This window comes from Cryptomeria japonica, chromosome 7 (genome assembly GCF_030272615.1).
Source record: "Cryptomeria japonica chromosome 7, Sugi_1.0, whole genome shotgun sequence".
NCBI lineage: Eukaryota > Viridiplantae > Streptophyta > Pinopsida > Cupressales > Cupressaceae > Cryptomeria > Cryptomeria japonica.
The window spans coordinates 420,188,068-420,260,156 of record NC_081411.1 but is presented as its reverse complement, the minus strand read 5'-3'; positions in this window follow the sequence as shown (position 1 = coordinate 420,260,156).

Genomic DNA, 72,089 nt, shown 5'->3' with positions numbered 1-72,089 from the left:
GAGGTCCTACTTAGATGTTGATATGAGAAAGAGTTCAAGGGTCATCACTTCCCAAGTAACTGCAATTCCCACGTAACCCTTCCTTCAAAGCTTTCGCCCATCAGGTATTTGTTTATAGTGAGTTAGAATGCCAAGGTATTCTAGCCGTACTCACTTTGGGTCATTCCCTTCTCACGATTGTCACTTGCTTGCAAAAGAAAATGGTCAGGAAGGTAGGCCCTCTAAAGGTGACACACAATCAAAAACATGAGCATGGTATCGAAGATCTGGATTTCTGATCACCCTAAGAAGGATGAGAGCATAGTCTCCTACTCCAATGTCAAACTCAACAATCAAAGAAAACATACATTCATTCCATCCTATTTAGAAATCATACTAAGTGCCTAAATATTAATTACAAACACAAAGTTTAGTTGTAATCCAAGGCAACCTGCAAAACCCAAGTCTGAAGTTTGATATGTTTAGTCTTTGACTATCGAACCTGCATAAAACATGTTAGTAGTTTCATTTGTTGTCTTTGCCATGTGTAATGCCAAGGTGCTGCACAAAGAATCAGTACCAAAAACCAAAAAGCAGAAACAAAATGCAAAACAAAACAATTTGGAAGTAAAAACACTGCTTTTTTTACCTCTGTTTCTGGACTTACACAGGTGCAGAATGCTTGACACAGGCGCAACATGCTTCACACAGGCATAGATTGTCCTTGAAATAGGCGCAAAATACTTGACACAGGCACAGAAGTTCCCAGAAAACCCTGCATTACCCTGTTTCTTGGGTTTTTAACTTGCAAATCAACTCAAAAGCACTCAAAAGCGTGATTAGGGGGTTAGTTCACGTTGAGTTCACCAATTAATGTAGATAGGAATTTGGAAATCATCAAAGCAAATAGTATTAGTAATCTAGCTCAATCACAAAAGCTCAAATGAAATGATCAATCCTAAACACACTCAATAAAGACATGAAAACAAGACATCAATTCAAGATTGAAAAATAAGCAAACCAAATGCAGACTTGAATGTCTCCTTCATGTGACTCCATTGTCCTTCTTTCTTCTTCAAATAGATTTTTTTGTGGATCTCACCTACTAGTGCATAAGCATGATATGAAAGCAAGTAGACAAGATTGTAGCGCAAGAATACTCGAAGCATGATTGATTCGACCAGGTAGGGATCTTGATTGAAGAAAATCATCCAATTTATAGACAAATTGGAGAAAAGATCAAATTAGCATGAAGAGATTCAAATGGAAATTGCAAATCAAGAATGTCAATTATGACAAATTATGACAAATTTGCACTTTCTATGCAAGATTAATTGATTGATAATTATGACAAAATTATGACAAATTTCTATGTCAAAATTGATTGATTGTCAATTATGACAAATTATGACAAATTGAAATGTCATTCCCATGAAATTAGGAGAAAAATAGGAGAGAATTGAAAAATAGATGAAATAGAAATTAGGAAATTAGGAATTAGAAATTGATGAAAAATTAGGAAATTAGGAATTAGGAGAAATTAGGTAAATCGATTAATAATTTTTCATTTATTAATTAATTCACAAAAAGAGGAATAATTAGTTAGCCAATTAAATAAACATTTAATTGTGACACGAAGACTTAGGATAAATAAATAATTTATTAATCCTAGAGGGGGAAATGACAAACAGGGTTAAATGAATAAAATCATGAAACCCTAAAAGATGAATTAGAAATGCAAGGATGACAATTAGGTCCTGACAAAAGATAATTGACGTCGATTCGATTTGATCATGATTCTGACTTGATAAATGACCAATGCTGATAAGTGATTTGATTGATAAATGCGCCAATTGACGAGGAACAATAACTAATTGATCCAAATTGACATAATTGAGAAAGACGACGATCGATGACAAATCGATCGCCGAATGACAAAATTGACAAGAAGACAAGGATCGATGACAAAATAGATTGCAAAATGACAAGATTGAAAATGAGCATGATCGATGACAAATCAATCACAAGATGACAAGATTGAAAATGACCACGATCGATGACAAATCGATCGCAAGATGATAAGATTGAAAACGACGACGATCGATGACAAATCGATCGCATGATGACAAGATTAAAAATGACAACGATCAATGACAAATCGATCGCATGATGACAAGATTAATAAGAGGACAAAACCCTAATTAGGATTGACGATGTCCAGATATGACAAATGAGCACGCACATTGATGCGACAGGATAAGATCGATCAAAATCATGACTGAAGTTTGTTATCAACAAGACCAAAATCGAAAGCGAGATAAATGAAGAAATCCAGAAGAAAGACTCGATGCTCACAAATGATAAAGACCAAGTGCGAATCATAGGAGAAATGTTAATGTGATGCAAAAACCCTAAAATAAGGCAATGCGCAAATGTTAAAGTACGACTCTGCAAGCGTTGACCATTTTTAGACGTCTACAATCATATTTTTCATCTTGATAGAATAGAGTTTATTTCTATCATCTATTTTGTTCTCTCTTATTTGTTCTTTCCATTGCCTCTTGATCTTGGTAAAATCTCACATGGTATTAGTGCCATTAGAGTGTCATTGGTTTGCTAATTGAGAGAAATTTGATGCTATTTGGGGTTTGCATTTTGGAATTTTCTATTGCAGGTTATTATTGAAGCTTGATGGATCAAATCTGAGGTTACCATTGGATTGAGGAGGTCCAAGAAAGTTAGTTTTGCCTTTTGTTTCATCCAAATCAGACTTCGGAGGCCAAATCTAGAGGCATTTGAAGTTTGAAGCTGCGACGGAAATTTTCCAGAAATTATAATTTTGCAGGCGATTTTCAAATAGCGATATCTCACTCATCTAAACTCCTTTTTTGGAGCAATTGTTTTTGTTTTGGGGTAGAATTTCATGATCTATACAATGGTGCAATATTTTTCTATTTCTTAGATACAGGTTTTTCGGAAATCGTGAAATCCTGATTTTTACAACTTTGGAGGCTTCATTTGGGCTCATATGGACTCCTTTTCAGGTGCCATTTTTTTTGAAAGTGCATATTTTTTCATCTACTTTCAGAATCTGCCATTTGTTTGCAGTAATTTTAAGTAGAAATTGTACTTTCATTATTTGGCCATTTTTGGCATATTTGGTACTTGCATTTTGCTTGGATCTCAGTTTAGATCACTAGCAGTATTTGTTGAAGTCTCTTAGATCTCATTTTGAGAAGTTGTAAATTAAAATCAGAAGTCCACTTAGCCTTTTTTTTCAAGTGGCCTATTGTACACGCACTACATATAAAGTGCCAAAATCATTATTTTTTGGGGGTACTTTGATTGAGTTAATTTGGGGGGGTGTCACTTGTGCTTTTGTGCTCTTGTGTTCCTTCCTTTTTGCTGCTATGGGTTCTTCTAATTTTCCTCTCTTAACTCCTCATAATTATGCTACTTGGAAAATTTATGCATGGAGTAAACTTATGGAAAAAGGACTAACTCATTACATTGATGGAACTATTGCTGCTCCTGCTAATCCTAAGGTTGATCCAGTTGGTCACTTGGATTGGCTCACTAAAAATATCATGGCAATTGGTACCTTAAGAAAGTATGTATCAAAGGATCTCATTTTTTCATATTGAGAAGTGTACTCTAATCAAGGATGCTTGGAAAAAGTTTCAAGACTTGTATTGTCAAGTTGATGAGATTAGGGGATATCAAATTGATAGTAATCTCACCATGTTGGATCCCAAGAACTTTGATACTATACAAGATTATGTCACCAAGGAAAATGAGTTGAGGGCACAACTCAAAGATTGTGGCATTGATAAGAAGGATACTCAATTGATATTCAACTTGATAGGCAAGCTTCCACAAGAATATGCAGCATTTGTTTCTAGTTTCCAAACCCATAGGATGACAATGGGTTCAAGCTACACAATGTCTATATTTGATGCTTTCAATGAAATGTTGATGATGGAACAAACTAAGTTGATAAGCATGGGCATTCTTAAGGCTTCTAAGTCTCAAGTATTAGTGGCAAATCAAGTAGCCTAAGGACAAAGCATCATCCTCTCCACAACAAGGAGATGCATCCTCTTCCAAGAGGGATAACTCACCAAAGAGGGAGAAACCTACTTGTGCCTATTGTAAAAAGTTTGGTCATGAGGAGTGTCGTTGCCATTCTAAGAAGATTGATGAGCTCACACATATCATCAAAAAGCATAACATTGATTTGCCTAATGTCTACAAGATAGATGATTCATTAACTTCCACTTCCTCACATTCAAAAGGAAAAGGGCAAGCATTCACGACTTCTACAAGTGGGAAAACTCACTCTTTTGGGACAAGAAAAGGAAAAGCTCTATGTGCTACTATTAGTCATGATTTAGAGAGATGGCTTCTAGATTTAGGGGCTTCTCATCATATGGCATCTTCACAGTCTATGTTCTCTACATTTGAGCCTTGTACCATGCCACAGATATTGATGGGCAATCATACATACATGGATGCGATTGGGAAAGGATCTATTGACATTGGGGATAACTCCTTCAATAATGTGTTGTGTGTACCCCACTTGACAAACAATCTCCTTTCTATCTATCAAATCACACTTGGCGCAACTAAGAGAGTTGTAGAGTTCACACCTGAGTCAGTTTTCATTAGAGACTTGGATACTAGAGCTATCATTGTGACTGGGGTGGTTGATCATGCATCTCGGTTATACTCCTTTTCAGATTTTGTTGATGATGATGATTTCACATTTGATGATTCTACACATGTTGATCACACTTCTTGTGATGGTTCAGATTTTGAGGAGAACTTTGGGCACTTGAACATGGGGATTCTCATATGTGACCCCGTTCTTGAGTCTTGTATTTCATCTCCTCATATTGATATCACATCACCTATTGCACCTGATGATGCAGATAGTGCAGTAGTTTTGCCTTCATGCGATTCAGTGCAATAGGATATTCATTGTCTTCCAGCTTTAGATTCATGGGATGATTACTTGACAGACATTGTAGGTTTGTTTATGGAATCCTACATTGCAGATTTGGGAGACATCATTGATGACATTCATCTTCTCTTTGATGAAGATGATCCTTCTTCGATTGTTGTGAGGGAACACTCTGACCCTCTTGTTCATTCTCTACATGATCATTCTTTCGAGGTTGACATGATTGTGGATACTTATGCACAACAGTTGGAGGAGGTCTCTTTATTTTTTGAGGAGACATGTGAGTCTTTGGGACATGTTCTACATCCATCTCCACTAGATCTTGGAGTTCCTTTTTCAGCAGTGTGGCACAGTTTACCACCTTTGGAGGGGGTTTCTTTCAGCATCGACATGGGGACACTTGAGCAGTTTTTAGAGATTCCTTTCATCATGAGTTTTCTTCATACATCTTCCCTTCATGATTGGGGAGACTTCATGGATACACCTTTGGCTTTGTTTCTTCCTAAAGGGAGGAATGTTGTTCGACGTTCATGGAGTAGTTTCTTCATACATCGAGCTTCTATCATTGGTGCAGATTCCATATTGAGTGGGGGCTTCCTAGCTTCTCTTCTTCTCTCATATGGGGGGGACTTTTTCCTCACATGGGGTTTTGTTCCTCACATTCTTCTATGAGAGTTCTCTTGTATAGCTTTCATCTCTCTTTTGGGGGAGGGTTTTTTCCCATTGGGTTTTTCTCTCTTTCCCCACTTTGTGAGAGATTTCATTGCATTGGTTTTCATGCATTTGCATTTGTACATGGGTACCTAACATGGCCTAGTAGATGGGACCCATCTTGCATTGCTTAGTTGCATTGTAGACTTAAGTGCATTCCCCTAAGTTGCACTTAAGGGGGGCTGTTGGTGTAAATAATTATTCATCATGGATATTATTACACTTTACTTGAGTTTACTTAGGAAATGCATTTCATAGCAGTTTGGGTATGAGACACTTGGGTGTTTGTGCCACATTGGGATAGTGTGTGTAGGATAATTTCCACCTTTTATGGTGTTGATCTTGTTGTTACACTCCACATTCCACCTCATGTGGACTATTATATTATTTCTCCTACCTACCCACACCTATTTCCTACCTACCCTTGTTTCTTATTGAGCCACATGTCATGTTTGTGTGCTCACATATCCATATAGCCTTGCCTATATAAGCAGGCTTATATTAATTGTATGTAATTCTTAATGATCCAGTTGATCATATTTTTCATCTTTATAGAATACAGTTTATTTCTATCATCTATTTTGTTCTCTCTTATTTGTGCTTTCCATTGCCTCTTGATCTTGGCAAAATCTCACAACACTGATGCAGATTGGGCTGGTGATGTAGATGACCGGAAGAGTACTACCAGTGGAGCATTCTTCTTGGGTAAGAAGTTGGTTTCTTGGGAAAGTAAGAAACAAGATTCAATATCTCTATCTACTGCTGAAGCTAAGTACATTGCTGCTGCTAGTAATTGCACTTAGATAGTTTGGATGAAGCAAATGTTGAAAGATATCAGAGTTATTCATGATGAGCCTACTATTATATACTTTGATAATTCTAGTGCTATATACATGTCAAAGAATCCAGTGCAACATTCAAAGACTAAGCATATATCAATTAAATATAATTACTTGAGAGAACAAGTTAGTGAAGGGAAGGTAAAGTTGGAATATGTATCTACAAAGGAAAAAATTGTTGATATTTTCACTCAGCCTTTGCCTACAGATACATTTGTCTACTTGAGAGACAAGTTAGGGGTATCCATCCCTCCTGATGAGAATTATATGTGTTGAGTTTCATCGATCTGGTGGATTTTAGAGCCTTATTTTTTTATTCAGATTGATGAGTTGGTGTTGCTCCTCTATTGGAGTAGTCTGTTGATTTGGTTGTATGTTCTAGGGAGAGAGATTCACATTTCTATTTTGAGAGAGAGTTTGATTTTCTATTTTGGAGATCTTTGGCATTACCATCAAAGGGGGAGAGAGATAATGTGAAAAACTACTTTATCTATCTTGATCTTAGGGGGAGTTTGTTGGTGATATCTTTTGTCTTTGCATTGACTGTTTTTCACATTCATATGTTGTCATCAATGCCAAAGGGGGAGATTGTTGGAAAGATTGTTGGATTTGGTTGCTCATTTCTTCTACTAGGATATGGTGTTGTCATTGATGTCAACATATTCCTAATGTTTATTCTGATGAGTTTAGGAAGATTTTCGTATCCGGTTTTGTAGTTTGGTTTTGCTGATCACTGTTTTGCAGAGACCGATATTTCCTCCAGTATGTTCCGGTGTGATCAGATCTTGTGCTGAGACTTTGGTATATTGTTTGGGATGATCTTGTGTATCTTCATTTCAGATGGTTCATTATTTGGTGCTCCATAAGTTATCTTTCTTTGTGACAGTTGCTGATTGGTTGAGTTCTTGAGCTTTCTAGATGTTGATTGATGAAGATTTGAAAAGTGGTGTTGATGCAACTATTCTAGATGGTTCTAATGTGCCTACTGGTGTTTCCTAGTCATGTCCTATTTGTTTTGATGATCCGCATTGATCGTTGTGTGATTTTTGGGAACTGGTGATGATTTTCATGTAATGCAGTATTTCTGGTGGTGTAGCATGTTGCGGTTGAACTTGGCGCGATTTCTAGTGGATGTGATCATTTGAGAATTTGAATTAGGTCCATGCTATGTAACATGAATAATTATAATGGTCTGGTGATTGATCTTTGTATCATGTAATGTAATTTTAGTAATTATGAGTTGAGGGTTTAGCCGAACTTGTTATCAAGGTTGATGATTTGTATATATAGGTGAGATACTTATGTAATTTAGGTGTCGGTATTGTGTTTGCATTATCAAAAAGATGTAAATATGCGAACAAGAGATTTATCATTTAGTGAAGAGTTGATGTGAGATTGGTGTTGCTAAGCAGATAGTTTTGCTTAACTGAAACTGTTATTAGGCATTTGTAGATGTTATCATTGCAGTTCATTTGTTCCGGATTATAGTCTGAATCATATTGTAAGTCAGTGAGACTTCCCTGAGGGTTGTAGCCTTCCGGGCAAATAGCTTTTGAGCAGTGAGCTCTAGGCAGTGTGCTTGAATGCAAGTGCATTCACCATTGTAAAATTTTCACATACTACTGTAGAGTATCATCTTACTGTGGATAGGTTCCCACCATTTTTTTTCCCTTAACCGGGTTTTCCATGTCAAAAATATTGGTGTCGTGTGTTCTGCTTATCTGTTATTGCTGCAGTTTATCAGTTTATGTTTTGAAGTTTAATTTGCTTTGATCTGGTGAAGACTAATTCACCCCCCCCTCTTAGTCTTCCTTCTTGTTTTCTTCTAATAGATACCTCCAGAGTTGTGCATACATCGAATACCCCTTGTACCTGGTGCCCAACCCATATGGAAGAGGCCATATAGAATGAAGAAAAACTATGCGACCAAAGTAAAGGAGGAGATTGAAAAGATGTTGGAAGTGGACATTATTTTTAAAGTGGAAATGAGTGAATGGGTATCACCCATCGTAATCTCTTTGAAAAAGAAGGTGAACCAAATCCAAATATATGTAGTCTTCTGGTGCGTAAATGCGGTGACTATCAAGTATCCCTTCCCAATTATATTCATGGATAGTATCCTAGAGGAGGTGGCGGGTCACGAAATATATTCATTCATGGATAGGTTCTCTAGTTATAATCAGATCAACATCACCAATGAGGATAAGTTAAAATCCACCTTCATAGTGGAGGATGAAGTGTACGCCTACAATCGGATGCCCTTTGGTCTATGCAATGTTTTGGCCACATTTCCAATGGATAATATTAAACACATTTTTGACAAGATGTTGATGGGAAATTTTAAGGTTTTTCTCGATGAATGGTCCATTTATAATGAGCATGAAACCCATCTAAAGGCATTACGAGAGTGCATGGAGAGGTTCTTGTAGGCTCTCAACCCAAAGAAGTGTCAATTCATGGTATCGTAGGGCAAGCTGTTGGGCCACATTGTATGCAAAGAGGGGCTAACGATAAACCCCGATAAGGTGGGGGTCATCATAACCATGGAGAGCCTGAAGGACGTGACGAGAGTCAAATATTTCCTTAGACACGTGGACAATTACCAAAGGTTCATTAAGAGCTTCACACAGATTTCTTACCCACTTGACAAGCTGACAAGGAAGGCTGAACTGTTCATATGTGGAACAAAGAAAGAAGAGGCATTCAAAGATCTTAGGTCCTAATTGGTGAGTGCATTGATCCTGGTGTACCTGGATAGGGACAAGGAGTTCCACGTACATGTGGATGCCTCCAACTATGCCATCGATGCTACTCTGGCACAAGTAGGCATACAAGGGTTGCACCATCCCATCTTCTTTGTCAACTGCCGGCTCTCCAAGGTGGAACTGAATTACAACATGATAGAAAGTGAGGCACTCAGAATGGTATACTCCATATATAAATTTTGTCATTACCTCCCGGTGACACCATTCACATTTTATGTGGACCATCAAGTTCTCATGTACCTGGTAAACAAGCCAATCATTCAAGGGTGTGTGAGCAAGTGGTTGTTGCTACTCCAAGAATTTACTTTCATCATCATAGTATGACCAAGAAAAAGCCATGTGATCATAGAATAACTATCCCGAATCAAGTCCAAAGAGCCTCCAAAGGGGGTAAATGAAGATTTTCCTAACACACATATGTTTTAGGTAGCAACACTGCCCCCTAGTATGAAAGTATTGGTGAATACTTGTCTACCTCAACATTACGAGGGATATGCTACTAGGAGAATGACAGAAGTTGGCACCAAAAAGAAAGACATTCTAGTTAATTAATGGTATGTTTTACAAGATGGGACCCAATCAAATTCTCTAGAGATACGTGATGCAAGAGGAGATTCTCAGTGTATTGAAGGAGACACATGAAGGACTTGCTGGAGGTGACATGGGACCCAACGCCATCACACGAAAAGTTCTATTGGCAAGGGTATGATGGTCGAACCTGCACACAGACTTTTGTGAGTGGGTCATGGGGTGTGACACATGCCAATGAGTAGACAAGCTGCTAAAAAGGGATTTTATGCCCTTGTTCCCCTCTCAGCCATAGGAGTTGTTTGAGAGGTGGGGTCTCAACTTTGTGGGACCACTAAAGGTAAGAAATATGCACAGATGTCAGTATATCATTGTAGCTACCAAGTACCTTACAAAGTGGGTAGAGGTAAGAGCACTCCTAGATAATACTATCGTCAATACGACAAGGTTTCTCTATGAGAAAATTGTAATAAGGTTCGATATTCCCATCCTAATCACTAGTGGTCGTGGGGTGCATTTTGTCAATAAGGTCATCAGGAAAATGATAGTCGAATTCAAGATTTTTCACAATCTGGCAAGCCTGTATTATCCCCGAGCAAATGGTCAGACAAAGTCAACTAATAAGGTGTTGGTATCAATCATTTATAAATCATGTGGAGTGGAGTAGGAAGACTAGGAGGAGCATACTGTATGACGTACAATGTGACGATGGGTTGCACTCCCTTCCAATGACCAGGAATTTGTAGTGCCAACCAAATACACTGTACCAAGTCTACGGATCATGGTGGAGAATTGACTTAGGGATGCTAAGAGTTTGAATGAATGCCTCCTAAATCTTACACGGCTTGATGAATGACACATAATAGTGCAGTGGGTGATGGAGGTTTCCCAACAAAGACAAATTTTGGCATGACAAACACCTCCAATGTGTGAACTTCTATTTGGGTCATTTAGTTCTAAAATATAAGAGTTGCAACGAACTCCAATTGGGGAAATTCAAAGTTCATTGTCTTGGACCATATAAAATCAGGGAGGTGGGCAAAAATGACACAGTGAAACTCTCCACGTTGGATGATAAACCCATATGAGACCTGGTGAACGGTTCTAAATTAAAAGTTTACAAAGAACGTGATAAGCCTGTGATTTTGATCAACATGTTGTGCTACGCTACAAAAGGGGACTGGACAATTGGCCTAAGCGATGAAGTTGAAGAAGATCCCATGATTGTGACTGAACCATACAGACCCAATGAGAATTGGGCCAACCCGGTCACATTTTTGGAGCAAAGAATGGTGCCCAAACATTTTGAAGGCATCGCAGTACCTTAAAGACATAAACATCTCACCAATATATTTTTTGGTACTCTAGCTTTGTGGGAATGGTACAAAGGATATTGGAGGAGAAGAGATTCATATGAGGGGATATATGAAAGATACATAGCCTATGACACCAATGAGGAGGCTAAGGCATGATAGAAGGAAGAACTAGCTGAAAAAGAAGAAGAGTCACTTGACCTGGAGGAGGAAGTTGACCTAGAAGAGTATGATGCAACCCTAGGGCCATGCCTAAAAATGGTGATTAAAGAGGAAGATTATTACATGGTAGAAATGCATTCAGGAGAGAGGAAGCCAAACTCCAATTCAGTTTGGTGGATAATTCCCAATCCTATGGTCCCACCGCAGATTGAAGGCAAAACAGTGACTTGGTACCAACAATATGGAAGACAATACATTGACGAACGGTACAAGGGAGTGGGACTAGCGCCCTTGCTAGATAAATTTTTTGACCTAGAGTATGTGAGCACATGCTACGAATAAGAATGTTTCAAGAACCCACCATTCACCCGCTCATGGCGGTGTGACTCAGAAATAAAGATGCGAGAGGGGGACCCTTGGGGAGTGAAAGAGAAGGCTGCAACCAGCGACATGAAAGAATCATGAAAAATATTGAGGACTAGTGGTACAAGAACTAGAAAGAATTCTAGAAGATGATTCAGGAAGAAAATTGTGATGAAATTAAAAAGACCAATTGGTCTAGCGAGGCCTGAAATGCAAATGCACAAAAGCAGGCCCGAGAAATCCAAAGTAAGGAAAGATGTACACAAACTTTTGAGGGTACAAAAGATAAAGTTTAAAAATTCCCATGTCCAAAAATATTGGTGAGTATTTTTTGAAGAGAATATTAAAATTGGAAGAAATAAGGGTTATGGAAAAAATCAAAAGAAAAAGGACCAATTTTATTAGAAAATTAAAAAAGGATGGGTACTCTATTAAAGTCAAAAAGAGAAATTGAAAATAATTAAAAAATATTGTTTTTTGTTAAAGTGATAAAATGTATTATTTGAACCCTAACCCTGAGGTAGAAAAAGAATAAAGTCCCCCAATTCGACCATTTTGTACACAAGCAACTAGAAAGTTTCGGTGAAGAAAAAAAGACAAAAGCAAAGAGCAAAGTTTTTATGTCATAAAAAAGGCAAGTAGGCAAACTATATTGCACTGCATAGGTAAGAGGCCAAGTTCATATTGCATAGCTAGGAAGCAAAATTTATATCGCACAGCCAGGAGTGGAAGTCTGTATCGCATGTGACACTGGTAGACAATATGTCGTATGATGTTGGTTGCACTTAGGGACAACACACGATGAGGAGGCTACACTGCATGTCAGGTTGAGTACAATAGACTATACACCGTATGACATCCATCATTGCACATACAAACAAGTGCTAAGGGAGCCTCACGACCAAAGGTAGATTAATCCATACAAACAGAGGAGGTCGAGTGGGAAAGTGACTAATGCATACGAAAAGACTTTTCACACAAAGGGAGTGGATGTCGTATGCCTTTTTGAAGTTGACGTCGAAGGTTGGAAGCCATACATCGTACGGTCCATAAGAGCAAAGAGGAGATTGACAAAGTTGATACTGTATATCATATGGTTCACATAAGACGAAAATAGGTTGATCACCATTCAATCCACATGAACCGAGAGCCCATGATACGCCAACATGGAGGGGTTACTAAATGAAGTTGAGAGCCCAAGATACATCGTATGAACCATAGAGGCTGAGTACAGGAGATCTGTACGGTCAAGTGAGTCAATTTCCAGAGCATTGATACTATAAGTTGTACGGTTGGGACACATAGTCCAAAGGAGGTGCTATGCATAAAAATTAATGTAGCCGTATAGGTAGGAGGATGTCATATGGGTGGAGTGTCTCACAAGCAGTGAAGAAGAAAAATGTAGACCACTTGGAGGGGGTATGTAGGAGAAAAATTTGAAATGGTGCATACAAGCATTGCGAACCCTAGTAAGGGAAATAAAGACTATTATAATAACAATTTTCCAAGAGTTAATAAAAGGCCAATCATTCATGTAATGACCACTTCAAGAATTGAAAACATGGCTAGTAGCAGTAAAAAGAAATCATGACCCTATGTGCAGAAAGATGAATCGGTGACTGCACATATTGTGACATTCGAAAGTGTGACTGGAATAGAATTTTATACTTGATGGCGAGAGGATCCTCATGACCATCCATTGAGATAATCTATGTGTAACATCCTAAAATTGCACCCCTTACATTTTTTGACTTCATTTGGGTCTTCACCGTAGTGTTTGCGCCCCTCGGCCTGATCGGAGACCTGAATATGCTCATACAAGTCAAAACTTGCATTTTGCTCAACCCTGCACCTCAAAGCCACCTTCCTTGATCCTACCCCAAACTAGGGTAGGACCAAGGCATGGTGCCCTAGGATCCATCAGGACCAGGGCGTGTCACCCTAGGATCCCCTATTTGGGACCTATCTTGGGGTCCCTCCCTTTGGCTCATCTCAAATTAGAGTGGAAAAATCCCCCCTATGTTGGGCCAAGTCAGAAAATAAGTCAATTAAACCTACTAGGAAGTATATAAGAGTGATTTCCCCTCTTATTTGATATCCATCCATAATAAGGCATATACACAAGAGGTCATCAAGCATTCAAGCATTCAAGATCAATTGAGCATTTTCAGTCTTCCTTCAAGTTTTGGAGTAGCAATAGAAACAAGATTTCAAGCATTGAAAAGGAGATCAACATTCTACTTCATGAAACCCTAATTCCATGTGGAGGCAAGTAAAACTTCACAAGGAGGTATAAGCATTTCATTTTCAATCAATTCAACATACCCTCAAAGAGAAGGATTTCTACTTTTAGTCATTTCATTTACATTACTTCAACCACTTGGTTAATTCCAAAATCGGTATTTGATCTGAAGACAAACCCCTATTCCCAACACATTTCCCTTTCTTTCTATGTGTAGGAAACAAGTGTGTAGTTGTACTTCTGGAATTAAGATTTATTCGTAGAGACGGAAAAACCTTTTTCAACGCGTGGAAAGTTCAGAGGACCGATAGGAGGGTGCCCCTGTCTAGACACACAATCCTTGCTGATAGTTCTGATACTTAATGTTAAGTACAGATGCCAAGCTAATAAGATGAGAGGAGGGGGGTGAATCATACAAACTTAATCTTCCATAAAAACAATAGATTCAACCTTGGTAACATATACTTCAACAATATAACCAAAACTGCTAAACATGCTAACTCATAAGCATATAAACATCATAACACTCATAACACCAGATTTAACGTGGAAACCCAAATAGGGAAAAACCAGTATGGGATTTCAGACCCACTAAGAAATATACTCTTCTAGAGTATGCTCGGTTAAAAGAAAATCTTGTTAAAGATTACAAACACATTGCTAGATGTGACCCGGTTAAGGGGTTTCCCTCAGATCTGTTAGGATCTTCACCTTGTTAGAAGTGACCTTGTTAAAGGATTTCAAACACTCAATCAGAATGACACCTTGCTAGAGGGTTTTACAAATAAGACTATTAAGTCCACTCAGTTAAGATATTTTCTATCACTTTGCAAAATAATAGTAATAAAATATGTCTGCAACTTCACATCTAAAAATGCTAAAGAAGATTCTTTTTGCTCAATACAATCTAGACATAGAACTAATCTTGTCCATCTGCTGGGCTCTATACTCTGTTATTCAAATAGGTCTTCAAGCTTCTGTGCTCGGTAATCACTATGTAGCATCCCTGTGCATACCCTTGCTCGCATACATTGTTTATCAACAGTTCCTTATTTATAAACAATTTGCCAACCGCTTAATCTCCTTGATCACATATCCCATGATCAATCATAGCCATCAGATCTTCAAACTTGACCAGGTTCAATGTATCCTTTGATCTGAAAATGTTTTACCCCGCCTTGGAACTTGCATACATTTCTTGGAACTTGTGCTAGGGTATTGCGGTTCAATCTGAGCTGTAGATCTTCCTGCCAATTTTCTTTTGCCATAGATTCTTTAACAAACTTCATGCATGACATACCAATCATTTAATCATATCTAGCTCATCAACTTCCTTCATTAAATAATGCTTTTATTCATTTAATGTATTCTGTTATTACTCTGTTGCAACTCGGTAAATACTGAACTTCACTCGGTAGACATACCACCTTCATTAACCGATAGCGATAACCTTAAGGTTTACCGACTAGGTTCCTTAGGGTTTACCGACTAGGTTCTTTGCTCAGTAACATAGTATAGTATTAACCTTACAATCAATAACATATGTAGGATATCAAAACAGTCTAAACATCACGATCTCATCATTGTCTAACTCGGTAATAGTTGCCCATTGAATAACTTATTCCTCCCTTTATTCATCACATTCTTTCTGTGTCTTTTACGGACATCTTTATACTCACCAATTCATACTTCTCAAGATATGGCAACATCATACTGAATTAGAAAATCAATTTCTTGACATCAAAGACAAAATAATAATATTAAGATAGTAAACAGCCTTTAGCAGTTATATCCATAATCATCAACAACCTTCTCAATATCCTTATTGAAATACCAACAATCTCCCTTGTCTGTTATAATGCCAACAATCTCCCCCTTTGGTATTGATGGCAAAACCAATTGATTTGACCTAATTGATTTAGATTGCTGTGAGATTCTGAAATGGTAAAATGCTCTCCTCCTATCATCAGTCTTCTCCCCCATACATTATTCTTCTCCCCTTTTCTTTAGTCTTCTCCCCCTTTGACAATAATCCCAAAAAGTAAAGAACTAAAACATAATTTCTTCCTGTATGAAATGATTTCCTGTTGTTATGTGTCAACTTAGTCACGGTCAGAGCATTTTGTCTTCAATTCATGTTCCCTGTATTTGTTTCCTGCACACCTTTAGAAAACATCCTAAAGTGTGTAAACCAACATCAACTCTTAAAAGATATTCTGTAGAGTCATCGAATTGATGTTTTCACTGAACTCGGTCAGTGAATGGAAGATAGGGGTAGGACCCCTAACTTACTTCTGAGATACTCAAAAGTGTCCCTTGGTAGTGGCTTGGTGAAGATATCTGCTATTTGTTCCTTTGTGCTAACATACTCCAACACCACTTTCTTCTCTTGAGCTTCTTCTCTAAGATAATGATATTTGATAGAGATGTGCTTTGTCTTAGAGTGCATAACAAGTTTCTTTGAAATGTTAATGGCACTAGTATTGTCATAGAATATAGTTATTGGCTCGGTAACTTGCTCATTTATACCTTCCAACAATTGTTTGATCCATGCTATGTTGGTACAATTCAATGCTGCAACAACGTATTCAACTTCTGCTGTTGACTGTGAAACACATCCTTGTTTCTTGCTAAGCCAACTCACTAGTCTTTCTTCTAAAAAGAAAGCTCCTCCACTTGTGCTTTTTCTGTCATCAATGTTGCCTGCCCAATCAGCATCAGTATAAACTTTTAAATCAAAAACATTTCCTTTCTGATATACTAAGCCATAATCTTCAGTGCCTTTCAAGTATCTGAAAATTCTCTTGATTGTTGTCATGTGTGTTTCCTTGGGATTTGTAGAAAATCTTGCAGCTATACCTACTGCATGTGCTATGTCTGGCCTGCTGTGAACAACATATTGTAGCTTTCCAATCATGGATCGGTAAAGTGTCTCATCAATAGGTGCAGATTCATCATTCTTTGATAATTTACAGTTGGTAGTCATATGAGTACTTACTGGTTTTGAATCCTCCATTCCAAATTTCTTCAAGATTTTCTTTATGTACTTGGATTGAGTAATGAAAATCTCATCTTTCATTTGCAGTATTTGTAAACCTATAAAATACTTTATCTCACCGATTAATGACATCTCAAATTCTTTGCTCATTTCATTTCCAAAGTTCTTGCATAGAGAGTCATTTCCACAAAAGATAATATCATCAACAAATATGATTGAGATCAATATTCCATTTTCATCATTCTTCATGTACATATTACTGTTTTCACTTGTTCTTATAAAACCAATCTTGATTAAATAAGAGTGTAATCTTTCATACCATGCTCTAGGTGCTTGTTTCAGACCATATAAAGCTTTGTTCAATTTACATACTTGATCTTTATTCTTGTCTTCAACAAATCCTTCAGGTTGTTCAATAAACACTTCTTCTTCTAATATACCATTCAGAAATGTAGATTTGACATCCATTTGATATACCTTGAAATTCTTGAAAGCAGCATATGCCAACAATGTTCTTACTCCTTCAAGTCTTGCCACAGGTGCAAAAGTCTCACCATAATCAATTCCTTCTTCTTGGGCATAACCTTTGCAAACTAGTCTTGCTTTATTTCAAATGACCTCACCTTGTTTCTGAAAATCCACTTTGTACCGATTACATTTTTGTCCTTCGGTCTTGGGACCAGTGTCCATGTGTCATTCTTCTTGATTTGATTAATCTCTTTTGTCATAGCAGTCATCCAATCTTTACTGTTAAATGCCTCTTTCACTATCCTCGGTTCAAATTCAGATATCAGACATGTGTTTTGTTTCAGTTTGTTCCTTGTCATCACTGGATCATCCTTACCTCCTATAATATGACTTGATGCATGATGTCTTCTGACATACTTGGCTAATACAGGCTCGGTAGGCTCTGTATGATCTTCTTCATCACTTGGTAACTGGATATTCTCTTCATTTTCTTCAACAGTTCTCTCGATAAGACTTGTCGATTGAACATAAACAAATTCATCATAATCTTCTGGTTTCTTGGAGTTTCCTTCATCATTTCTTTTTGCAAATTCATCAATTTTCACATTTGCACTTTCTACTATTTTGTTAGATGATTTGATCAGACATTTAAATACTTTACTTCTAGAAGAATAACCAAGAAATGTTCCTTCTTCACTTTTCTGATCAAACTTGCCATTTCTATCATCTTTGTGAACATAGCATCTACTTCCAAAGATTTTAAAATAACTTACATTAGGTTTCTTGTCATACCAGATCTCATATGGTGTCTTCAAAGTTCCTTTCTTCAATTGTACTCGGTTCAGGGTGTAAACTGCTGTGCTTATTGCTTCTCTCCAAAATGTTTGTGACACTTTCTTTTCAATCATCAGGGTTCTGGCACAATCCACAATAGATCTGTTTCTTCTCTCAGCTATCCCATTTTGTTGTGGAATTCTCGGTGTAGAGACTTGTCTTTTTATACCATGATCATTGCAGAATAAGTTGAACTCATCAGATGTGAACTCTCCTCCTCTGTTTGATCTAAGACATTTCAGTTGTCTTCCTATTTCATTTTCAACTCTTGCCTTGTACCATTTAAACATTTGAAAAGCTTCTGATTTTTCTTTTAAAAACACTACTGACATCATCCTTGAGTAATCATCCACAAATAATATGAAATATTTATCACCATAACAACTTTGAACTTTCATAGGACCAAAAAGATAAGTGTGCACAAGATCTAAAATTCCCTTAGAAGTGTAGGACTTACTTGTAAAGCTTGATCTTGTCATTTTACCCATCTGGCATCCTCGACACATGGCATTCTCAGGTTTTTCAAGACTTGGTAGACCTCTTACTCGATGCTTCTTGCTTATTTTGATCAGAATATCAAAATTTACATGACAAAACCTTTTATACCATAACCAGGTATCATCTATCTTTGCATACAAACACTTGTTCCAAGTTGAGTCAAGGTGAAATGTGTTACCTTTTGTTTGTGTCCCAGTAGCAGCTAACTTTCCATGCTTGTCATAAACTTTGACAATTCCTTTCTGAAATTCTATTCGGTAACTTGTATTGTTTAGCTGTGCTACACTCAATTAATTGTATTTAAAACCTTCAACCCAATAAACATCATTGCATCTTGCATTGTCAAGAAGTGTTATAGATCCTTTACCTTTTACCGGACATGGTGCATCATTACCAAATCTTACATAGCCTCCATCATAATCTTCTGATGTAGCAAATTTGTGTTTATCACCTGTCATGTGATGTGAGCATCCACTATCTATCCTCCAAGAATCATTAGTATTTATGTGAGATATTAGAGCTTTTTCATCATACCTTTCTTCATCTAATCCATCTTTGATAGCCACATAAACTACTTCCTCTATATCAATTTCATCTGATTTATCATCATTTGATTCCTCATCAGCTATTAGGCATGACTTTCTATCTCTTCTTCTAAAGTCTCGGTGACCTCTGTAATGATTATCTTTCTGTCTGTCATCTTGGTAATCTCTCTTTTTAGTAGAATCTTTGTCAGGACAGTTAGAAGCCATATGTCCTATCTTATCACAATTGAAACATTTCAAAGGTAGTTTTCCTTTATACTTACCTTTGCCTCTCGGTAACCTTCTAGCTAATAGTGCTTCAAACTCTTCTTGCTTTCTGATTTCTTCAAACTTTATTTACCGATGACCCACTGTTATCAAAGTTACTTAACTCAAATGCATGTAGCTTACCAATAGTAGCATCTAAAGAAATTGACATATTAGGTACAGACCTCAATTCATTGATTGCAGAGACTCGGATTGCATAAGCCGGTAGAAGGGTTCTTAACAACTTACTTGTTATATCCTTTTCTTCAATAGTTCCACCTGCTCCTTTGATTTGATTGACAATCTCCTTTAGTCTTGTATTGTACTGGGTTATGTTCTCACCTTCATTCATCCTCATAGATTCAAGTTGTCCTCTTAGACTATCCACTTTTGCTCTTCGAACATGTTCATCTCCTCCATATACAGATATGATCTTGTCCCACATTGCTTTTGCATCATTGCAACCTTCTAGATCATTAAACTCTAAATCGGTCAATGCAGATGTTATTTCAATCATTGCTTGGATATGTTCTTGATTTGCTTTTATCTCTTCCATTGTCAATGGATAGGTGCTCGGTGTGATGAAATCATTCTCTAGATAATATATAGCATATTCTCCAACTCCTAATAGGTGCAGCTTCATCCTTTTCTGTCATGTAGAGAAACTTGACTTGTTCAGCTTCGGTGCATCCCTCTTACACATCTTTGGATCTTTTCCTCAAGTACCTTTAAACTTTTCTTTCTGGAGTCCAAAGCTTTGATACCAATTGATAGTTCTGATACTTAAAGATAAGTATAGATGCCAAGCTAATAAGATGAGAGGGGGGGGGGTGAATCATACAAACTTAATCTTCCATAAAAACAATAGATTCAACCTCGGTAACATATACTTCAACAATATAACCAAAACTGCTAAACATGCTAACTCGTAAGCATATAAACATCATAACACTCATAACACTAGATTTAACGTGGAAACCCAAATAGGGAAAAACCACTATGGGATTTCAGACCCACTAAGAAATATAATCTTCTAGAGTATGCTCGGTTAAAAGAAAATCCTGTTAAAGATTACAAACACATTGCTAGATGTGACCCGGTTAAGGGGTTTCCCTCATATCTGTTAGGATATTCACCTTGTTAGAAGTGACCTTGTTAAAGGATTCCAAACACTCAATCAGAATGTCACCTTGCTAGAGGGTTTTACAAATAAGATTGTTAAGTCCACTTGGTTAAGATATTTTCTGTCACTTTACAAAATAACATTAATAAAAATCTATCTGCAATTTCACATCTAAAAATGCTAAAGCAGATTCTTTTTTCTCAATACAATCTAGACATAGAACTAATCTTGTCCATCTGCTGGGCTCTATACTCTGTTATTCAAACAGGTCTTCAAGCTTTTGTGCTCGGTAATCACTATGTAGCATCCCTATGCATACACTTGCCCGCATACATTGTTTATCAACAGTTCCTTATTTATAAACAATTTGCCAACCGCTTAATCTCCTTGATCACATATCCCATGATTAGTCATAGCCATCAGATCTTCAAACTTGACCAGGTTCAATGTATCCTTCGATCTGAAAACATTTTACTCCGCCTTGGAACTTGCATACATTTCTTGGAACTTGTGCTAGGGTATTGCGGTTCAATCTGAGCTGTAGATCTTCTTGCTGATTTTCTTTTGCCATAGATTCTTTAACAAACTTCATGCACGACATACCAATCACTTAATCATAGCCAGCTCATCAGCTTCCTTCATTAAATAATGCTTTTATTCATTCAATGCATTCTATTATTACTCAGTTGCAACTCGGTAAATACTAAACTTCACTCGATAGACATACCGCCTTCATTAACTGATAGCGATAACCTTAGGGTTTACCGACTAGGTTCCTTAGGGTTTACCGACTAGGTTCTTTGCTCGGTAACATAGTATAGTATTAACCTTACAATCAATAACATATGTAGGATATCAAAACAATCTAAACATCATGATCTCATCATTGTCTAACTCGGTAATAGTTGCACATTGAATAACTTATTCCTCCCTTTATTCATCACATTCTTTCTGTGTCTTTTACGGACATCTTTATACTCACCAATTCATACTTCTCAAGATATGGCAACATCATACTGAATTAGAAAATCAATTTCTTGACATCAAAGACAAAATAATAATATTAAGATAGTAAACAGCCTTTAGCAGTTATATCCATAATCATCAACAACCTTCTCAATATCCTTATTGAAATGCCAACAATCTCCCTTGTCTGTTATAATGCCAACACTTGCAACTTTCATTGGATTTTGTAGAGTATCTCCAAATCATCTAAAACTTCTCAAATCCAGGTGCACGACTGAATCCCAAAATTGCATCTTGCTATTTTCTCATACTTTGTCTTCATTTCCACCATTTAGTCTTAATTCAACTTGACAACTTACAAAAGAGGGTCAATTGCATTTCAATCACAATCAATCTATTGAGTATTCAATCCTTGCATCCTTTGGGATTAGATCTAGTAGATTCACCCTCCCTCTTTTGAATGTAAAGTCTCCCCAAGTGAAAATTGAACCTTAGTAAAGTTCCCCTCTTCTTTCAAGTGGCGAATTTGGCTAAGGTTCCCAATTTTCCACTTTACATTTTGGTGAACCCAGCGTGAACACCCTTAATTATGATTTTTCATTTTCAGATCTGAATGTATGTAATTTAAAATTCAAATTTTTATTTACAAGTTAAATTTTCTTGCAATTTTTTAAAATTTAGAGGTTGAATGCACAAAAACCCTAATATTTGATTCACAATTGAGCTTGTTATTTGTCTAAATTGGATTAATTGTTTCAGATCTGAGAACTCTTCAATTTTACAATTCAAGTTTTCATTTACACTTTCAAAATTCAAAAAATGTAAAATTAAGTGGTTGAATCACAAAACCCTAATTTTTAATTTTAAAATTTCCCTCGTGGATTGTGTAGATCTTGAATTAATTTTCAGATTTGGGTCTTTGCTTCAATTTCAAAATTCATTTTCCCTCCTTCCAACAAATTCAAATTTTAAAATTTAAGTTTTTAAAATTAAGTGGTTTATGCAACAAACCCTAATTTTTAAAATTAAATTAATCTTGTGCAATTTCAAATTTTCCTTTAAGCATTTAATTGATTCAATTAAATCTAAAGGCTCTTGTCTTTCTTCTAAACATCATAAAAGTCGGCTCTTAAGTGTGCCATTTTTTTTGTCTTTTCAATCCTTTTATTAAACATTCTAAGTGTGTCCTATTCGACCTTCAAGGCTTAATTTTGCATATCTTGACATCTCCAATTTCCATATCCTTCTGGAACTCACATAAAAATCACAATATCTTGCTTCCTCGACAATTTGGAAAAAAGTTGGTCGGACTGTGTGTTTAGACCAAGTCGCTACCTACTTGGTCCCAACCTTTTCTACTCAAATTTCAAGAGCTTGTTTTGACTATATTTTACTGCACAATTCCAGAGATTTGTGAAATTTTATTAATTTTAGGTCACCCTAAGGTCGAAAACAAATCTGAATTTCAACATTTCCATTTTCAATTTAAATTTTAAAATTAAGTGGTTAACTAAACATACCCTACTTTTTAAAATTAAATTGATTTCTTCAATATTTCAACATTCCAAAATCTCAAAATTGTAATTAAGAGGTTAAATTTGGATGAACCTAATTTTAATTTTGTTTTTCCCTCCTTTCAAACTTTTAAAATTAAGAGGCCATTTTCAACCCTAATTTTAAATTCAAATTTCTATCTTCTAGGGGACAATTTTAAATTTAATAATTCAAATTCCTTGAAGATTGCATTATTCTTTCCAATTTCTTTTCCCTAGTTCATGAGTTTTACTACTATTAGTCCTACCTATAATATCCCCATTAGAATAAGTTGTAGAATTAAGGTTGCCCAAGGTTTAATTACCGAGGAAATGGAGCCTAATTTGGGTAGCTTTTTCAATTAGGATATTGCTTCTTCTTTCCATCTTTCAGATATTCCTGTTTATCCTCTTGATAATTCTCACAATGAGGAGGAATCACTAACTAGGGTATTCGTTGATCAATTGGCAAAGATGGACAATCAATTTGACAATCTTCAACAATGGATGAGTCAAGAATACCCAAAAAGTGAAGCTCTCCCATTGATTGAAGGATTAAAAAGAATGGTTCAAAGTGGTAAACATGGTGTTGATATCTTGTGTGGTATTTCTCATATTGTTGATTCTAATATCATGCTTATGAAGAGTTGTCTTGAAAACCTAGGTTATACACAACCTCCTAGTCAAGTTAATCATTCTATTCCTTTGACAACTTCCATGACTAGTGTTCCTACCTTCACATCAAACATCAGGGCTACTTCTACACAAAATTTCATACCTACAAATGTTAGTCATGGGGGAAATGCCTCTTCTTTCATTCCTCCTACCATGAGTGTTCCTCTTGTTACTCAATCACATTCACCACCTATAAATGTTAGTCAAGGGGGCAACTCCTTCAATCACAATTCCTTCATTACTCCCATGAGTCTTCCACGTGGTACCCAATCTTCTACATTACCCACTTATCATAGTGTTCCACCTCCTTATTCTCAATCTCTTCCTTCATTCAACAATATTACTCCACCCTCTTAATCCAACATGTCTAATATCAATCCTTCTACTGAAGCTACAATCAATAGTCAAGCCCAAACACTGTCTTCCTTACAACAATAAATAGATTCTATGAATCAATCCAAGTATAATGTGCCCACATTTGATGTACCGAGCCCATTGTCCAATAAAATTGTTAGAGTCATCCCTCCTAAACATGTAGAAGTCCCTCAATTGGAACTTTATAATGGAAAAGGTGATCCTTTAACTCATGTTAAAACATTCCAACTTTGTGTAGTGACTTTGCTCATGATCAAAGGTTGTTAGCAATTTTTTTTTCTAGAACATTAAGGGATAGAGCTTTGCAATGGCATTGTTCTTTGCCTCCTTATTCTATTACTTCTTTTCAACAACTGGCTAATGCTTTTATTCAACAATTTCACAATAAAATTGGTCCTAAAGTTACTTTGACTCATTTAATGCATTGTAAACAAGGTGTTAAAGAAAAAGTGACTGATTTTATTAGTAGATATAAGCATTTGTATTCTCAGATTTCTTATCTTGTGCTTGATCAAGACATTCAAAATATTTTCACTGCTAATTTACAAGAATACATTAGGGATAAACTTCTCTTAATTGAGTTTACTTTCTTTCCATAGTTGTATGCAACACTTCACAATTATCAACTGATTGTGAGTCAATTGGAACAATCATATCCTTCCATGGCTCCGAGTGATAAGGGTGATAGTTCTCAACAACCGTTTGCAAAGTTCAAACCAAACAAAGGATTCATCAAATTTAATGATAATAACAACAACGGTCAATTCGTAGGTGGTACAAGTGTGCCTCCTTTGTCTAAATTCTTAAAAAAAAAAAAAAAGTTTAATCCTTTGAATGAATCTTTGCATAGAATTATGTCTCAGTTGATACAAAGGAATGTATTAAAACTTCCCCAAATCAAACCAATTGATCCATCTAAAACAAATTCACCTTACTTTGATGCTAAATCCTTTTGTCAATATAATCATCATCCTGGTCATGATACTAAAAAGTGTTTTTCATTGAGAAGCAAGATTCAAGAATTGATTGATAACAATACTATATATGTGGCAGGTGTGAATAATAAAGGAAACAAATCTGTAACTCCTCCTAATCAAAATCTTCAAATTTTCACTTATCCTTTACCATCCCATTCCACTAATGTGATTGAGATTGATCTTCTTACTTTCTCTCGCAATGATGTTGGCCTTGAAACTAATAATGTGGTGAACCTTGTAGATCAACACGAACCTCCTAAGGATTTGTTCATAAAATTTGATCCTAGTGAGATCATTATTAAGGCACCCGATGGCCCATTATACATAAGTGAAAAAATCAAAGGTATACCCGCTAGAGGAGTCCTTATTGATCCTGCTTGCATGGTTAATGTGATAATTGAAAAATTTCTTTATACTTTGCTGAAGCAAGGGAAAATATTCACAAGGGTACATTGTTAATTCAAAACCAAACAAACATAAAAAACATTCAAATAAAAGACAAGAAAACAACCTTTTATACCTTTGCAAAAGAGCTCTCTTGTTCCTCCAATTTGGACTCTTGTTGAAGCCAAGAATTCACCCCTTCTTAGCTTGTTTGGATTGGTCCAATGGTGATATGTGATTGGCTCTCCAAGATTTGTGCACAATGGATGGACAAGGAGAAATGACTAAGTATGGATGAGTGCAAATTTTGGTATAATGTGGGTATGAGGATGATTTCTTGAACTCAAACTAGCAGCATAAACTTACTTGACTTGGAGATGATAAACAAGGGGATGGAATCCTCAATTTATAGGAGAAGAGGAGAATAAATGGAGGGCTAGGATTGACCCAAGATAAAGGGCCAGGATTCCATGTGAGCCCATACATGGCCCAAAAGGAGGTGACAAGACAAGTGTGGAGACCAAGAGATATGCCTTAAAGGCATTTCTTGTCTCCACACTCCTCAAGGCTCATTGGGAAGACTTCCCAATGTGCCTAGGGAAGAGAAAGGAATAAAATATTCCTTGAGAGATGGGATGAGGAATTAGAAATTCTTCAAAAAGGATGATCATAGGTATTGGAGGAATAAGGAGGAATTAAAAATTCCTTGGAGGAGGGGATGTCTAGAGGAATGTGAGATTTAAGGAAGGTGGTTGGATGGAAGGGACAAGGAGTTGACTTTGTGGCTAATCATGAGGATTAACCACTAGCAACTCATTATGAGAGGGATTAGAAGAATGATTAGGTGGGATTAGGGCAAATGGGATTTGTAGGAGGATTTGACTAGGAGAGAGAATGAGTGGAGGGAATTAAAAATTAGAAGAATAATGATAAGTGAGATTAGGGGGCTTTTAGAACAATTCATTGGGTTAATGATGGATTAGGAAAAGGGTGATTTGTAGGAATCACCTAGATTAATTAATTGAAATTAATTAATCAAAAGGAGGAATTTGGAGAGAATTAATTTTAGGGATTTTAAAAGAATAAAGGTAGATTGATCTATTAAATAAATCAATCAATAGACTGTAGTGACAACATTAATTAAATTTATTAAATAAATCAATCAATAGACTATAGTGACAACATTAATTATGTTTATTTAATATTGAGAAGAAATAGGAATTGGCACAATTAATAAATTAATTATGAGAGGATTTTAAATAAATAAATTAAAATAATTAATTTAAGTGTCTACATTTGCAATTGCATCAAGTGATATATGATGATACTAATGTGATAGTTAAAGTTTTTGATGGCTTCTCTTGTCATGCTATTGGTTCTATAACACTTCTTGTTGATGTTGGCACTAAATGCTTAGATGTTCAATTTGTTATCATTCCTACATCCAATCAATTTCGTGTGAAGTTGGGACAAGCTTGGCTCTCTTCCATGAAAGCGAACACTTCTATTGTTCACAAGTGTTTGAAATGTACTCATAATGATAAAATAGTAACTGTTAATCATAGCATATTTTAACCTACTCTGAGGTGTGGAGATGTTTGTCTTGATTATTTTTAGTCCGAACAATTCAAGCCTTTTGAACCTAGAAGTGATGCTCTTTTTAGATCATATCAAAACTAGAAAAATGAAATGATTTTATCCTTGAGTAAACCTATAAATCCAACACTTATCATTCCTCGTGATGATCATATACCCCTTCTTGAGGATAAGATTGTTCTTCCTCCCAAGGAAAGAAATAATCTTCTTCCCAAGGAGGCATCTAATCCTTCTCCTAATGAGAAGAGTATCCTTTCACCCAAGAAAATAGATATTCATCTTCCTAAAGAAGAATCCATTCCTTCTCCTATGGATAAGTCTCCTCTTCCTTCCAAAAAACAAACTATCCCTCCTAAGGCTAGACCTATCCCTCCTCCCCATGATGGACCGAGTCTCCTTCTTACACCTCCTATTCCTCCTTTATATGTTATGGTTCCTCCTCCTTCACCTTATAAAGAGAAGCGACCAACTTCTCCTATTGTTCAACCTAAAAGACCTCAATCCATTCATCCTTCCTTAAAACAAGAGATGAATCTTATATCTGATGAACCTAAACCTCCTCAACCTTCAGCCAAGACTAGATGAAAACATTGTGCAAGAGACGCCAACAAAGACGTCGTGCTAGAGCTCGTGAGGTTTCTTCCCAAACCATTTCTTCTCCTAAAACACCAACTGTTGACATGATTACATTTTCTCCTAAACATGACAGTCAACCTAATTCTCCAAGACATGAAATGCTTAAGACAAATGATAATTCAATTTCTATTCCTATTAGAGCTCCTATTCTTATTAATCTTAATGAAGAAATAGGTGAAAATGTTTTTAATGATAAAAATGTTAATCCTAATATTTTTGATGATGAATATGAATATGTTGATGTTGATAATGACTTATCTACAAAATTTTTAAAAATATTAATCCTAGCTCCTAGTAAATAATAAATTGACTTATCATTAGAGCATGGTCCTTGTTTGGAACTTGTGATAACTCCATCTATTGTGCTCAATGTGGCTCCTCTTGTGTATTATCCACCTTCCTAAAATAATGATGAGCAAGATTGAGGGGAGGATGATGTGCTTGATTAGCTTCATTAGCACTATAGACTCTGTCTCTCTCTCTCTCCTCTCTTGCTTGTTTGTGACATTCTTCTATTTGTTTCCCTATTCTTCTATTTGTTGTCCCTAGTGTTGTCTACTTGATGATGATGCAAAGCATTGAGATCTCTTTTGGTCTCTCCCATGTTGACTCAAAAGACACTTGTTCCCTTCTTCCATGGTGGTTTCTCTCTTTGGGGGATGAGGACGATTCTATGCATATATATTTACATGATATACATGAGTTATCATAAAAAGTATATTGACTCCAAAGTTAGGTGAAACCACCTCATGCTTTATGTTTTGTATTCATTATCCTTTGATTTATCCTCTCTTGGGGGATAAATTATTATGATAACATTCTTGTCTTCTTTGGGTGTATCCTACCTTAAAGAAATTGCTCTTGATAAGGCGTACGTAACCGATTTAACGTGGGGGCATACACTCCGATAATGATTCTCTCTCTTGATACTTAAAGTTACTTAACAAACTTTGTCTTTGCTTTATAATTTTTGGGGCTTCTTTTCATGACTCATAGTAAGATAACCTTACTAGTTGTAGTCATGGTTCTCTTTCTCTCTCATAATCTTCCCTTTTCCCTTATCATTGAAGTCGTAAGATCCTAAATTCCACTGGGGGCTTGGTGAATCTTGCCTCCTTGATGTGGTGAAAGTCTTTCAATTTGAATTCCTTATACTTTATCGACAATATTTGCATAAGCTCATACTCCTGCTAAAGTGGGGGCTAAATGTAACGTCCTAAAATTGCACCCATTGCAATTTTCGACTACATTTAGGTCTTCACCTTAGTGTTTGCGCCCCTCGGCCTGATCGGAGAACTAAATATGTAAAAACCTGCATTTTTCTCAACCCTGTACCTCAAAGCCACCTTGATCCTACCCCAAAATAGGGTAGGACCAGGGCATGGCACCCTAGGATCCATTGGGACCAGGGCGTGGTGCCCTAGGATCCCCTATTTGGGATCTATCTTCCGGTTCCTCGCTTTGGCTCATCTCAAATTAGAGCGAGAAAATCTCCCTTTGTTGGCCCAAGTCAGAAAATCAGTCAATTAAACCCAATAGAAAGTATATAAGAGGGATTTTCCCTCTCATTTTAAATCCATCCATAATAAGGCATATACACAAGAGGTCATCAATCATTCAAGCATTCAAGAGAAATTGAGCATTTTTAGTCTTTCTTCAAGCTTTGGAGCAACAATAGAGACAAGATTTCAAGCATTGAAGAGGAGATCAACATTCTACTTCATGAAACCCTAATTCCATGTGGAGGCAAGCAAAACTTCACAAGGAGGTATAAGCATTTCATTTTCAGTCAATTCAACATCGTCTCAAAGAGGAGGATTTCTACTTTCAGTCATTTCATTTACATTACTTCAACTGCTTGGTTAATTCCAAAACTGAGGTTTGATCTGAAGACAAACCCTATTCCCAACACATTTCCCTTTCTTTCTGTGTACAGGAAATAGGTGTGCAACTGTAATTTTGGAATTAAGCTTTATTCGCAGAGATGAAAAAACCCTTTTCAACGTGCGAAAAGTTCGGAGGACCGATAGGAGGGTACCCCTATCGGGACACATGGTCCCTGCAAGTTTCGCTGGATTTCACAAAGCAGTTTTGAATTATCTCAAACTTCTCAAATCTAGGTGCATGACTGAACCCCGAATATGTAGCTTGTTGTTTTCTCATACTTTGTCTTCATTTCCAACATTTAGTCTTAATTCAACTTGACAACTTACAAAAGAGGGTCAATTGCATTTCAATCACAATCAATCTACTGAGTATTCAATCCTTTCATCCTTTGGGATTGGATCTAGTAGATTCATCGCCCTCTTTTGAATGTAACGTCTCCCCAAGTGAAAATTGAACCTTAGTAAAGTTCCCCTCTTCTTTCAAGTGTCAAATTTGTCTAATGTTCCCAATTTTCCACTTTACACCATGCGCAGAGTAGAGGTCGATAATGCTATTCAAATGCCAGTATTCAACTTTGCAAGAATTTGAGCCAATATTGCAAACTCTAGTTGCAAGATATGATGAGAATTCTAACTAATCCATTGTTGAATTCCAGTGACACCAAGTATCTATATATTTTGGGTCGAGTGAGTTCACAAGGGTGTTCAACATATTTTCTAAAGGAGTTAAGGTGTCCAAATTGATACAAAAATGAAGGAGGACAAGCATTTTTTTGTTGCAGTTAGTGTGCAAAAAGGACCTCACCAATGCTCAGTAGAAGGGGTTGTGGAATAGTTCCAAAAACTAAGGGGTGAAGAAGAGATATCGCAATAATTGAATGGCGTTGCATCATGAACCTCATCAAAAGTCATCTGATGGGAACCAACTGATTATCCTGACATAGCCGTGTGGATGATTCAGCTGATTAATGGGATTATGATGGGTGTTGTGTATGATTGGGTGATAGTGTTATCTATGACGACAAGGAGTTCCTCACTTTATAGCATAAGACTTTTTACATAGGGAACCATGCCATAGGTCTATGTCTGGAAGCATTACACACACAGGTACCACCAAATTGTTGGGGCTCATTCCAACCTCTCAACCATGTGGAACTGAATTAGACACCCATGTTCTATTGGATAAATCTAGATACACTCTTAGAAGACCATTCATAGCAAAAGAGGAGATGTTCAGATGCACAAGATATGGAGCCAAGTGTGGATGAAGAGAGTAGTGTAGATGAGGAGGAAGACATCATAGAGGTCAAGTCAACCGAGAGTGAGAGTGAAGATAATTCCTTCAATATGACCCTTCATGGAGAGAGAGGGGGATTGTAGTTGGAGGGTGGGGTAGTGGAGTGTGAGGAGGCAACGAAAGGGGAGTATTCTGGCAAGAGGGAAGAAGATGTTGAAGGGTGAGAGCTTTCACGGTCTACCATACCAGAAAAAGTCCCTATGACATTGAGGGGCTATGGGAGTTGGGTGATATGAATGTGGGGATGACACATAATGATGGTATACCTTTTTCCTCATAAGATACTTCATTGAACATTTTCAAGAGGAAACACCATAAAATAATCAATATGGACCACTACATGTTGTAGGTCAAATATAGGAGAATGTTATTGATGATATTATAATACACATCAATCCAATTTATGCACTAAAGAAATTTTAGATAATGAACACTGGAAGCAAGCCTATTTTTCTCATCTGGGATTATCATTGAATATGACTAATGAAATATCAATTCACACTTTGGGTTGTGTCATAAAGTGGGTCCTAAGGAAGTATAAATCTATCATATTATTCTAGATTCAAATAGTTTTTCCATATTATTCGTAGACCAAGGCTTGATTACATGTGAGTTTTCCCTTTTGATATACATCAAATATGTTAAATATGTTCATGGGTGTAGAATTGTAAATATTTCACAATATCCATAAGAGCCTCTTTCTAAGATGAGTCATTTGAATTTCCTTACTTGCATACACATCTCCAAGGAATGTCCTTATGAAAGTGGTGAATAAATTTATGTGGTGTATTAAAAAAGGTTAGAATAATAAAGAAGAGAAGATGATAAATGTTCATATCAAGCATACTTTACCCACTAAAAGAAAAATGCCATACTTTAACTATTAAACACAACCCAGGACTAAGAGGGGGGTGAATCAATCCTAATCAACTAATTAAAAAAATTTCACTATCAACTTAGTCTCAATATTATCAACAAAAATGAAACATATAACAATGAATGACCATGCACAAGAGAACATCAAATTTATGTGGAAAACCCAAAATAGGAAAAACAATTGTGAGAGTCAACTCACAATATATAAATAAGACTATGTAATATTATTTTAGGCTCACTGCTAAGGAAGCACATTGCTTCCTAAAGGACTTGTAGGCTAAGATGCACTATCGTGGGGCAATATACAAGGGACATCCAGGTTGAGATGCATTACCTTAGGGTAAGATACAAAACTTATAAAGAGACTTGCTATCTCTGAGCAAGGTACATGAACATATGAATCAAATAAATAGGCCTTCAACAACACAACCTCCAACAATCTCCTAGTATGAAGTTTTCTTTGAATCTCTTATCTTAAGCAATAAACTTCACAACAATCACCACTCACTTCTATTGCCTCAACTTCACATTGTTAACTCTATAAATGGTATAATCATGTTTGCACAACATAAACATTGATTCGCACACTCATCCACACCATCATAATTGATTCGATCTTTTATATATGTTATCCTCAGTTTTTGCGTTGCAAAAATCTGAGGATACCCTACAAATTTTTTGCCCATTTGTGGTTTTATATCTCTATGCATGCTTTACAAGACATCATTGTCATCGCAAGCTCTTTTTTCTCCTGGTTGTTCCCTCTTTCACTTATTGTGAAATTCAGGTACAAATCGGGTTTGTAAACCCAATTTACACCTCTTTTTGACCTTGTTTCTCTGAAGGTGCAAATCAGGTTTATAAACCCGAAATGCACCTAAGCAAGTGAAAATCGTGTTTGTAAACCCAATTTGCACCTATTAATGGCACTTGATTTATTAAATGCCCCTTTGTTTAATCCGATCTTTTACCTTAGTTTTAATCCCTTTTCCCTGCATTTTTCTCTGCATTTTTTATTCCAAATTGGTCAGAGATCATTGGAGAAGACATTCAGATTAGATTCAAAATCTTCCCCTGATTTTTGGGTATGTATTTTTCACCATTTTTTCTTCCTATTAGGGTTTCATAACCCTCTTTTATTTTGAATGAACAATGATTCATTTTATCTCCTTTCGATTTGCATGAGTTTTACCACATTTCATAGTGGTGTTGCATGGGTTCATTGGCCCGAATGAAACCATGTATGTGATGTCATTCGGTTCAATAGACTCAGGTGATACTCTTTCTTCCATGCCCTTGTGTTTATCGATTTTGTATCACCCCAAACATGGTGAGGTGCGGGTCCTTGGACTCGAGCTCCACTAAGTTTGGTGGAGTTTGGGTTCAATGGCCCACACTCCACCATCTTATACTACACTTTCTTTCCTTTGTGGTGTAGGGTGGGGCCATAGGCCAACCACACACCACATTTCACAGTGGTGTGTGGCAGGTTTGTGACCCCGCCCCACACCTTGACTGTTTTACCTTGCGCACAACACTTTGCTATTGGCGGTGTTTGGAGGGGCTGTATGCCCACCATTCACCAAAGATTGGTGTATGGTGGGTCTATGACCTTTCCAAACACTAAGACATCACTATGTCTTCCTGTAGGTGTAAGGCAGGTTTACAAAACCTGCCCTACACCAAAAGTTGTTTAAATGCAAAACAGGTGTATGGCGGGGATATAAAACCACCATACACCTTGATTTGGTTTTTCTTTTTAACAAGTATAATTCAGGTTTATAAACCTGAATTACACCTATTTTTGTCTTTCCCTAAGTGTAATTCAAGGTTATGAACCTAAATTAAGCACCTAGTAGATGCCTCCATGAGGCCATTTTTCTAAATAGATGCTTTATGTTGTGTTTGAGTCATTTCATAAGGTCTTAAAGAATATTTATAAGGTGTGTAAGGTGTATTGAGTCATTATTAAGTTTATAGGTGGTGGTTTGTCAAATTTTGTAAATTCTTGCAAAAGTTGTCATGTTGTCAAAGTGCAAAAATGCAAGAATGGAAGTTGAAGAGTCAAGGGGTATTAGAAGTTGGTTGGTGGTTTGTAACTGATCAAAAAACAAGATTCAAAAGGTTTAAAAATAATTTTTATGGTCGACCACAAGGTTGTTGGTCATTTGGATGCAAATTGGAATCAATAAACTCATTGTTTTCTTGCAAAATATGACTATAATTTGTGTTGCACGACCTTATATGGAATAGTAAGGACTTGAAACTCAAATGGTTGGAAAGATAATTTAATTTTATACAATTTTTTAAATTACCAATCCAAAAGATAAGTTCATTTTATTTTTCTAACAAGTTAATCTTCCCAACAACCCTATTCAGAAATTAAGGTTCCAGTTTTGAAGGAAAATTCACATCTTTAGTTTCCACGATTCAAAATCCTTAAAAAATTGTGATAAAGTATGTTTTTAGGTGTTTTATTATTTCCCAAGGTTTCAAAAATCATGAAGACTATTTTCATATGGGCCCTAGGCCAAAAAAGTGTGAAGAGGTGGTTAGAGGTTAGGGTTTGAAGAAATATCCTTGGGGGAGTGTAGCTAATGATTTAGTAAGAATGATTAGGTAAAATATGATATTATTGAAGAGTTTGTAAAATTATTTTGGTCTTGGAACATATAGAACCAATAAACCCTCTTGCTACCTAGCTTAAATAGCCCTTGGGCACAACATAACAATCAAGTTTTGAAGAGTTTAGTCTAAAGTAACCCATGCCAATTTTGAGGTATGTTGTGTAGGAGGATAATGGGTATCTAAAATTGATTTTATATTTTGTTTTGGAGGTCTGACTTGAAAGTTATGAGGGAAAAGTAGGGTTTGAAGTACTACTAGGAGAATGGTGAGATTGCAAGAGAAACCCATCAAATTAGGGTTCTAAGTTCGAAAGTTTGGTTGGTTTGAGTTGGTTTGAAGCCCTAAACCTTACTTATACATAACTAAGATACACACTTTTTCATTAGTGTATTTTGGGCTTATAAACCCGAATTACACTTATTGCACACATGCAAATGGGGTTTATAAGCCCAATTTACCTTTGAACTAGCAAGATACAATGAGGGGTTTTGGAAACCCTAATAGCTTCAAATGAATAATTTTTAGAAGATTGTTCAATTCACAATGAACATAATGGTTGATTAGTTTCACTCCTCCTATACTGATAATTCTTCATGTCACAATGTTTCCGTTGTACAAATGAAAGAGGCTTCTCCAAGCAAGAAGGCAATGAAGTTAAAAAAGAAAGACCCCCATCTGGTCTTCTCACCTTCTTCAGTCACTTCAAATATAGATCGCATAAGAGATATAGAAATAGGTCATGTTGACCTATCTGAGTTTTTAAAGAGAGTTGAGAAGATTTCTTCCTTTAGCAAAATGGTATCTATTATCAATAGTGGAGTCCCTCTAGTGGTGGCCTTCCCTATGTCTTCTCAAGACCTTAAGTTCATCATGGCAGTTGTGAATCACTTTGATTCGACAAGAAAAAGTGTAAAAGATGAAACTGAAAAGAAGTTGATTAGGATAGATGGGGAATTCTTTGACACTATCTTTAAGTGTCCCAACATTAAAAAATACTCAGACATTAGTATTCAATCATCTCTAGGCTACTTTGATAGAAATTCTGACAAGTGTAGGTGGAACATGAACAATAATTGGTTAAAGACCCTAAGACCTACCATTTCTAGATGGCCGAAAACTCTTCCTTGATGTGACTTCATTGAAGAACTTAATGATTTGATAACTCTTCTGAGTAGGGTGAAAGGTCTACCTACTTCTAATACCTACTATAAGTGGATGTACCAATATATCCATGTTATTAGACAAAATAAGGAGAAGATATTTTGGGGAAAACAAATCAATGATGCCATTTGTGAGTAGCTTATCAAGCTGCCTACTTCTCTTAAGTTCTACATGACCTCCTACTTGATGTATGCAATGTCTTCAATGAGACATTTTCCAAGACTATTCATAATAGGTGATAGAAAGCAAGTTGCTGTGCACATGTACTAGTCTCAGTTGATACTGAAAAATAGTCTGAATCATTTTCAAAGAGTAAATGATGCTTTCTCTGGATATCATATGTGCATGTTAAATAAGAATTTGTACAATAGAAGAGTATCATATCATTCTTGGGAGGTAGTAAATGAATATAGATGCATTTTCCTGCAATTCCCAACTTTCACATATCTCAGGGTTGGATGCTTCAATGGTGATCCTTTCATGCTCCCTAGATATCCCTCAGATAAAATTGTTTTGATGGAGCTAGCTCATCAAATGGTAGCGGTTCATGAGGCTCAATCTGGTTCTCATAAAATAGGTTTGAAGTTCACTCTTACCATTGGTAGATATTCTATCAATTCAATCTATAAAGCCAAAGTAATGGAAGAAGAGTTGAGAAGAGTAACTAAGAATTTTTTCAAGGCCAAGAGGAGCTTTGATTACAAAGGGATGAGAAACAAGTTGAAGAAGAAATATGTTCATGTGCACCGTATTGAAGATGTTTGGGCTAATTGCAGGACTAGGCATGACATCAAAAAGCTTGACTATTATCGGTTGATAGATGATCAAATATGGGAATTCGATCTTGCTGACATCCCAGATGGTCTAAAAGAGGATGGTAATGTCTTGGACCTTACCTATGCTAAAAAGAAGGTTTCCTATACTCCTTTGCCTATGATTAAATGGTCTCAAAAGGAATCAACTTCAATTAGAGATAGGTTTCAAAGTATTCTTGTGAATACATACATGTGGATTTGAACCAAGGGCATTTCATTGAAACCCTTTGCCTCTAGTTCAAATGATGATACTATTGGTCTAGTTGGAAAGAGGCCAGAAATCAAAACCAAGAACAAACAAGATCCTTCTACTCAAGTGAAGGCTGCTAAATTGAAATTCATAGTGGGAACCAAGACAGGGAAAGCTCAAGAGGAGCCATCGGCCTCTAATGTTCATGAGACGCAAGAGTCTGAAGCACTAGATGAACAATTAGAAGGTGAGCATCCTAATCTAGAACCAATGGATGTCAACCAACTGGTAAAGGATCAAGAAGGTGATCAAGAATAAGATGAATTTGATGAAGAAGGACCACCACAAATAGATAAGTCCTTACCCCAGATATCCCTTTCTTCACCTACAATGCAACTTCCTATTTCTACTTTTGAGTCAGAGCCTCCAGTGATCAAATTGTATTTCTCCTAGCAATGTTATTCATGTATCTTCTACCAATGCTAGTGAATCTGCCCTAGATACTCCTCATGACAATATTGAGAATTTATGAGGTGTCTACCACTGTGCTGGATGATTTTGACAAGTTTATGGTTGAGATCACTCATAGGTCTAATGAGTAATCCCTAAAAAATACAACCAATGGTGTCACTATGATATCTCCTATTGTAACCATGGTTATTTTCCAATGCACCTAAGAGAAAGAAGCAAGCAATCTAACCTGAAGATTTTGATTTCAGTCAACTTGTTCCCGTCAAACCTAAGAGTATCAAGAAAGCTAAAACACTATCAAGGGTAAAGGTTGACAAAGCAAGGAACAAGTATGCTAAGCTTTCTATTCCTCCTTCAAACACAGATATTGATAAGATCCAAGAGTTAGACTATGTAATCCACAAGATTGAACTAGGTAAAAAGACTCATGATTTTGTTGCACAAGATGCCCAGTCAGCTTTGGAGGCCCTTGTATTTAGATATGATGAAGATAAGGCTAAAAAGGATCAACTGAAGGGATTAATTGAGTAGCTCACCTCAATACTCATCAAAGTAACTAAGTCTTTGAAAGTTATTGGACCAACGGCTTCATCTCTGAATGAATAGGTTGTGAAAAGAGCTAAACAAACAACATCTAGAGTAGAGCCATGGGAGAGTGGATGGATAGGATTCTAAGTTAAGGTACATGGTCCTAAGTTCAATGTTCACTATTGTTAATAATCTTGATGTTGTTGTGGTGTCGAAAATTGCATACACCTTTGTAATTTGACCTACATATTTTGTAACCACTTTGGTGTCCATTACCCTAGCACCTAAGTAGGCTCACTTGAGCCCTTGCATTAGATCTTTCCCTCTAAGGATGCTTGAGACCCCCCTTTTCTGGTATCTCCCTCATGGTGTCAGTCTTGTTAACCGCATGTCTCTCTTGTCTCCTGTCGTTTTCAAGTGTGATTCATTTGGATGCTAGCATGCCACATGGACGTCTGCGCACCGAACATTTGTATTGTGAAATATCAACATTCAAATGTCAATTATGAGTGTGCCTTTCCACTTGTCACCTGCACATGTCAAGGAAATGAACCTGAATCTTTCAAATGGCTCGCCAACCCTATTTTTCCCTCCTCTTCTCTCTTTTTAAACCAATCTTTTTTCTCTAGCTCTCTCTCTTAAGACTCTCTTAGACTCTCTTGGTCTCTTTCTCACTCTCTAGCACTATCTCTCTAATTCACTTGGCTCTTACATCTTGCTCTTATTCTCATGCACTTGGCTCTTACATCTTTTATCTTATCTTGCATTTATTTTATTTATCTATCTATCTATCTATCTATCTAGTTGTTTGTGGAGGTGGAAACACCAGAATAGGGATTTGACTGAGGCAAGTCCCCAAGCAACCCCAAACATGTTTACTTTCTGGCTTGTGTGCAAGTTGCATTAGAGAAGATTTATCTGGCTGGAGGCTTCATAGCGTGGACCTATTGTTTGCCTATTTTCTTCCCTTTTCTCTTATTTCACTTTATTTCCTAGTTATCTGTATTTTTATATTATCGTACTTATTTCATTTGTCTATACGACCATCAGTCCCTTCTCTATAGGGTTCTTTGTTTCTGTCTGTATACGACAGTAGTATGCTGCGATGGAGTCTTAGTTCCACGCATTTTTCCTGGTCACATAGAGCTACTAGAACTGTCTAGAAGGTCTATCTATCTTGTATTAGCTTAGTTATATATATTGTATCCCTTGGCTCACCCTTAGAGCTAGTTTAAGTGAGGTAGCCGTGGATAGTTTGTTCTTTGAGATTCATCATCTTAGAGGTAAGAAATTCCCACCTCTACAGCTGCAAGAATAGAGGTGAACAAACCACAAAAGTATTCTCCTAGGAACTTGAAACACAAGAGAAAGACTTTGAAGTTTGGCTAAAGTTTGAGGATTTTGATTCAGATGATGTCATCCAGAATGATGTTCTTCCTTTACGGTGCATGTATGTTGAGAAATGGGAGGCACTGGAACATCAAATAAATATTATAGAGTTCCTAGTTAAGGACATGAGGAAAGCCCAAAAAGAATGTGTCGATAAGAGGAAAGAAATTGTTGATAAAATCTCTAAAATTCTGTGTGCTTTCCTTGATGAGAATGAAAAGGTCCTTGATGTTGATGAAATCATTAAAGACTTCAGTTTGCTTGTGACCACTAAAGTTGATAGAGAGGACTTCTCTTTGTCCTCAATTGATATATTGGTTGACCACCAATTCATCTTGGATTTTTTGGATTCACTTTTGAAGAAACACATGAAGTGTTGTACTAACTTAGTGTTGGATATTGTTGAGAAGTTTGCTGGAATGATGTGTTGTCATTGATATCAATATATTCTTTTGTGTATTCCAGTGTTGTAGTTAGATTAAATGAGTTGGTTTGGCCCGTGTGTTGCATTTGAGCTGCTGTGGTTTAATGGGTTTTGAGATACTTATCTCTAGTTGATTTAGTAGAAGTTTTTGAGGTCCGCATGATGTTTTGATCAAGCTATGAGGTCTAGTATTGTGGTTGGTTTTTAGTTGTTTGTGTTATTCAATATTCTGGTTTATGCTTTGCATTGCTCTGGAATTATATTATATTGGTTTGTGGACTTGGTAGAGTGTTTGGGACGTTCATATGTGTCCTCACTTAAGATGGTTCGTGATTTGGAAGTCTGGAAGTGAATCTTTCAATTTGACAGTCAGTTGAGTTGATGTTCTTAACGTTCGACATATTGATGATGATGATTCTAGTAAGTGGTAATTTTGTGGTTGTTTCTGGTGTGATTCACCTTGCTTGTGGATGTTTCTAGATTGGGTTCTATCAGTGTTGATGGTCCGCATTGATCATTGTGCACGTTATTGATCATTTTCTTGATCCAGTGGTGTTCTTCGTGTTATGCGACATTCTTGGTGATTGTAGCATGTTGCAGATGAGATTAAGGAAGTTGAATTCAATATTAGAGCTAATGAAGCATTTCTGAGTGCCTTGTCTGATTTTGAGATGACTAATGTGATGGATTTGCAGATTGCTCATGAGATATGGAAGAAGCTAGAGACTTTGTATGAAGGTGATAACCATGTGAAAGTTGCTAAGTTGGAGAGTTTGAAGGGAAAATATGAGATGATGAAGATGGGTGAAGATGAGAACATTACCTCTTTTATGCAGAAAGTGAATGAGCTTGTACGGAACATCAGACATGCCGGTGGAGTATTGAAAGACTCTAAGATTGTTGCCAAGGTGATGAGATCCTTGCCTCCTAATTACAAGTATAAGGCTACTGCTATTGAAGAGATCCGGAATGTGACAAATGTGACTAGAGATATGTTGATTAGAAAGCTTGTTGCTTTTGAGTTGAGCAAGTTTGGTGAAGCCCCTCCTAAATCTGAATCTGCATTTAAAGCTACTGTATCTAGGAAGTACATCCAGATATGAGAAGGAGATGAGAGAGCTTGCAGAAGATGAAAGAGAGCTCGAAGAGCTTGAAGCCCTGATCGCTAGAAGAAGATGCCGGTAAGTATGAAGGAAAATTGCCTCTTAAATGTTTTTCATGCAATAAGATAGGACATTTTGCCTCAAGGCGTCTAGAAAGAGATAGAAATCCTAAGAAGCCATTTAATCCCTATAAGCCTAAATATCAGAAGAAGTGTTACTTTGCTGCTAATGAAGGTGTGATCGATGATGAGTCCGAGAAAGGAAATTCAGAAGATGAGTGGGTGTTCATTGCTATCAAGGAAGATGATCCAGTGACTGCTAATTCTACTAGCTACATTGTTGAAGAGAAAAATTTATCTGCTAAAGTTGAAGAGAAAGAGGAATGGGTTATGTATAGTGGTTTCTCTCATCACATGACAGGTGATAAGAGTAAATATGTGAGTATGGAAAAGTATGATTGTGGTGTAGTAAGATTTGGAGATGACAAAGTTGGTATAATCTGTGGTAGAGGTGCTATTTCTCTTGATGGTAAGCATAACATTGATGATGTCTTGTATGTTGAAGGTCTAAAGCATAATCTTTTGAGTGTTGCACAGATGGTTGATAAGGGATATTACTTGCAACTCAAGGATGGTTGATGTAAGATCTTGAGTAGCTCCAGAACTAAAATTGCATTAGGTACAAAGACTAAAGGTAATATCTTTTACTTGAATGTTGGTGGTAAAAGTTGTTTGATTGCTCAGGTTGATGAAAGTTGGTTATGGCATAGAAGGACGTGTCATGTAAATTTTGACTGCATGGTTAAGATAAGTTCCACTCAAGTTGTAAGAGATCTTCCTAAGATTGTAAAGTCTTCTAATCCGGTAAGTAAGGAATGTCAGTTAGGGAAGCAAACAAGAGTTTTTTTTAAAAGCAAATAGTATACTTCTAATAGGATATTAGATCTTGTGCATATTAATTTGTGTGGTCCCTCTAGAGTAAGAAGCTTGTAGGGTGACAGTATTTCATGTTGCCAATTGATGACTATTCAAGAATGATGTGGGTTAATTTATTAAGGGAGAAGTCTGAAGCATCAGAGAAGTTCAAGATTTTTAAAGCTATGGTTGAGACAGAGACTAGACAGAAGTTGAATTGTCTGAGATCTGATAGAGGTGGTGAATTTACTTCTGGTGAGTTCAATTCTTTTTGTGAAGAGCATGGGGTGAAGACACAATTATATGCTCCATGAACGCCTCAATAGAATGGTATTGTGGAAAGGAAGAACAAGATAGTTCAAGAAGCTGCTAGAACCAAGATGATTGAAGGAAATGTTCCGTATATCTATTAGAAAGAAGATATGAGAACTCTTGTATACACTTTGAACCAGGTGCATATCAAAGGTGATACCGGTAAGACTCCTTATGAGTTGTGGTTTTGGTCATGCTCCTACAATTAGATATTTTAGAATTTTTGGTAGTAAATGCTATATCAGAAGAGATGAAGATCTATGGAAGTTTGATGCTAGAAGTGATGAAGAAATCTTTCTTGGTTATTCTACTAAGAGTAAGGCCTACCGATGCTATAATAAGAGATTGAGGAAGATTGTTGAAAGTGCTAATGTGAAGGTTGATGAAGGAAATGAGAGATAGATTAGATCTTGTGGCTATGTTTCAGATGATCAGATTGTCAATGCAGATAAAGGAAAGCAAGTGAAAACCCAGAACCAAGTGTAGATTGCTCCAGAAAAGTCTAAGAATGAAGGTGTGGGTGCTAGTGCAGAAAAAAAGAGTTCAAGAGTCTGAGAATCATGAAAATCCTAAGACTCCCAGGAATGTAATGTTAAATCATTCAAAGAATCAGATAATAGGTGATAAGAATAGAGGTGTGATGACTAGGAGAAGAGTTTCTGAAGAATATTGCTTGATTTATAAGATTGAACCTAAAGATGTTGATGAAGCTTGTAAAGATGAAAGTTGAATTAAAGTTATGGAAGAAGAGTTGAATCAGATTGAGAAGAATAATATGTGGATTTTAGTTCCTAGACCTAAGGATAAGAATGTAATTGGAACTAAGTGGGTGTTTTGGAATAAATTGATTGAGCAAGGTGAAGTTGTTAGGAATAAAGCTAGACTTGTTTGTAAGGGTTATTCTCAGATGGAAGGTATTGATTTTGAGGAGGCTTTTGCTCTGATAGCTAGAATTGAAGTTGTTAGATTGTTTCTTTCTTATGCTGATTATAAAGATTTCAAGGTGTATTAGATGGATGTCAAGTCAACCTTTCTTAATGGTGAGCTGGAAGAAGAAGTCTACATTGAGCAACCAGATGGTTTTCAATTTACAGACCAGAAAGATATGGTTTCTAGGTTGAAGAAAGCACTACATGGATTGAAGAAAGCCCCAAGAGCTTGGTATGCTAGGTTGGATAAGTATTTAATGAAGCTTGAATTCAATAAAGGTAGTGTTGATAGTAATCTGTACTTCAAGATTGATAATGATAACATCTTAATTTTTAAAGTTTTTGTTAATGATATTATTTTTGGTGGAAATGATGGTTTGTGCAAGAAGTTTTCTAGTGATATACATAATGAGTTTCAGATTTTCATGATAGGGGTAAGTGCACAAAGATGGTGTGAAAAAAAGGGGGTATAAGTGGACACTTTTTTTTCTTCTTCTGAGATCAGGTGAACTTGAACTTGGAGGCGAAAGTTGAAAGTCATCCACTCAAGATATGAAGATAATCAAAGAACAAATATTATAGCGCTCTGAATCTAGTTTCCAAAATACTAAACTTTTTCAAAATTGGATAAGATTAAGGGAGTCAAATCCTTTGCGCATGAAAAATAGACATTGATTTTTTTTTTAAACATAACATAGTGTCTAACGTGCGCATCAAAAAAGTCATAGTTAGATTTAGTATTTTGACAAATCCTTTGGCAGAAAGATAGTTAAGAGTGAGCACTAGAAGGTGTGTATTTTTTTGTAATTTTTTGTTGAGATTATTTTTTAGTGATTTTTCCAATCGAGCACATCTTGAAAATCAGGTACCTGTTCATGCATGAAGCATAACTTGCACCAAAACAATTGAAAATACAATTTTTTTAAAAAAATTGTAAAGAATCAAGTGCACTACAATAATATATAGTTTTTAAAATTTGGATAAGTAGATAAAAAGTTATTAAAAAAATGGTACACGTATGTCTCTGAGAACTATGGAGACACTGGTAAAAGAAATTCAATAATAATATGTTATTGTTGTTCAAATTAAAAAAAAATTATATGGCTATAAATCTCAGAAGATGGGTGAAAATATGGTGGCAATTTTAGAAATACCCACTTGATGAAGTGTAAACTTGATGATGACAAAGTCGAGAAACCAAGTTGATAAAACAAAACACATCAAGAAGGAGGGAAATGGAGGGAAATCAAACTTCCAACCCACAACTTTGTCATCTAGGCCTATTCACAATCGTAAATAGTCAAAAGCGTGTATGGGATCCCTGTACTATAAACAATGCGTACGAGGTATTTTTAAAATAAAACTGCGTATGAGGTGTCTTTACAATAAGAAACATGTACGTAGTGTTAAATCTAAAACAACATGTACATGCTTCTAACTATGTTTAAAATGTGGGTGTGTGCATACATATATGTATATGTATAATATGTAAAATATGATATTTCATGTATATATATAATATAACACACACACACACACAATATATATATATAATATATTATATATATATACACACACATATGTGTGTATGTATGTGTATTGTCTTTTGATATTTTAGGTGTATTATATGTATATGTGTATGTACGTATATTGATATATATTGTCTTTTGATATCTTATTGTACTGTATTGTATTCCTCTTTCTCTCCCACTCTCTCTTAGGACCCCACATAACACCTAATGACCTCTTCAGATTATGTATGATATCTCAAGGGGTCAAATGGTGTCTTAAGGGGTCATATGGTATTGTAACACATGTGTGGCTCAATTAGAACCCCACGTGATCCCTAATGACATCATGTGACATGTCTTCCTCTCCCCCAATCTCTCTCTCTCTCTCTCTCTCTCTCTCTCTGGACCCCACATAACACAACATAACCCATTAGGAGCATATGATGTCCTAAGGGGTCATACGGTGTCCCGAGGTGGCAAGACAAACCATTATTACAATATTAAAAGCAATGCCAATACTACTTACAAAATTCAATACCTAAGGGGTCATATGGTGTCTTAAGGGGTCATAGGACACCATATGACACCTTAGAACATCATACAACCCATAACGAAACCATATGGTGTCTTAAGGGGTCATATAGTATCTTAAAGGGTGATAGGACACATTATGACCCCTAAGAACACATTACATGACCCATAATGACACCTAAGGGGTCATATGGTGTCCTAAGGGGTCACAGGACACTGTATGACCCCACATAACACCACATGACCCTTTAGGAGCATATGACCTCCTAAGGGGTCATAAGGTATCCTAAGGTGGCAAGATGAACGATTATTACAATATAAAAAAGCAGTACCAATACTGCTTAAGAGAATAACAAACCAACATGATCCCCCTCTCTCCTTTCCTCCATACCCCATCCCTCTCTCTCTTCTTCTCTCCCTCCCCACTCTTTCTCTCTCCCTACCCCCATTATCTCCCTTTCTTTATATTATTATATTGTAATTAGGTCTTCCATGTAGTGGTCACCATTTGGATGAACAATAGACCTAATAATCCCAAGGTCCACAGTTTGAGTAGCAAAGGATATGCTTTCCTTGATATTCTTAGCATTTGAATCAATGTACAAAACCCATTGTGCATCATTCCTCAACCACAATCCTCCTGTTGTTGGGCTTTGGGAAATCTTTGGTAATGCACATTTTTTCCATTCTCTCTCAGTCTCTGTCTCTCTCTTTGTCTCAGTCTCAGTCTCAGTCTCTGTCTGTCTGTCTCTGTCTCTGTCTCTATCTCTATCTGTCTATCTCCCCCTCTCCCTCCTCCTCTCTCTCTCCCTCTCCCTCTCTCCCTCCCCACTCTTCCCCCCCTACCCCCTTTATCTCCCTTACTTTATATTGTTGTATTGCAATTAGGTCTGCCATGTAGTGGTCACCATTTGGATGAATAATAGACCTAATAATCCCAAGGTCCACAGTTTGAGTAACATAGGCTATGATTTCCTTGATATTCTTAGCATTTGAATCAATGTACAAAACCCATTGTGCATCATCCCTCAACCACACTCCTCCTATTGTTGGGCTTTGCACAATCTTTGGTAATGCACATTTTTTCTTTCCAATTTGTTCCCTTGCAATTCTTCGAATACTAAGAGCCACACGATGGAGTTGTTTCCAAGCTGATGGTCTACCTAACGATCTCAAATAAATATTCTCACATTTTTGTAGTCACATCAAATAAATATTCTCATATTTTGCAGTCATGTCAAATAAATAAGAGTTCTTTAAAATATGTGTGTATATATATTTTATTAATGAATTAAACTTTAATCTCTCTCTCACTCTCTCTCTCTCTCTCTCTCTCCTTTTCCATCCTCTCTCTCCCTATCTCCCTTTTCCATCCTCTCTCTCGCTCTCCCTCTCTCCCTTTTCCATCTCCCCCCTCTCTCTCTCTCTCTCTCCCCCCCTCTTTCTCTCTCTCCCTCTCTCCCCCTCTCCCCCTCTCCCTTTTCCATCCTCTCTCACTCTCCCCCTTTTCCATCCCCCCCCTCTCTCTCTTCCATTCTCTCTCCCTCCCTCACTTTTCCACCCTCTCTCTCCCTTTTCCATTCTCTCTCTCTCCCTCTCTCTCTCTCTCTCTCTCTCTCTCTCTCTCCCCCTCTCTCCCCCTCCCCCTCTCCCTCCCTCCCTTTTCCATTCTATCTCTCCCTTTATCTCCCTCTCCCCCCCCCCTCTCTCTCTCTCTCTCCCTTTTCCTTCACATTTTCTTTACTACAAAAATCATGTACTGGGTACTAGGACTATTAGTTCCCTGGTCTGCTAAACATTTTTAAGGCTCAACAACGCATACAGGGTCTTTATACATTAAAAGCGTGTATAGGGTACCAAGACTATTGACATTGGTCTGCAAACATTTTTAGGGCCTAACAACGCATACAGGGTTACTAAAAAGACCGTGTACGCGTAATTGGACATATACTTTTAGTTGCCCAACCACCTCAATGACCTTAAAATAAGTTTTGGAGGTCGTTGAAGGCCCCACTGCATCTGTGTTTGCGCTTCTATGACTATTTTATACATAGAAGTAAGTGATTTTTTAAATTTTTTTTGCATGATTTCAAATGATTGAATTGTTTTTCTTATTAGTTTTGTCAATGTTATTATGATTGTTTAATAGTTTTGATTTTAAAAAACAATGATAATTCTCAAATTTATGGTTATTTGATTGTTTATGAACTTTTGTTTACATATATATGTAATATGATTCTATTTAGGACAATCAGTATCAACCATGCGAAAGAACAAGTGAGGAATGATGGAACAATGAGAGGTTGAAAAGGAAAGACAAAGGTAACATATGAAGAAATTAAGTGACATAAGAACAATGGGACAAGAAGGTATGTCATCCTCAACATCTCAATTCGATTTACCAAATGAACATAATGCACCTAATGCAATTGAAGAAGAGACATTTGATTTACCGTATGAACCTAATGCAATTGAAGAAGAGACCACATTGAATAATCAATTAAATGATGAATATACACCTGCTCTATTTGATTAATTGAATTTACCCAATGCAAGCAATGCACCGATGTTAACACCTCCTAGAATCATTTGTAGGAAACCAAACTATCTAATTGACATTGATGAGAATATATTGAAGTCAATGCCCGATAAAATGAATGAATGAACTTGTAGGAGAATGGTTAAAAGAATATGGCAAAACTCTTTTGAAAACTTAAATCAAACTGTAAGATGTCAATTAATTGTTCAAATGATTAAAAATTTAAATTTTAGAGAAACAATAAAAAATCTAGGCCTAACATCATCTAAAAGTAACAACGAAAGAACTATTGTGAGAAATCTATTTGATGCATATCAAGCTATTGGTTCAAAATCACGTACTAAAGATTCTAATGTTACTCGACGTGTCATTACATCAACCATAATGAGCAAGAAAATAAAAAAAAGATTGTTTGATAAGCAAAACAAGTAAGCCATTAAATGTTAGTAGAACAACATTGAGTAAAGCATTACAAAGGCGGGAAAAAATAGAGGAACCTAAAAATAATTCTCTTTGGGAATTCTCGGGTAGACTACCATGCAAAGACAAGGTTGTTGTTGATGCACTAAGAACATTAATTGGAAAATTTTGGCATTACAACACAAGAGTTTCACCCAACCAAATAGATGTTGTTAGAAGGTGAATCAAATCTACAAATCATGAGCCACATGCCAAACACTATCTGGATATGACTCAAACAAAATTTTATGAAAGATTCCTTGAAAAGTTTCCTCAAATAAGAATTTGTCAAAGATTTTTTGAAATGACAAAACCTTTTTATATTAATATTAATCATGTATGCACCATGTGTTGTTGTAGGATGCATATTAAATTTTCCATGCAATATGATATTTTTCGTCATATTTGTTCTACTTTGCACACTAACAATGTTTTGCAGGAATACGATATACAAGTACCTCCTAAGTTGGAAAGAGAATTTATTTCAAGTGTGCTATATAATAGACATGATGGTTGTATATATTATAAGATGCCTTGTTTGGAAGGTTCTTGTTCTATATGTGGTGGTTTGCAATGTTTACCAAGATGCGTACATTTGGAGAGAACACATGAAATTGGTATGAAACTAGTTTCTTTTGGAAAATACAAGACAATCACATATGGAGTTAAAGATGGAAAAGATTTGAAGAGATACGAGTTAGTGAAAAATGATATATGTGTAGCTGAATTTATGAAAATGTTTCAAGAGAAACTAGTTTATGAGTACATAATGTTGGCCATTTGGTGGAATTGATTATGTGTTGCATTGATGTTTTGTCATTGATGTCAACACTAGTTATTTGGATGCTTTACTGACACCCTTCTGGTCTTGGTAGGTTGAGTAGTTTTTGGTTAGCTTGGATCCGACATGATCTGGTTGACTCCAGTATAATCTGGTGATGGAATTGATTTATTCATAATGCTTATACTCATATTTGGTCAGTTGATTTTGGTCTGGTGATTGGATGCCATCCTTCTTGCTATGAAGATTGGTTTCTGGTTTCGATGAGGGTTTCACCGACAAAGCTTTTGGTGGAGATCTTTGATGCATGCATAATTGGTGTTGGTGTAGCTTCTGATGGAGTTTCAGGATGTTGTTGGTGATCATGTTTGAGACTTGGCGTTTGGAGATAATTGTTGAAGCGTGTGCACCTATACTTGGTCCCGGTTGATCTAGGTTATGGACCAACATTGTAATGTGTGGATAGGACCTATTGTTGTATTTCTGGGATATCTTATGTGTTGGATATTATTTGTTTTGGTCTAAGGCCGACATGGTTTGTAATTATGTAATTGGTTTATTGTTTGGTGGCCGACCTGATTGTTTATGGTCAAGGGTTTGTATAAATAAGATGTAAGATCTCATTGTAGATCATCATGGTTATTGTAAGAGGTCATGGTTAAGGAATGCAATGTGTGAATAATGTAATATCATTCAAGCAGAGGAGTTGGTCGATCATTCGAGATTGAATTGGGTCTATAAGAGGATTTAGTCCTCCGGTATTGAGCTTAACCAAAACTGTACTCAGGCATAGGAGATGCTATCTTTTACAGTTCAACACTTCTTCGGATTATAGTTTGGATTTGTATGTAGTCAGTGAGACTCCTTTTGTGATGAGTAGTGTGCTCTAGGTTGTTGGCCTTCTTGAAAGTGCAGGCCCCTTCATTGTAATTCACATACTTACTGTAGAAGTATTATTTGACTATGGGTAGGCTTCCCACCATGGTTTTTCCCTTTACTGAGTTTTCCACTTACAAATCTTGGTGTTGTGTGGATGGATTTTATTCTATGATTATTGTTTATGCTTAATTGGATTAACTTCTATTCCGGTATTATTGTTTTGGGTTCTGATATTGTTGTTTTAAATTGCTAATGCTTCTGGTAATCTATGACAACTGATCCACCCCCCCCTCTTAGTTGTCTTCCGATTATTTGAACTATCTAACACATAATGCATACACATAGAGCTCGATGGTTAGATGAGCAATTCAATTTATGTAAGGACACATTTCCTATTGGCACCATTGTCTCTATTGTTGATTTTGCTGAAATTTATACACTACAACCTCAAAATGAAGTGCAATCTATGTATTATCATTGTACACAAGTTTCTATTTTTGTACACATAACATTCATGCATGTAGATGAGAGCACAGAGGAGGATAGAAAGGTTGTAAGAGAGTATCATTTCTACATAAGTGATGATCATACTCATTCATCAGAGTTTGTACAAGGATTCTTTAAATTTTTCTATGATAATTCAAAGGAAAGAAACATACAATACAACCGACACTTAATATGGTCAGATAATTGCACCACACAATTCGAGAATGCAAGGATGTTTTATTGATTGACAAGGATGCATATGACAAGTGGAGTACAATTTTTTTGGAATTTCACCTAGGCTGGACATGGAAAGGGAGAGAATGATGGTGCAGGAGCATGTGTAAAAAGAGCCCTAGCTAGAGAAGAATTGAAGTACGAAGGTGGTTCTGAGTTGATAGATGCAGAAACAATTGTGCGATGGTGTAACTCTACGATGGGTCCAGGTAATCCAGGTACATCAATGGTTCATAGATATTTTTGGTTGATCACTGAATCTAACATTGAAAACTATCTAGATTGTTGTACAATTGCAGGATCGAGTGACATGCACTCATTTATGAGTTGAAATGCAAGTTCACTAGTAATTTATAGAAGACAGATGGTATGGTTTTTCTCTTCATGCATGTATTTTTGTGGGAAGAATGTGAATTACAAGAGTGGGTTGACAAATGGTCTTGTAGACCGTTAGTTCCCATTGATACATATCAAATTCCTAAAGCACTACAATTGAGCTAGATGGAGATATCAGTGGATTTTGACTGTGTATCCAACCTAGTGGATTCAGGTGATTTTTTGAGTTTTTTTTGCAAGTATTCTTTTTGGTTCATTTTTTTGTACATCACACTTTATTTTTCGTATTAATTATCACTTTATAAAATGCAAGTCATGTGTATGTAGTTGTTGCAGAAGAGAACAATGAAGAAGGAACAAATTGCTTTTTGTGTCACGGTGTTGAGCCTAAAAAAATTGAAGGAGAGGGTATTGAGTACCCAATAGGGTCTTTTTTCATGACAGGAACATGGTTTAGGAGATACCCTATCAAGAATTATGATGTTTGGTTGCTCGAGGACTTTGAAACACACAAACATATTCTTCATTTCTCTAACCTTGTTGTTGCAACTAATATTCATTTGATGAAGTATCGTGGTAGACCTCATAACATGATTTTATGGAAAGTTCATGAATTTGACCATGAGGCAATACTTGACACAATACGGGTTAGAGCTTAGAGCTGATCCTGAAGGCTCACTTGATTGATTCTATGGTTCAAAGTAGAATGATTTTGAGAATTTTGTATATATCATCAGTGAATTGTTCTATATTCATTTTTTGTATATATAAATTCCCATGAGCTGATTTGTACATGTTTAGGGGCATAATTTTTTATATTTAAATGGCCATGAGTTGATTTGTACATATTTAGATGCCAAATTTTGTATATTAAAATGACGATGAGCTGAATCGCACATATTTAAATGCCAAATTTTGTATAAAATCCCATGAGATAATTTGTAACATATTTTTTTATATATTTAAATAGCCAAGAGCTGATTTGTCCATATTTAGAGGCAAATTTTTGAATAATATGTGACAATGTTTTGTGACTATTTTTTGTGACTATGTTTTGTGACTATGTTTTGAGATTATGTGGTGTGATAAGGTCAATCATGACCATTCCTGATAAGGTCAATCATGAGAATTCTTGATTCTTGTTTAATCATGGAGAATTATTTCAGTCATTATTGGGTCATGGGAGTCATAGATTGAGTCTAGATACAATTTGAGTAAAAAATGTTATTATTGTCAAAAAAGTTGTCAAGCAACTTCTACATTATACCGATAGGGTATGGCTCTCGATGTTCTGGTGCTTTCAGAGGCATGATAGGAGCATGTCTAGCGTAAAACTACCCACCCAGATGCGCTCATGATGTTGGTTTGTGCACATGACAAACAAAGTCAATTCTAGCCAACCCTGCAACTTTGCATTGCATGCAACTGACGATTTTTGCAGAAGGCAAAAAAATGATACCAATTGAAAATGGCTATGAGTCGTTAGAAACTAAGATAGGCCATTGTAGATGAGATTTATGTGACACTACTGGTTCAAACAGATCGATCATATGTATCCTAGATTGGGAGAAATAGTTCGTGAAAGTTTGACAATTTTTGGACTCGGGGCTGTATACACCTAAAAATGGTCTGAAGATAGTTAATTAAATACGCAGTTATTTGATTAATTCCCCTTCCCAATTAATTGAATTCACAAGAAATTTCATTAATTTCTCTATTCATCTACTAGTAAATAAATCTAAATGATTTATTTATATAGTTCATCTCACATCCCCCTTTGATTAATTAATTCTCAATTAATTAATGTCTCCCCATACTAATCAATTCTTCTAATCCCTAATTAAGATTAACAAACTCAAGTTTGTTGAGATTAATTACCATTTTCCAATTATTTGAATTTCTAAATTCAAATGAGCACATGGCTCCTAACTTTAACCACCCAACCTAACCATCCCCTAACTTAACCCATTCTACCTAATCTTGGGTCTAACTAAACCTATCCTATCTTGCACATTCTAACCTCCTTATCCTAACCTCTCATGGTATGGATATTCTCTCCTTTAGATGCATGGAACTTTTGCCACATGTCTCCTCCCTTGGACACTTGCCCTCTCATGAGCAAGGCTCCTTGACACTTGTCACCACAGAGATGACAAGTGTCCCTTCCTCCAACCTCTTCTCCAACTTCTTCAATCTTAGCCCTTGATATCTTCAAATAAAATCTGGACCGTCGATTCCTACCACCTCAACTTTGGCCTTGGAATTCTTATGAATACCCCTTATTTTGGAGCAATATGGATCCCATCTCATATCAATTTAGGCATTGTTACTATAGGCATTTACATTTCAATTATCTAGTAATTAGCTTTTGGATTTATCATAGCATGTTAATCTAGTTTCTTAAATCATGCATTTCATATCATCTCCATAGTCAATCATGATCAATTAGCTACTCAACTCTTGAGTTGTCACTTTGGAGGTCATTGCTCCACTGAGAGCCCATCAATCCAACACCTTCAAGGTCCTCAAGAATAGAGGAAAATGGGACATTTCAAGGAAGGCTTATGGTTTGCGTCTTTGATTTAGTTTTTCAATTATATTATATTGTCTCATTATATTTGTATGCCTCTTATACTAACCACATTTTTAGCATCACATTAATTGGCACCCACCATAGGGCCTAGCCCCTTTGATCTTTAACAAGTTTTCTTGCAGGAAATTTTATTGACAGGTTGATTAGCTCTTTTGGAGTGCAGATTAACTCTCTTGGGCTCCCGAATCGCATTTTTGGCATCTTTTGTGGCATTATGGAACCTCAAATGACATTTATGGGAGATTCCTCAACTTTGTTCTTAAGTTTTTCTATACTTTAGCACTTTCAGTCTATACTTTAGCATTTTTGGTATGTATGGTGGCATTTTTGGTGTGCAGAGTAGCGTTTCTGGTGTGCAGAGTAGCATTCTTAGCACATATGATGGTGTTCTTGGTCAATTTGATGGCGTTTTCAGTTTTTAATTAATTTTGCAAATATTGTATGTTGCATTCCTCATTTCTGCTTCTAGACTGTCATTTTTCTGAACCTAATTGGCAGATTGTTGGTTTTGCAGGTACTTATTTCACTGTGAAAGACCAGAGTCATAAACTATTTCGCCGCCAAAGAATGCAATATAAACTACTAACTATTCAACTAAACCCTGCTTAGGAAAGATTAGCATATTCAACTAAACCCTTCTCTCTGGGACTACCACACCAGTATCCGCACACCAACAGGTACCACACCTTTCTATCTTGTATACGGATCATAAGCCATATTGCCTATTGAAGTAGAGATTCCCTCTCTACGTGTATCACTAAAAGGTCTCATTCCCGATGAAGAACAAAGAGTGTCTAGACTACAAGAGTTAGAACTGATCCAGGAACGAAGACAAAATGCCTTTGACCATTTAAAGGTATATCAGCAAAGAATGTGCCGAAGTTATAATCACAAGGTCAAACCATGAATTTTTCAAGTGGGAGAACTAGTACTATAGGAAAATCCATGAAATCAGTCAGATCGAGAAAAGAAGGGAAAATTTGAACCAAACTGGTTAGGTCCATTTGTGGTCACAACAGTATTTGGGTCAGGGGCATATCAGCTATCAACACAAGATGGAGATCAGCTCGAGGAACACATCAATAGCATGCATCTAAAGAAGTTTTATGTCTGAAAAATCCAAAAACAGTGATAAAGCAGAAAAATCCAAAAACAGTGAAAAAACAGAAAAATCCAAAAACAGTGAAAAAGCAGAAAAATCCAAAAACAGTGAAAAAGCAGAAAATCCAAACACAATGAAAAAGAAAAAATACCAAAAAAAAAAAAAAATCAAATATGAGAAAAAGTGTAATAAAAACAGATGGTGAAAACCTGACAAACAGGCGCTATCTGTCAGCTAGCTTTGCCATCTATTGGTTCGCTCTTTCTTCCGATTGCATTCATTTCCATCAACGCTGTTCATATTCATCATAAAGCCTTTTGTACATATGTAGGCATCCCAGGTGATTCCTCGTCATGGTTTGGATCATCGACTATATCATAATAAGGCTTGTTTCTAGGATGGGGGAAAAATCCTGAACCTGGCTAGGGGCAAAAAGTTTTGATCATTTTGGGCTTAATCAAAGCAGGTAGAACAATAGTCAGCCAATGCTTGTCAAGCGAAAAACTAAGACACATCCAACATTGAACATAAGATCACATTATCAACTATTAACTATCACATATCAATCTAAACATAAAAGAACACATATCAATGGATGATATATCTTGACTCATGATCTTAACACTTTGGCAATAATGGTTCAACAATTTTATTTGGATTTTTGCTATCATGATTTCTGAGTAACTCCAGGATGTCTTTAACTAGAGGAACGCGGAAGGAACATGATATTTTTCTTGTCTACTGTCTATAAATTAATCATTAATATGTGCAAAGTTGTATAAGGAAATGATCATCAGAATATCATGGAAGACATTTCAGACTTACATATAGAAATGGTTAATACTGCCTGTTTTACGCAAGCAACACTCTGGTCATCTTGGTTCAATTATACCTCGATGCTTGTGCTAACTTACAATATCAAAACCTAGGAAAGTAGTGCTTAGGTCATCATGGTTCAATTATACCATTGATGTTTGCACTCATTTCCCACATTTTAAAGGCTCAATGATGAAACAAACCAATGACTCCATGACCGGTACGATCACTGCATTGCATTGCATTTTAAGATAGATTTGCATTTCATTCTGCATGGGATCACAATGCTCATCTTTTCCAAGGCCAAAGCTAACATGGTGTTATCTCTCTTATTACGTGATTGAGTACATTGGACAATAACAAAAATAATCAATTCATTCATCTTGCATGATAGGTTAGTTCATCTCAAGTAACCATTGCATACCAAGGCATCATTCATATAAAGCATCAAATCATTAATTCATTTAATAGGATCATTGCATGACATTCATCAAATCTCAAATCATATAAAATAACACAATTGTATTGCATTGCATCCATTTCATTTTAACATGCATGAGAAAATCATAAAAAAAATATCATAAACATAGAAAGCATTGCAATCGCACATACATCACATAGAAATTATAAGCATCACCATACATTTTTGCATTTGCATATATCATGTAAATACTGCATCATCATATATTCATCATATATAATTTATAAGCATATAGAAATTAAAGCATACATCAAACATACATCATGAAAGTAACTGCACATCATAATAATATACCAAATAGAATGCATCCATCATCTCATAGGTCATGTAGAACGAATAGGATCGACTGCATATCATATCATCAAAACAAGATCAATGTCCAAGGTACAATGATATCACAAAATATATGAGATACATCATAGGAATCATCAATACCTCATCACAAAAAGGTATGTACATAAATAGATCAATGTCCCATATCAGTGTGACCACTCGGACACGAAGCAGAACTCTGTCCTGATGCGGCAGGTAGAGTAGCACCAACTAGTACCCCTGTACCTAAGTCCCCACCTGGGGGAGCTATCTGGAGTGGCCCTGTCACTCCTCGACTCTCAGTCTAGATCTATCCTGATCTCCTACTCAGCTGTTAAAATCCTAGAGCCCTCTGCTCAGGAGGAACAACAGTAAAATATAATGTCCTGTAATACTCAGCCTCTCGGATCCCTTGGTGCATAATCTTTAGGGTGCTCTTCCCTGAAGTAGACCCTCCTGACAACTGTACCTGTGTCTCAGCCTGCCGACACCTATCCATAGCTGCGTCTCTCTCAACTAGGAGAGAAGCCATCCAAGTCTCTAGTTGGGCCATCTGAGAGTCCCTCTCTGCTAGTCGACTCTCTAGCTATTGAACCTGAGCTTGTAAGTCTGTAATTTGAGCCTGCTGCTGATGCGATGGCATCCTAATGAGGATCCACCGAGGTGTCTCTGCTTGTGGCTGCTCAGCTTGTGATACTGTTATAGGTACTTGCTCAACTGGGGGTCCCTCCTACTCTGGAACCTGATGCTCCTAATCCCCTGGACCTGATCTCCTGCGTCTGACCACTCGAGCCATCTAATCTGTGTATACATCCCTAGCAGATTTCAAACTGCTAGCTCCTGGTGTGCCTGTCGCTACCACTCCCACTGCTCGACCATCTCCCTCATCATCATCTCCCCCATTCCCCCCATCGTCATCTCCCCCATCATCATCCCTAGCACCCTGATCTCCTGCATCTCCTCCATATCCATCTCCATCTCCGCTATCATCTCTGTCTCTACCACCCCTCCATCGTCTAGGAGCTCTGCATCGTGGGCTCTCATCATCGTCATCTAACAATGGATCTAGCTCATTCGGACATGTCAACCTCGGAAACCTATGTGCAATACAATACACGGCGTACTCATGTGTCATCCCGCTATCCATCACACCTGGAAGATAATCCGAATCCATAGGCCCTAATGATCGATACTCTGTGCAGGCATGGTCATATGAAATAGAAGGCCCCCAAGTAGCCACATCCAATCTCCGACGAGCATAATGAGATGTACCTTGTGGTATCACCTGTATCCTGCCATACTGTCTCAACACCCTCATACAAGGAAATCACTCGATGACGTAAGGTGTCAAACCAATCAGATATCACGTCATGAATACATATGGCATCTTCGTTGCATCCTCGAGCCAAATCTCGTAGTCCTTATATGGCCTCCATATCACAGTATCTAGGTCATCCAAAGTTCATCTCCATTACTCTAATTTGCCCAGTTTTCGCTGGACAATGACACCAGGATAACCATGAGCATAAGGTCTACCTACAGGTCTCTCTTTGTCCGCCAATGGTCGTGTGATAGGTATATTCTCCCAGGTCCATAGCTGAAGCAATGTCACCCTTGCTGATAACGCAGCTGATCCCTGGTATACAAATCGGTGCAAGTCATGATACAAATGCACTAACATACATGATCCCCATGAAAATTAGGTCCCCTTTATCACCATCTGCTCAAGCAGATGACCCCATCCAATAGATAATCTCTTTGACCTATGATCAGGACAAAGGAAGCCTCCAATGAATCCAGCAAGCATAGTCGGTAATGTGGCATACCCTAGCTCTAACATCTCCTACCACGCAATATCATACCCGTCGATCTTGTCATCCTCAAACATGCGACAAAGTGCCTCTGTCCCACCCCACTCACTGAGATCATAATATACTAAATCGCCAATCACAGTGATCCGCAAAATTCGGTAGACATCCTCGGGTGTCACCGTCATCTCTCTAGTCGGCAAGTGAAACGTGTTATGTTCACTATGCCAGCGCTCTGCTAAAGCTGTCAGTAATCCCCAATTTATCAGAGGTCGGGGCATGTCAAGAAGGGAAGACATTCCACATCTGCTAATGTGATCTCGCTCCACCTGACTAAGGCGTGGTATCAGCATCCATGTCTTCGGGAAACGCTCCCGAGACTGAAGAACGCTAAAGTGCTCCTGCAATCAAATCACTTCATCATATCAGTTTCTTGTTTTATCTATCTATCAAATCAATCTATCTATCGGTCTATTTTGCTCAATTGAGATTTTTATCAAATTTCATTGGGCCCCTATCAATGACGTTCATCTATCATGAGGTCATTATCAATCTTATCTCATCTCGTGCATGCATCGAGATAATCTAAACTGATCAGAAATTTAACAATCAGGAGCGTCTAATTTTATCAATTAGATAGCTAATCAAATCTTACCCTATCAAAAATTGAAAAAGAAAATCAAATCCTACCCTTTCAAAAATCAAATCCAATTGACAACAAATTTGAAGAATCGAAAAATCAAATCAACTCATCAAAATCAAAAATCGCGAAAAATCATCAACCAATTGCCAAATTGAAATAAAAAATCGTGAAAATCTAAAATCGAAAAATCAAATCAAAATCATCAAAAATCGAAAAACTCAGTCAAAAAAATCAAAAAATTGAAGAACTCAAAAAAAAAAAATTAAAAAAAATAAAAAAATCTAGCCCTGTGGTGGCGTTGCCCGCGGTGGCCCTGGCAGTGCCGACCGTAGCGCTCGCGGCGCCCACGGTGACGTCGGTGGGGGCCGCCATCGGGGCTCCACCGCCCTGCCTCTTCCCTTCCCACCCAAATTTTTTTTCAAAAAACATTTTTTTTTTAATGTATTTTAAAAAAAAAAATTAAAAAAATGCATGAAATAAAAAACAAAAAAAAATCTTTTTTGAGATGCAAAGTGAATTTCTTTAAAAAAACCAAAAAAACCCATTTCACTAATCAAAAAACCTATCTCAAAAATGCATTTTTTTTCTCAACCCATCTGACGAAAACGCTAAAAAATGATTTTTTATGCTAACAGCTAAATTTTTTTTTAAAAAAAAATCAACAAATCTGAGTTTTCTCGAAGTACGTATTGGTGGACCGTATGCCGGAGGACGCTCATATCGCCGAACTCGCTCGAACCTATGCTAGTGATACGGGATCTCCATTTCCTTCCTCCAGAGCAATTTTTCTCCAACAACTGCAGTGCACAAATGAGGAGTGAAAAAATGATTTCACCTTTCTAAACTCATAATGGGGCATTTAAGTGGGATTTTTATTCCACTTATTGTTAATCATCTAATCAACTAATCAGTCTGGCAGGACGACATTTTCAAATTTCTTATCGGGAAATGAATCGGATTGACTCTACAAATCTCTAAACATCGGAAAATTATTAAAAATCTAAAAATTTCAAAAATTTCAAAAATTTCAAAAAAATCAAAAAATCATGAAAAATTCAAAAACATTTGAAAATTATCTGATTCATCTCCCGAGGGGGCATCCTTGCATCAATTTTTATCAATCAGAGTCTGGGACATCATATCGAGATTTATCATCTCCAAAATCGAAACCGCATCATATCGAGATTTATCATCTCCAAAATCGAATCAACATCATATCGAGATTTATCATCTCCAAAATCGAAATCGTATCATATCAAGATTTATCATCTCAAAAATTGAATTGACATCATATCGAGATTTATCATCTCCAAATCAAATCAGTATCACATCAAAACCAAATTTGCATCAAATCAAGATCAAATCTGCATTCTATCGAATCAACAACATCATCAATCGAGCTTTCTTTGAACCAAAACGTAGTTACACATCGCTTCAAAGAAGGGCAAAATGTATACACCTAAAAATGGTCTGAAGATAGTTAATTAAATATGTAGTTATTTGATTAATTCCCCTTCCCAATTAATTGAATTCATAAGCAATTTAATTAATTTCTCTATTCATCCACTAGTAAATAAATCTAAATGATTTATTTATATAGTTCATCTCACATCCCCCTTTGATTAATTAATTCTCAATTAATTAATGTCTCCCCATACTAATCAATTTTTCTAATCCCTAATTAAGATTAACAAACTCAAGTTTGTTGAGATTAATTACCATTTTCCAATTATTTGAATTTCTAAATTCAAATGAGCACATGGCTCCTAACTTTAACCACACAACCTAACCATCCTCTAACTTAACCCATTCTATCTAATCTTGGGTCTAATTAAACCTATCCTATCTTGCACATTCTAACCTCCTTATCCTAACTTCTCATGGTATGGATATTCTCTCCTTGAGATACATGGCACTTTTTCCACATGTCTCCTCCCTTGGACACTTGCCCTCTCATGAGCAAGGCTCCTTGACACTTGTAACCAAAGAGATGACAAGTGTCCCTTCCTCCAACCTCTTCTCCAACTTCTTCAATCTTAGCCCTTGATATCTTCAGATCAAATCTGGACCGTCGATTCCTACCACCTCAGCTTTGGCCTTGGAATTCTTATAAATGCCCCTAATTTTGGAGCAATATGGATCCCATCTCATATCAATTTAGGCATTGTTACTATAGGCATTTACATTTCAATTATCTAGTAATTAGATTTTAGATTTATCATAGCATGTTAATCTAGTTTCTTAAATCATGCATTTCATATCATCTCCATAGTCAATCATGATCAATTAGCTACTCAACTCTTGAGTTGTCACTTTGGAGGTCATTGGTCTGTTGAGAGCCCATCAATCCAACACCTTCAAGGTCCTCAAGAATAGAGGAAAATGGGACATTTCAAAGAAGGCTTATGGTTTGCGTCTTTAGTTTAGTTTTTCAATTAAGCTTTTCAATTATATTATATTGTCTCATTATATGTGTATGCCTCTTATACTAACCACATTTTTAGCATCACATTAATTGGCGCCCACCGTGGGGCCTAGCCCCTTTGATCTTTAACAAGTTTGCTTGCAGGAAATTTTATTGACAGGTTGATTAGCTCTTTCGGAGTGCAGATTAACTCTCTTGGGCTCCCGAATCACGTTTTTGGCATCTTTTGTGGCGTTCATGAACCTCAAATGACATTTATGGGAGATTCCTCAACTCTTTTTTTAAGTTTTTTTGTACTTTAGCGCTTTCAGTTTGTACTTTAGCATTTTTGGTATGTATGGTTGCGTTTATGGTGTGCAGAGTAGCGTTTCTGGTGTGTAGAGCAGTGTTCTTGGCACATATGATGGCATTTTCAGTTTTTTATTAATTTTGCAAATATTGTATGTTGCATTCCTCATTTTTGCTTCTAGACTGTCATTTTTCCGAACCTAATTAGCAGATTGTTGGTTTTGCAGGTACTTATTTCGCTGTGAAAGACCAGAGTCATAAACTATTTTGCCGCCAAAGAATGCAATATAAACTACTAACTTTATTTGCCTCTGCGGGATTTTGCACTTGTATTTGTTAAATTAGGCACATAGACTAATTACAATGGAAATGAACAAACATGTCTTACGTGTCTTGATGATAGGCGAGTATGCTCTCACCTTTCTTAGGTGATCAGAAAGCTAGACTCATCCTTTGCTTTCAATTGCATATCTTTAGAGGGCCTGTCACAGTGGAAAAAAGTAATCACCCTGTGAGAATGACCCTAGTGAGTACAGCTGCACCTAAGCATTCCAAATTGCTATAATAAATAGGTCTCTGATGATTAAAGTCTTAGAGAATGGGATTATTTGAGTTTTCTCTTTGAGATCTCTCATATCGGGTATTTTGTAGGGCCTCGCAGTCTCAATTATGTTTACGTGACTACAGCTTGTTTCGGTACCTTGTTGGGCTATAGGCCTCAATCATGCTTGCATGACTTCAAGGGGTAATTTCAAACGGAATTCCTAACTAAGAACTTTAAAAGTAGAAGCTACCCGATTCACCTCCGAAAGGGTGATAATCTTTGTGCAAGAGAGATAGTAACTCTCCCAAGACACTTGCCATATCGTACCCCCATTAGCATTTGGAGTCGGATAATACGGCGTTGAGAATCCATTGCATGAGACTCAACAGCCGTATTCTGATTAGCTATTGGGTGTGTACCTAAGTTAGCAAGCAAAGGTTTTCATTCTCAGCCAATCTCCTTAGGATAGATTGATTGATGTGTTTTTAACAATTAAAAACCTTTTGAAACAAAAATATAATCTGATTTCTATGTTTGTAAGTCAAGTCAAGATATCATCCATTAAAATACAACAAACATTGAAAACTCAAACTTCAAACTATCAAATTCACAAGTTTTATAGCAGATTAGCTCTTTCAATCCAAACAGTCGCACCTACAGTCCAAACAGTCGCATCTACAGTCCAAACAGTCACATTAACAATCCAAACACTAGCATTTTTAGTCTAAATAGTTGCTCTTTCAGTCCAAACATTAGCGTTTACAGTTCAAACATTAGCTCTTTTAGTCCAAACGGTCGCACCTTCGGTCCAAACAGTCGCATTTTCAATCCAAAGGTCAGCTCTCTTGGTGTTAATGTCAAATTTCTCATATTTCAACATTAACTCTCAAAGGTTGAGCATATTACAGAGTTGGGTCAAAATTGTCATCTGCTAAGTTCAAACACTCAATTTACTAAACCTACATATCATTATTTGAACTTTAGAGTCACTATATAGCAGAACAGAGTTCCTGGTTTGTCAGTCAGCGTTTCTGGTCTATAGGTCAGCGTTTTTGGTCAATATAGTAGCGTTTTTGGTAAGTTTGTCAGAGTTTCTGGTCCAAACAATAGCATTTCTGGTCTAAACAACAGCGTTTTTGGTCTAAACAGTAGAGTTCCTGGTCTAAACAACAGAGTTCCTAGTCTAAACAGCAACGTTTCTGGTCTAAACAACAAAGTTCTTGGTCATTTTGTCAGCGTTTCTAGTAAAATACATCAAAATTAGAAAACAAAAACAACCCATTTCTCAAACAGTCAAACATAGAGAGTAGGTCATCTTATTGGGTCATTTAATCAAGTTATCTTTTGTCAAAAATAGATTCAAGAACAAGACACACAAAAAGTCTCAAGTATTCACCTCAAACAAGTTAAAGATCAAACACCTTAAAGTGCAACAACACATTGTCTTTGATAAACTGATTGTTCAAACATAGTTTCTCATCAGGACCTATCATCCTTTAATCATGAAACTACAATGCTTGATCAGAATAACCTCATTCTTTATCATAGGATATATCGTTCCTATTTGAACTTGGTCATATCAAAAATCATAGAATTTGCACTCCAAAAACTAAGATCGAAAAACTTGTAAACAAGAAAATACTTGAAAAGATCATTTTGTGTCTATACATCTACAACTTTCACCTCAAAAATTGATCACTTATAATGACACATTACTCAAGATTTAAACACCCAAAAAAATTCAAAGCACGTGTATGCCCGCCCGTTCTAACCAGGGCTCAGAGACGAAAAATTGCGGAAACAAAAATAGAAACGTTTGAGATAACTAAAGACTATAGAACCATGGAACATGAAGATGAAATACAAGTTGAAGAGGAAATAATAGAACAAAATATCAGAGACATCAAGAAAGATCCTCAATTCGACAAATTTATGAAGAAATTATTGGAGGGAGAAAAAGAAAAATATTTCCTAATGTTAGCCAAATCTGGTGCTACACTCCCCCAAGATTTTGATGTAAACAAATTGAAACAAAAGAAAAGTGGTCCTCCTCCTAATGACGAACAATATGAGGACATCTTTGGTCTCAAAATTAATAACACATCAATTCCTAGCAACACTAGAAACAATGAGGAAACTTACATTCCCACAAGGGAGGAAGTAGAAATTCTAAATAACACTCACTCCAACGAAGATACAAGAAGGGATAGAGATGATACAAGAAGAGATCAATATATTCCTAGAATGCAAAATCATGGTCATACAAGAACAAATCATGTTGATAATCCTATCATGACTCTCACACAACAACTACAAACATTGCAAACACAAATCCAAGATATGCAAAGAGGAAATGTTAGACGATACTCACTTCAAGAAATATGTCCCTATCTGTTTGACATAAACCTCAACATGATACCTTTTCCTATAGGTTTCGAGACTCTGAGGTACGAAAAATATGATGGAAGCACTGACCCTCAAGATCACATAAGAGAATTTTGCACAATGAGCATGGAGTTTGCACATGAAGATACATACTTAATGAGACTATTTCCAAAAAGCTTAACTGGATTAGCCATGGAATGGTTCTCAAAACTTCCACTAGGAATTAGATCATTTTTAGAGTTGATGGATAAGTTTGTATCCCAATATGCTTATAACATCCAACACGAAATAACAATGCTAGACCTGTGTAACACAAAACAAAAAAGCGGAGAACCCTTCATGACATTCTTACAACGATGGAGGCGGTTAGCTTCGAGGTATCCTTGTACAGTGCCGGAGTATGAAAAAATAGACATTTTCATAGATAACTTAAACGATCAAATGAGTTATTACTTAAAAATGAAAGGAAATCAAAGTTTTGCAAAAATGATTGACAATGGAATCATAATGGAAGAAGCCATGATAAAGAAAGGTGAGTTGAAAATATTCAAAGAAGGAGTTCACCCTCCTAACAACACTAACAACAATAATCACAATGATAAACCAAAATTTTGGAATAGAAATCGTAATGTCGTCAATGATGGGATAGTGGATAACAACAATGTAAAACTAAAGCAACTAGTTTTCAACTTATCCAATCACTCAGCAGCAGCTCAACAAAACAACAATCACCAAAAAGCAACTATCAAAAACTTCTTTTGAAGACAATTTACAAACATTGGTGAACCCCTTGGATCCGCATTAAAAACACTCATTGCAAACAAATTGATTACTTTACCAGAAGAAAGAAACTTTGAACCCAAGGTAAAACCTGCTTGGTGGAATGACAACCATTACTGTGATTTCCATCGAAACAAAGGACACCAAATAGATGCTTGTCAACAATTAAAACATGTCATCCAAGATTTGATTGATAACAGAATAATAACTGTGGATGGACATACAACAAATGAATCTCACACGGCTTTCAAAACTTCACTTCCTAATTATGAGAAGGGTGAATCATCAAAAGGGCAGTACGGTAAAGGTAAAGAAAAGGTAAACTATGCTCATACATATGACAATGTGGTAAATGTAATCATGGTTAAAGAGAAACAACATCACGAACCTGCTCATGTTATCACATGAAGTAAAGCCAAAGTGGTTTTGCTGGGTCCTACAAAAAACACGTCATCCACTACCAAACAATACAACCTAGTGGATCAATTACAGAAAACACCCGCACAAATATCCATCTTAGAACTTTTAAAACTGTCACTTGCACACAAAGAGATTCTTGAACGAGCATTAGTAGATACCACAGTGTCCAAAGATCTTGATATTGATCAATTCCAAACCATGGTGGGACACCTCACAACTCCTCACTGTTTATCGTTTACTGAAGAAGATGACATGTCCTTGCAACATCCCCACAATGCTCCTTTGCATATTGAAGTCCTCATTCACAAAATGCGAGTTAAACGTGTTCTAATAGATGGTGGAGTTGGCCTAAATATTTGTTCATTGAGTCTTGTTCGTGCCTTAGGATATTCAGAAGATGCAGTTGATCCCCGCAAAAAGATCACCATAAAATCCTATGATGAAGAAGAACGTTCCTCCAAGGGAATTGTGATACTACCTATCAGAGTGGGACCTTTACAAAAAAACACAGCATGCCAAGTTCTGGACTTGGACTTATCATATAATATACTTCAGGGGAGACCATGGATACATGACTTGGAAGCTGTCCCATCAACCTATCATCAGTGTGTCAAATTTCCCTATGATGGACAAGAAATCATAATATCTGCAGATTCAAATCCATTCCAGTATTGCAACAATCTAAAAATGGCTCAAGAAGTCATTGTTCCTCATAATAGGGAGGCGTCATCTTCAAACACACAATCCAAAGAACAATCCTTTGCCTCTATTTTATCAAGTATGGAAAAACAAATGCAGTTAAGAGATCAAGGAAATGGAGAATACTCAATATCACAATTACCACTCTCTCCTAAATCCTTTGGAAAACCATCAAACTCTAAATAACAACCAATTGTGAAACATCTTCCAATATTTGATGGAGCATTCATTAGTGCTAGAACCTTGTCAGAGGAGACAGATGACAAAGATGTGCTACAATGGCTATACAAAGATGAAGAAATTCAACAAAAGGTCAACAATGTCAGAATACCTACAAAAAAATATGGAAAAGGATTCAACATTCTTCAAAAGATGAGATACACTGGAACAGGTCCTATAGGAAAAAGAAAAGAAGGTATCTCAGAACCTATCCAACCTCATAATCAACAAGCTACAAACAAAGCAGGCTTAGGGTATGGACAAGTTACTCTACCAGAAGACACATTTTCTAACCAACAAAAAGAAGAATACGAAAACAGACAAGAACAACTTGCAATTGAAAAGGAAGAAGCATCTGTAAAGCAACGAGCACAACCAAACATGAAATGGTAAAAGAAACAATCCTCAAATCAACAAGAGAAACAAACCAATAATACCTCCCAAGCAACATTAACTCTCAATCAAAACAAGCAAGAACCTAGTACTAATCAAGGAGAACTGATAGTAAAGTTGATAGAACTCAATCTTAGTCTAGAAGAAGTTGAATATGAAAGAAGGAAAGATATAGCAAGACAAACATAAGAAATACATCAAAAGCTATATGAACAAATTTGTAGATTGCAAGCTGCAAGTGAGACAGATTCTGATGAATGGGAATGAGATTCCTATCATTCTGAAGAATCAGCTGAAGAAAATTGCTTTAAAGAAGATGTAGGAGTCGATGTAGTTCACACGTATGCAGGGAAAACGTTAGGAACTAGTTCACTTGAATTAGAATCACATTCGGCTGACTTGGACCTAATTGAGGATGATCAAGACCTTCCTGGGCGAGGTCATTCTAATGAGGGTACCGTTCTGGACATTGACATACATATCAAAAACTTTGATAACTCAATCATGACCCTAAATACTCTTGAAACATCTCAACCAGATGATCCTTTACCTCTATTCCACCCCGAATTTATTGAATGGGAAAATGAAGGACATACTGCCATTGATACCTTTCCAAATGACTATGACATATTCATATATCTTAATGCAATTGAACTCGCAACAACTTCCACCAGGAATTTCAGCAATGCATCTTCCAGTCAAGTGGGAGCTAAATCTCCTAGTCGCAAAAGTGAAAATAAAGAAAACAATATCAGGTCTAATGTTGAAAACCATTTCTTGGCATCAGGAAAAAGTAAAAAGAAAGGATGCATCTAACGGTGAAAACCTCCTCGAGGTGCCGGAAGATGGGAGATTTGACACTTTACCTGAGTACTATCAAGAAAGATCATCAATTTTGATCAAACCAATAGAAGCAGTTAATATTGGGACAACAGAATAACCAAAGATCCTACATCCAGCAACTTCTCTATCAGAAAAAGAAAGGAAAGAATATATGAAATTCTTTACACGACGGCAAATCAATTTTGCCTGGTCACATGCAGACATGCCAGGGTTGGATCCAGAGCTTATTATGCATCACTTGAATGTCAATCCAGGAGCCAAACCAGTCAAACAAAAATTAAGAAAGATGCATCCATATATTGCTCTCTTGGTTAAAGAAGAACTAAAAAAATTACTGGATGTAGGATTCATCAGACCTATAGCATATCATCAATTGGTATCAAACATTGTTCCTGTTTCAAAGCTAGACAAAAGTATTAGAGTATGCACAGACTTCAGAGATCTTAATAATGCATGTCCAAAGGATGACTTTCCTTTGCCTAACATTGACATCATTGTAGATTTAACAGCTGGACACTCCATGTTTTCTCTAATGGATGGTTTCTCCGGATACAATCAGATTAAAATAGCACCTGAAGATCAAGAAAAGACAACTTTCACATGTCCGTGGGGTACTTTCTGCTGGAACGTCATGCCTTTTGGATTAAAGAATGCAGGTGCCACATATCAGAGAGCTATGACAACGATATTCCATGACATGATGCATACATTCATGGAAGACTATGTGGATGACATCTTGGCAAAATCATACAACAGAGAAGAACATATTGAAATACTAGAAAAGATCTTTGATCGGTTAGAATAGTATAAGCTACAGCTAAATCCTCAAAAATGTGCCTTTGGTGTCACTTTAGGAAAGCTATTAGGATACATTGTTTCAGCTAGAGGTATCGAAGTAGATCCAGCTAAGGTCAAAGCAATCATGGAAATGGCATCTCCCAAGAATATAAGTCAACTCAGATCACTACAAGGAAGACTGTAGTCAATCAGAAGATTTGTGGCTCAATTAGCAGATAAATGTCAACCATTCACCCATCTATTACATAAAAATGTTCATTTCAAATGGGACCATCAATGTGAGGATGCATTCAACAAGATCAAGGCATATCTCATGCAACCACCTGTTCTAATGCCACCAATTCCAGACAAGCCGTTATTGCTCTATGTATCGACCACTGAGATATCATTAGGAGTTTTGCTTGCACAATAAGATAATGAAGGAAAAGAGCGAGCCATCTACTACATCAGCAGAGCACTAGTGGGATATGAACTCAACTATTCCCTAATAGAAAAAAGCATGCTTGGCGGTAGTTTTTGCTTCTCAAAAATTAAGACACTATCTACTGTCTCACTCCATCAAGTTGATAGCTAAAATTATCCATTGAAATATTTTCTTAGCAAGGCAACATTGACAAGAGGACTAGCAAAATGGATCATGATCCTAAGTGAGTTTGATATTGAGTATGTAGATAGAAAAGCGATCAAGGGACAAGTCATCGCAGATAAACTAGCAGAGGCACCACTTCAAGATGATCATCCTCTAAAGATTGAGTTTCCTGACATTGATATCCTAACAATCACAACAAAAGCATGGCAACTATACTTTGATGGTTCATATACGCAGCACGGATCAAGAGCCAGAATTTTATTTATCACACCACAAGGTCATACCATCCCGAAAGCATACAAATTAAGCTTTCCATGCACCAACAACACTGCATAGTATGAAGCTTTGGTTACAGGAATCAAAATGGTTGTAGAATGGAACATTACACAACTTTAGGTCTTTGGAGACTCTCAGCTCGTCATCAATCAAATCAATGATGACTATCAAACAAAAGACAACAAACTCATGCCTTACAAAAAGATGGTGGATGACTTCAAGAAATATTTTGTTGAAATCACTTTTGAACAAATTCCAAGAAATGATAACAAAGCAGCAGATGCCATGGCAACACTTGCTTCTCTATTACAAACACAGGAAAATCAAGAGCGTTATGAATTCTTGGTTGAAGAGTTGTTTTACCCGTCTCATAATTGTCCTGATTCCCAAACCATTTGTCAACTTATAGGACATGATTCCTCCCGCTATGGCCAAACTTATACATACCTAAAAGATAACATCTTACCTCTTGACTTATCGAAAAATCAAAAGAGAAACTTTATTCGCCAATCCTCCCATTATACTCTTGTTGCAGATACCCTATTCAAACAAGGTCTAGACAACACTCTTTTAAGATGTCTCGAACAAGAAGAATCTGAGAAGGCCTTAAAGGAAGTCCATAACGACATTTGTGGCACTCATTCAAGTGGTCTTACCCTTTCGAAAAAACTCATACGCTTGGGCTATTATTGGCCGACTATGGAACGAGAGGCTTTTCAGATAGCTAGAATGTGCAAACAATGTCAGATCCATGGGAATTTGATCCATGCACTGGCACAAGAACTTCATGCTTTGGCAATATCTTGGCCTTTTGTCAATGGGGTCTTGATCTAGTAGGAAAAATAAATCCTTCTTCATCAAATGGTCACAAATTCATCCTTGTAGCTACAGAATATTTTACAAAATGGATCGAGGCAGTACCTCTCACAAATATCACAGGAAAACAAATTGCTGCATTCATCTTGAATTACATCATCTGTCATTGTGGAATACCAATAACCATTATCACTGATAATGGGCGACCATTCAAGAATCAGGATGTACAAGAGCTATGTGAGAAGTTTAAGATCCAACATATATTCTCCACACCCTATTATCCTCAAGGGAATGGGCAGGCAAAAGCATCTAACAAAACTATTCTGAAAATCCTCAAAAAGATAATGAACGATGCTAGGAAAGATTGACATATTCAACTAAACCCTTCTCTCTGGGCCTACCACACCAGTATCTGTACACCAACAGGTACCACACCTTTCTCTCTTGTATACGGATCAGAAGCCATATTGCCTATTGAAGTAGAGATTCCCTCTCTACGTGTATCACTAAAAGGTCTCATCCCTGATGAAGAACAAAGAGTGTCTAGACTACAAGAGTTAGAATTGATCCAGGAATGAAGACAAAATGCCTTTGACCATTTAAAGGTATATCGGCAAAGAATGTGTCGAAGTTATAATCACAAGGTCAAACCATGAATTTTTCAAGTGGGAGAACTAGAACTAAAGGAAAATCCATGAAATCAGTCAGATTGAGAAAAGAAGGGAAAATTTGAACCAAACTGGTTAGGTCCATTTGTGGTCACAACAGTATTTGGGTTAGGGGCATATCAGCTATCAACACAAGATTGAGATTAGCTCGAGGAACCCATCAATAGCATGCATCTGAAGAAGTTTTATGTCTGAAAAATCCAAAAACAGTGAAAAAGCAGAAAAATCCAAAACCAGTGAAAAAACAGAAAAATCCAAAAACACTGAAAAAGCAGAAAAATCCAAAAACAGTGAAAAAGAAGAAAAATCCAAAAGCAGTGAAAAAACAGAAAAATCCAAAAACAGTGAGAAAGCAGAAAAATCCAAAAATAGTGAAAAAGCAGAAAATCCAAAAACAATGAAAAAGCAAAAATACCAAAAAAAAAAAATATACGAGAAAAAGTGCAATAAAAATAGATGGTGAAAACCTGGCAAACAGGCACTATCTATTGGCTAGCTCTGCCATCTATTGGTTTGTGCTTTCTTTCGATTGCATTCATTTCCGTCAACGCACTATTCATATTCATCATAAAGCCTTTTGTACATATGAAGGCATCCCAGGTGATTCCTCGTCATGGTTTGGATCATCGACTATATCATAATAAGGCTTGTTTCTAGCCTGGGGGCAAAATCCTGAACCTGACTAGGGGCAAAAAGTTTTGATCATGTTGGGCTTAATCAAAGCAGGTAGAACAACAGTCAGACAATGCTTGTCAAGTGAAAAACTAAGACACATCCAACATTGAACATAAGATAACATTATCAACCATTAACTATCACATATCAATCTAAACATAAAAAAACACATATCAATGGATGATATATCTTGACTCATGATCTTAACACTTTGGCAATAATGGTTCAACAATTTTAATTGGATTTTCGCTATCATGATTTCTGAGTAACTCCATGATGTCTTTAACTAGAGGAATGCGGAATGAACATGATATTTTTCTTGTCTACTGTTTGTAAATTAATCATTAATATGTGCAAAGTTGTCTAAGGAAATGATCATCAGAATATCATGGAAGACATTTCGGACTTGCAAATAGAAATGGTTAATACTGTCTATTTTACGCAAGCAACACTCTAGTCATCTTGGTTCAATTATACCTCGATGCTTGTGCTAACTTGCAATATCAAAACCTAGGAAAGTAGTGCTTAGGTCATCATGGTTCAATTATACCATTGATGTTTGCACTCATTTCCCACATTTTAGAGGCTCAATGATGAAACAAACCAATGACTCCATGACCGGTACGATCACTGCATTGCATTGCATTTTAAGATAGATTTGCATTTCATTTTGCATGGGATCACAATGCTCATCTTTTCCAAGGCCAAAGCTAACATGGTGTTATTTCTCTTATTACGTGATTGAGTACATTGGACAATAACAAAAATAATCAATTCATTCATCTTGCATGATAAGTTAGTTCATCTCAAGTAACCATTGCATACCAAGGCATCATTCATATAAAGCATCAAATCATTAATTCATTTAATAGGATCATTGTATGACATTCATCAACTCTCAAATCATATAAAATAACACAATTGTATTGCATTGCATCCATCTCATTTTAACATGCATGAGAAAATCATAAAAAAAATATCATAAACATAGAAAGCATTGCAATCGCACATACATCACATAGAAATTATAAGCATCACCATACATTTTTGCATTTGCATATATCATGTAAATACTGCATCATCATATATTCATCATATATAATTTATAAGCATATAGAA